This window comes from Rhea americana, unplaced genomic scaffold (assembly GCF_003343005.1).
Source record: "Rhea americana isolate MKP2758 unplaced genomic scaffold, rheAme1 scaffold_35, whole genome shotgun sequence".
NCBI classification, from domain to species: Eukaryota; Metazoa; Chordata; class Aves; order Rheiformes; family Rheidae; genus Rhea; species Rhea americana.
This window is the reverse complement of record NW_028186479.1, coordinates 6,256,645-6,328,733: the sequence shown is the minus strand read 5'-3', so window position 1 is coordinate 6,328,733 and position 72,089 is coordinate 6,256,645. Positions and strand designations below refer to the sequence as shown.

At 41.5% G+C, this 72,089-nt stretch overlaps 2 protein-coding genes across 2 annotated transcripts; one reads left to right on the top strand and one right to left on the bottom strand.

Annotated features, from left to right (window-relative positions):
* The first annotated feature begins 1,501 nt into the window (after window positions 1-1,501).
* CLEC3B (C-type lectin domain family 3 member B) lies at window positions 1,502-6,269 on the top strand. Its single transcript, XM_085311751.1, has 3 exons — window positions 1,502-1,560; window positions 2,719-2,909; window positions 4,231-6,269. Exons 1-3 carry the CDS (start codon window positions 1,502-1,504, stop codon window positions 4,629-4,631), a joined length of 651 nt encoding a protein of 216 aa, XP_085167877.1. The 3' UTR covers window positions 4,632-6,269.
* Window positions 6,270-21,502: 15,233 nt separating this feature from the next.
* CDCP1 (CUB domain containing protein 1) lies at window positions 21,503-54,876 on the bottom strand. Its single transcript, XM_085311750.1, has 9 exons — window positions 54,804-54,876; window positions 38,308-38,511; window positions 36,502-36,858; window positions 34,534-34,902; window positions 28,960-29,187; window positions 27,804-28,184; window positions 26,921-27,286; window positions 25,538-25,619; window positions 21,503-24,172 (listed from the first exon to the last, which is right to left on the bottom strand). The coding sequence occupies exons 1-9, from the start codon at window positions 54,874-54,876 to the stop codon at window positions 23,725-23,727; spliced, it is 2,508 nt and encodes an 835-aa protein (XP_085167876.1). The 3' UTR covers window positions 21,503-23,724.
* Between the last annotated feature and the right edge of the window lie 17,213 nt (window positions 54,877-72,089).

Sequence of the window (72,089 nt, the reverse complement as noted above, 5' to 3'; positions counted from 1 at the left end):
TTTTGCTCTTACGTAGAAGAAATTTGAGTACTGATTAATAGCTGGTTAGAGGAGCTGTGATTGTGCTAAGCTGCAGATCATGATGGCATGTTCAGTGACACAGAAGATAGTTTCAGCCAGTGGCACAAGGGTGCTGAAGATGTGCTGAATAGACCTGCCTGCTCCTATCCCTGCTAAGGGCTGCATCACTTACATGGATGAAAACTGCTATAGGAAATCCTGAATGAAAGGTCAGGGAGTTGCTACTGTGTCCCCATTGATGGGAAAGTGGTTCCTACCTTACCCAAGCTTACCGAAGACCAAGAGCTTTGACGGCCCTGAAAGACTACTGCTTCTTCCAAGGAGCTGGTTACTGGGACAGTTTGCAAAGCAAGCAGGCAAGCTGTCCAACCCTGAAGCCTTTTCTCTGAAGCAGCATCTTTCCCATCCAGCAGAATGCATTGACCTCAGCACAGGATGTGCTGGGGTGCTTCCTGTGGCCCATGTGCTACAGGATGCCAGAGCAGATGATCCAGATGAGCACTTCTGCTGCTGAAAAATCTAGGAAACTGCTTGCATCCCCAGGGAACCACCAGCTAGAAAATCTGTTATGTAATGGCCTGCCTCTGTCCGCAGGTGCTGCTGGCTCCATGTCTCCTCAATGGCAAATGTCACTCTCTGCCAAAATTTGACCATTTTCTTGCATTACATTATTAGCAATATCTTCTGGTTAGCACCTGTAAGGTATAACACAGAGTTATCCGTGCTCATTTTCATAGTTGCAGCTGCGTCTCCCTGTTCAGCCAAAGCACCCATTGCCCTGACCAGTGGCCCCTGAGTCAGGCTTGGTACCTGCCATACCAAGGTACCATTCCAAGGTCCAGGGATGGAAACAGTGCAGTGTGGAGCACCTGGGCCCTGGTGCACTCACCGAGCACAGCAGGAAGAGGAGGACCAATGTCCAGGCTCTTGGCACCTCTTCTAAGCCCACAGCTATGGTACCAAGTGAGAGGAAGTCACCATAGGTGGTGTCTCCCATGAGGCACGTGTCTCCACCAAATCACCTGCAGGAGTAATTTGCTACTCACAGCTGACTGAAGAGGAGGGCTAGGCTCTTGACTTAGATACAGTAAGTAAGAAAAACTTAGTAAATACAAAAACAATGATTCCCACTCCCGAAAGACTCTAAAGGCTGTTTCATACTCTACTTGTAGCTAGGTGATCTCATCTGCACTCAAATACAAGGCACAGCCACAATGACACAGAGGTTCATGACCCTGAGGATTTACTGCAGCAACAGATATTTCTACAGAAAAAAATCCTCCCAGCCCTGAAAAACTTCCAGCAGAAGCAAACCATGTCTGAAGGGGTCAGCATGAGGACATGAACCAAGTACTCATCTCTCTCTCTTGGCTCCCTGTTGAAAATAATGCCTAGTTTGAAGCTGTGCTCTCAACATTTAAAGCCTTCTGTGAGGCTGACCTTGTAGCAAGTCATGGCTCCTTGCGTTGCTGAACCCACCATGGGGGCTGCAATGCGGCAACGCAGCACTGCTGTTGACCAGCGACAATCCCCATTTGGGTATATGCAATCTTTTCCTAAAACACTTGAAACAGGCTCAGCTTATCTTTTGGGCTGCAGCATCACATGGTACAGACAAAAGGGGACTTTTGTACCAGAACGATAAGGTGTGAAAGAGGAGTGGTGAAATTGTTGGGGGAGGGAAGGAAAGACATAGGGCAAGAGACTCTATCACTGCCAAGGACTGCTAGAAAAACCTTAGTAAAGAGAAAACTTTTTTTCTACTGCTTCACATCAGAGAAAAGTGTCCAAGGCTAGGGTTGCAGGAGAGGAAAGTTTGTGAGCCTGCTGGTGAAGGACCTGGATACAGGGGAATGTCTTCTGTTGTGTTCACTGCTTTCCAAAGGAGGGTGTGAGGAAAGCGGTGGCGCTGTGCTTGTCTCCTCTGCATCTCTGATCTAGGGAAATCACAGGCAACCTTATCTTTCTGATCCCATCACTATGCTTCTCAGAAGAGTTTTGGAATAGCTCTTACCAGTGCAATGCTAATTTATGACAGCTGTGGCTGCACCCATTGGGGCAACGCTGCTGTCCCCGTGTACTCTCCCCACCTGACGTGAGCTTGCTCCGCTGGAAACGTCCTGAGTATTAACTTGTACATCGGGAGAGTAGCTTCCTAGAAGAAAGCTCTTTCCAAAGTCTTTGACTTACTGTACATTAAGAACAAGTAGCTATTTTTGAAATAAAGTAGCTCTGTGATCTCTTTGTTCTCCTACTAGCAATGCCAGAAGTGAAAAAACTAACAAAACTTAAACTTTGGTGATAGGCTACAGCCAACTCAGCAGCTTTCAGCAGTTAAAAAACAGTTCCTATTCATCAGCAGCAGCTTAAAATTCTCCATAAAGCACCTATATGTGGCTAGACCCCTGCTCAGGAGGGCAGCATCAGACTGCAAGCTCCTGCTCTTTGAGGACATGAACCTGGCATACTGCTGCCCCAGGTGTACGCCCTGACCGCGGGCTCCTGGGAGGATCCTGCACCTCCCTGGGCCCATGCACTGGCCCCCAGCCCAGGCTCAATGTGGGGTGTGCGCCCCAAAACCCAAACTGGGAATGTGGAGGTGGCGCGACCAGCCTGGAGAGCCAACACCTACCCTGACGGATGCTTTGTGGGCTGGGGAGGGGCTGGATGAATCCTTTTCTGCATGCATTTTCTCAGAGAGAGAGAAGTTTTGATGCCAGGAATAGCTTCAGCTGCCTCCCTTGGGGAGGCGGGAGATGTTTATTCTCATCCTGTGGTTTTTCCAACAGATGGCGTGAGCATCAAAATGATTGAAGACCTGAAGGCCATGATCGACAACATCTCCCAGGAGGTTGCGTTACTGAAGGAAAAACAAGCACTTCAGACAGGTAAAGGACTCACTAAAGAAGGCTTGGGTTTTGCTGTGAGAGAGGAGCCGCTTTTAAAGTGGTTACAACTGCTCTGCACCGTTTTGACAAGACACATCCGACACAGACTCTGGGGGGGGGAGGGGGGGAGCGAGCTGAAAGAGCAAAGCAAAGAGGGATCTCGTGCAAAGCTTCCAGGCAGATGAAGCTCCTCGGCAGTTAAACGTCTGGAGCTGTGCAGCAGATGTCCCCCTTCCTCATGTGCTCGTGTACAAATATTGATATTTCTATGACACTAAGACAGATGTTTATTTTCCTTCATGAATCAGAGGGATGGGTTGTGTGTACTGATTGCTGTGTACTTCAATCAAATGTACTCTTTGCTGCCTGCTTTTGCCCGAAACCCAGTGAGATGGGTGAGGTTGCATGACCTGTTATATATATTGCAGTATTGCCCAGGCAAACTCACTGAAGGTCAATCTCACTGTGCTTTGTATGATAGCTTTGGGAGGATGGTCCCAAGATGGTCATCTCCTAGATGTGCTCCACGGCTGCTCTGTGTAGAGTGCCATAGGCAAGGGATCTGCAGAACATGAATTAGAGATGCAATAGAAATGCAGGTTGAGGAGCATTTTCTTTCTAAAAGAAGAGGAACACAAGCACACTTAAGGCTTTAGATCCAAGCTCATGTTCCTTGAGATTTAACTGGTTTGGATATTAAAAACCTGGTTCTGATTAGTTATTGTTTGGATGGAGTACCCTGAGCTCCTGGGGTTTAAAACTTAAAAAAAAGTTGCTATTCTTAACAAAATCAGATGAAAGTAGAAATTTCCTCTGAAGACCTTGAGCTCTGCAAGCACAACACTTCCAATCCAACCCTATGAGAAAGACATTTTTCATGTGTGCATAGTTAAGATGATTGAATTAAATTTGTACACTTTCTCCAAAATTCTTCAACACCCAGCAGAGACGATAAAAAATCTTACCTCCAAAGGAATTTATCTGAGAAAGTTTAACAGCAGCTGGAAAATAGAGAAGTCAGGGAAAGGGGCATGAGACCCACACCGCGGCTTTGCTCTGGGAACACAAGAGCGCAGGACGGTGACATGGACACCCTGGAGGTCCGTTTTCCCTGACTGTTTACCAGCAGGGAGGGCACATCCCTACAGCCATGCCGTGTGGCTTACCCAGCGGAGCAGAGAGAGGCCCCTGGGGATGCTCATTCCCATGCTTAGGAATTGCAATATGCTGGGAGAAATGAACCTTGTCGTTTAACTGTTGTGTGTGGATTTTTAAAACGGATTCCTTTTCTTTTTGTTTTGTGTGCATGGTAATTTCTTAGTTTGTCTGAAAGGCACCAAAATCCACCTAAAATGCTTTCTTGCATTTACTGAGACCAAGACGTACCACGAGGCCAGCGAAAACTGCATCTCTCAGGGCGGCACCCTCAGCACCCCCCAGAACGGGGAGGAAAACGATGCGCTCTACGACTACATGCGGAAAAGCATCGGCTCAGAGGCGGAGATCTGGCTCGGCCTCAATGACCTGGCGGCCGAGGGCAAGTGGGTTGACATGACGGGCACCAGCATCCGCTACAAGAACTGGGAGACTGAAATCACCACCCAGCCGGACGGCGGCAAGTCGGAAAACTGCGCGGCGCTGTCGGGGGCCGCGATTGGCAAGTGGTTTGACAAGCGGTGCAAAGACCAGCTGCCCTACGTCTGCCAGTTCATGATCGTGTAATACGAGGGCTCCTCCTGCCGACCAGGTTATCCCATTTGGCAACAGGATTATAAAGCTATAGGTATGTGTATGGGTACATACACACACACGCGCGCGCGCACGCACGTTCAAATAGAGTCACTCTTTGCAAAGGAAGCTGTCGTGGCTTGGTTACAGATTAGAGAGAGTTAGACCTGAGCTGCACTGCACGCAGCTACACCCGGCTCTGTTAGCAGCTACCCTGTTCTTACTAAGGCATGATTTATAGATATATTTTTTTACACAGGAAATTTATTAGGATGGCTTGATCTTTTCGGCAAAGAACCAGTGCAATGTTCCAGCCTTGCAAACCAGCCGGTTCAGCTGTCTGGGGTGGCCGCTCTGCAATTTCCTTTCCGTTCTTGCTGAATTTTGTTGGAAGACCAGCAAAGCTAGTCTTCTCCTGTTTTGCTTCCTCATAAACCCTGACAGCGGTCCATGGGAGCCGGGCACGAGGAGCGCAGAACCACGCTGTAGTCACTCACAGCGCCTAGATACACCCTTCTCATCCTCCTGATCCTCCTGCTCAAAGTCCCATCTCAAACAGTAGGGATAGTTACTTCTGCTTTACAGTGAGATATCTAACTGGGCTTACTGGTTCAATACAACTCAATAGGTGGTCAGACTAGTGCCACTACRTGTATGAATGAATTAGCAAATGAGAGTCACACGCTGATTTACCGAGGAGAAGGGGGTCCTTCTCAGAAGCACTTGCCATTTTGTTGGCTCATTTCTTGTCAGTCAGCGGCAACCGTTCCGATTTCGGTGAGAGAGCTGCCCCCAGGGCCAGGTCCTTCAGAAATCCCACCCAAAGCTTTATTTGTGCTCCAGCATCRGGGAGGAAGCTATGATTCTTTTACAGCTTGCTCAGTCAAAAATCGTATTGGAAATAGAAGATGACAGTATTAGGTAAATCACAGACTTTTAAGGTAATTATGGGTTAGACAGTCATACCAAAGACAGCTGTCTATTAAAAGCAAATCCTTAGAAAACTGATTTTAGCGCCTTTAGGAATCATGCTTTTCTTTTGCTTATTGTTTAGTGATAGAAACTTAGAAACTCTGTTGAAATGAGCCARTCCTTGTTGGTCAAGGCCTAGTCCTCAGCTAAAATCATTCTCCAAGTTCTGTTTGGGCTGATAAAGTCACACTCCACTGAAGATCTGGCCTCAGTATGCATTTACTGAGAAAAGGGTTAACGTAAAAAGATTTAATTCAGTAACAATGATGAGAAAAGAAACAAGCTGCAGGCCACTTTGACAGCTTAAAGAGGCTTTGATAATGTTGATTTGCTTCCTGCTGGCCAAAACATATCTGTGGTGCTCTGAATGTCCGCRCTTGTCGGTTATATGTCCCTGGTGGAGGGTGTCAGGATGTAACACRTGCTCTCAGGGAGCCCATGGGAGAAGTATTTCAATGTGCCAACTGGTTTAAAAGCAGCGCGACTACGTGTTCTCCAAAATGCCAAGTGGGAGAGCCAAGCTGGAGGAATCGAAATACACACACACAGTGCATACTTCTGAGGCTGTCATTATTGCCAAACTCTCCGCTGTTCAAATGACTATAAAATAAAAATACATATAGCTTGCTGAAAGAATAAAATTGAGTCAATTTGTTTGGACTACTTTCTTCTCTCATTCCTTATATTTGCTTCAGAGGAGCACCAGGGATCTGCCAGGGGACCAGAGACCACAGGGGCAGAGGGGAAAAGCAAAAAGCAAGAGCCTCCTGCTCAGTGACGTTGTTAACAGGCTTTTCCCTCGTATTATCATCCCGTTCGCATGCCACATGACAGAGAGGCAGGGAACCTTTGTACAGAAAAATAAGTTTTCCTTGCCCCTTGCTGCTGGGAAATTTCACTCCAGAACAGGAGCCTGCCCAGCAGACTGGCCCTCCCTGGCCCTGAGGAGTCTCGCTCCGTGTTTGATAGCAGCAGCCAAGCACCACGGCTCCGGCAGCAGCACCTTGCGCTCCTGGGGCAGAGCAGGGCAACATTTCCCAGGCTGCTTCCCAGTTCCTCCACAAAGAGCACGGTGGCGGCAGCTGCACCCATCCCTCTGTGATGTGGTGACAACTTCCTCCTCCTCAGCATCCTCCAGAGGAGAGGATACCGGTCTTCCCCTTAGAAGAAAATGCTCAACACCAGCCTGGAAGGCTTCAGTTACTGYCAAATTTCATGGGAAATTCAGCCCCTTTTGCACAAGTGGGTAGCCCCACATTGAGCTTCACTCCCCATCTCAATCATGAGGGTTTCCAAGCCCTTTGCCTGTAAGTCAAGGTTGCACCCTACATGCCAGCTTCACTTGACGTCCCAGCATACATGGTCCAGGTCCGCATGGCTGAAGAGCTCTCTGGTTTTTTGGAGATGTATATGAACACAAAGCAGCAAAGCCGAAAGCCTTGCTGGCTTTAATACTGACCGATCATAAACCACGAGGTGTTAGAACTCAAACGTGTGGTCAGAGAAACGAGCAGAGGTCTTGCAAGGGAGCCCAGGAGCAAAAGAGGGGCAACATGACAGACACAGTCCCAGCTGCCACGAGCTTTGGGTGGATGCGAGTGTCACTGCTGGGCCACCACTCCATGTCCATGTGGGCCTCAGCAGCAGCTACAGAGAGCAACGCTGAAGGAAAATCCCTGTGAGAATGCGAAGGAGTCCATCCATCAAAAGCTGGAGAATAACTAGTTGCTCTTTGGAGATTTCTTGCATGTCTTTTGCTTCCTCTTTTTCACCTAGCTGTGCTCATGCCAGACCCTAGTCCTCATCGCTGCTTTACCCTTCTGAAGCTAGGGGGAGCATGGAGAAAGGCAGCTTTGCTCCTGCCACAGCTGTTGGATGTAGGACACTAAAACTGACCTTGCAGTTTCAGGCTTATATTTATGAGTTTAATATTTTTCTACACATTTCCCATTTATTGCACATTATGAAATTAAGAAGGTCAAGGAAAAAAAGCCTGGTTCATAACAGATGGAAGAGCTGACAGTTTGTGTATGCAGTTTCTCCGTGGCAGGGAAATTCTTGAAGATTCCTCATCACTGTTTATGACAGTACTTCTTTTTCTTTTTTCTTTTTTCTTTTTTTKGGGACTTCTGAACTCTGGATAGAAAATATTTCCTCTGCCCTTGCTCCACCTCCTCTTAGCGCAGGATTTTTTTTAGCATAGCCTACCATAGACTGCACTAATGTCTGCAGTAGCAGAGAGGCAGAAGCAGAGGATGGAGGGGAAGCAGACAAGCAGTGCAGAGGTGRTCCTGGCACTACGTACATCATTTCTGCGGCCAGTCCAGACCTTTGTGGTCACAGTGAACTCCAGCATGGGACAAGTTTGAACTGGGAGCCCTGGCCACCTCCAATTGTGCCCCATCTGCTGGGCACTGGAACCAGCATCATCTTTTTGATCTTTCATTAGCTCTCTTTGGCACTCATGGCAAGTCAGAGAGAGACACCTGCCATCCTCGAAGTGCAGCCTCCACCGAAGGTGGTAACATCTGCAGTGCAGACAAATGGAGAGAAACCTCAGCTCTTCTGCAAGAAAAAGAAATGTGGAAGCAACCATACTGGAACCAACATATTGTGATGTCTGAAATCTTAAACGCAYCTCGCGTTATTAAAACAGATGGATACTGCATCAGACCTGTGCCACTGATTATTCTGCTCAGCTGCCTGTGACTCTAACAGAGCTGTGGAAAAGATGAAGCATGAAAGGCATGTATATTTATATGAACAAAAGAAAAAAAGGGACTGGGTGAGACTGTCAGCCAGTGTTAAGCCAACACCACTCTGCCCACATTTGACTTCAGTAGAGATAGGCTAATTTACACAACTTATAGTCCTGACCCTAATTCATTTAGGTCCTTAAGTACAGGTAAAGGATCAATTGGTTAAAGGTGGAATGGTTGATCATTAAATGGTTCACAGCAGTCCCAAATACCTCACTGAGCAAGGGCCGGAATCAATAACCTGTTATTAATGCACATTAACACCCAGGCCAGCAGCAACATTGCTCCTGGCTTCAGCTAGTGAAAGGGCCAGAGATTAGTGCAGTAGCAGCAAGGAAAGATAGGCAAGAGTTTGGGAGCCACAAGCCTACAACAGTGCTTTGGGTCCTGAAACTGAACAATTTTGTGGAATTTGGTTCTTATCAGCCTGGGAAAACCCAGAATGATGAGTTTGGTGACAATGCAAAAGGACCACAGTCTCCAGTGGGAAGACAGACTGACACTGAGAATGAGCACCCAAGCCCAAATGCAAGCTGCCTGCATCAGTCCATCCCTGGGGGTTGGGCACCAGCATCTCTTACCCCATCAGGTGTCATCTCTGCCTTTGGTCCTCTCAAGAAACAGCTACTACAGGCATCAGTCCCCACCTGTCACAARGGGAAAGTGGTTCCCCCCTCTGACTGTAGCATAACACGATCCATAGGATGTACTAGCAATTCTCCAGAGGGAAGGAGCATCTCTCTCCTGTACCACCAACCCTTGTTCTTGCTGTAGGCTTTGCTATTTGGTTCAGCTCGCACTTAAGCGCTGAATGCCCTGTTTAAGGGCCTGGCCTCCCAGTCTCTCTTCTTGCAAATAAGGTTGACAGAAGTTGCAGGTATCCACCTCAGCAGCCAGCACATACACAGAGGAAACACAGACGTGTGAGGATCAGCAAAGGGCAATAAGCCAAACTGTTGGGAGGACACATTTAGGAAAGGTTGGGTGGTCAATGCACTCACGGAGCGCATAAAAATCATCACCTTGAGGRCGTAAGATAAAGCAGAGGAAGAGAGGATATTAGAGCACAGCAGGCAGAACAAGTTAAAAATGCTGTCCCCACCTCGAAGCCRCCAGAAGCTTCTCCAGTATAGAAGCACCTGGAGGGAGTCTGAACGTAACAGATGGAGACTGCTGAAAATACAGCTRAAAAGAAAAGCACAAGCATCTTAGCTGTGATTCACATCCAGCAGCCTTGCCATTCTGGTCTGCTGTTTAAAAGCAGGATGGTGGCTGTGTTAGCTCCCCGTAACCTCGAACACAGATGTTCGTGCCAAAGGTCCAGGCCATCAGTGCTGGCAGCTACTGTAACATACCCAGTGTCTGCAGCCTCAGCCTCTTCTAGTCAGTGCTGTGTTGTGAGCATGCAGTCTCACCTGCAACAAAACAAAAAAGCAATGCAAAGACGACTGCATGGCTAAGAAAGATCTGAGGCCAACTGCTAAAAAGGAACTTGTTTCTCAAAATCTCAAATAAGCTTAGGTACAGCCTCAGCAGCTTTACAGAAACCCCCTTCTGTGAGTGCTGCTAGACACAGGCTGGACTTTGGACAGCAGGAAGTTTGTCCTACTGCTCAGATGTTTTGGCAGCATCTGTAGATGACAGCCCCTGCAGCAGGGCATGGTTTCTCTTAGAGGTAACACTACAGAGGCTGCACGTGTCTGTGTATACCTACGTGGACAGGCAACGTTAGCATGTAGACTTGAACTAAAGAACACAACAAACCAGAGTTAAACGTAGAAAACATTTGCTTTCACTTAATTCCTGTTAGAAAGCCAACCCTGAGCCTATTAACAAGAGAAGGAAAAGTAAACAAATCACTTGGCAACCCTACAGACCGTCATGAAGAACACATTTCAAGGAGCTATGTTTAGAAAACACTGTTCTGGATGCACTACATCTTATAAAGTAAATCTAATAGGTTCCCCCTGCAGTAACAGGAATACTTTTTATTTCTGTGACACCCATCAAAGCTGAATCACAGGGAATCGCAAAAGCAAGGTCTCTGTCATTCAATATTGCACCGTTTCTATGTTTCTCAGCACTGGTGAGACCACATCTGGAGTGCTGTGCCCAACGCTGGACTCCTCAGTACAAGGAAGATACGGACATACCAGAGTGGGTCCAGCAAAGGGCTTGGAAGATGATTAGGGGACTGCAGCATCTCTCAGACAAGGAGAGGCTGAGAGGGTTGGGACTGTTCTGCCTGGAGGGCTCAGGGGGATCTTATCAATGTGTGTGAATATCTGATGTAGGAGGAAGTAAAGATGACGGAGCCAGACTTTTATCAGTGGTACCCAGTGACAGGACAAGGGGCAATGGGCCCAAACTGAAAAACAAGAAATTTCATTTAAACACAAGAAAAAACTTTTCAATGTGAGGGTGGTCAAACCCTGGACCAGGTTGMCCACAGTAGGTATGACGTCTCCATCCTTGGAGACAGTTAAAACTGATTAGACATAGTCCTGGACAACCTGCTCTAAGCGACCTTGCCTGAGCAGGGGGATTGGAGAGGATGACCTCCAGAGGTGCRTTCCAGCCTCAGCAGCTCTGAGTAAATGCAGACACCAAGCAGGAAATCCTACCTACCTATCTAGGTCCTTTCCTACAGTCACAGGAAAGGAATAGGTGATCCAGGGGCACACTCATGACCTCGGACACCTGATAAATGAGCTGTCACATGGAAAGTCTTCCTATGAAGGAAGGCTATCAGGGAAGCTGAGAAAACTCTGTCTTGTGAGACACGGTTTTTAGATTGTGATGGCACTAGAGCTTTAGACAACTTGTTTTAGAGCTTTGCCAAGAGCGATTACAAGATGAGAGCTGAAAGTTGATAAGAGTGATTTAGCCRAAAGCAAACTGAAAAAATTCCACTAGAACACCAAAAAGGAAACAAGATACATTGTACATTAAAGGATCAGCACCAAAACACAATTCGTGAGTAGGTAGATTCGGCTGTGATACAGCACAATCACAGTGACATATTGCTTTACTGTTAAATCAGCATGGTCCACGGACAGATTTAATTTCATCTGGATTCATGGGCAGCCTCGATGCTGTCTCCATCACTAGGACTGCCCAAATGCAAATCCAGCCTCTTGGTGCTCTGAGCCTCTCCAACACAGGGGATCCAGACTTTGGGCTATGAGAGATGCTGCAGGTCCTACCAGCCTACACATCAACGCAGAGTTTCTGAAAACCACGCCAGTAGCTCTTGACTTTTATTCTTTATTCTATAATATGTCAGAACAGAAAGCCAAAACCTCAGGACGGTAGACTTTAAAGCAGTCAGCTTTTAGGAAACACTCCAGAAATAGCCTCACTGCTTATAAACATAGTTAAACAATTGGTTCCATTGAGCAGCATAGACTTGGAGTGAACGATGTGGCTGGGGTACTATGTACCTACGGTCTACGACTGACGTTTTTCTGCATGGCCTGGAAATGGAACATGCCCCCAGAAAATGAAGTAGAGCAACCACCAGCACTTTTCACTCCTAAATTAAAATATAGACACAAAAGAAAGGGATGCAAACAAAGTGAGTAATAGAAGTGTATCACCCTAGAAAAATAATCCAACCTGAAAGCATAGCACTAGGAGGGGAGGGAAAAAAAACATGTATAAAACATGGAAAGTTTCAAAATAAACAAAAATCATTACTGAGATTTTTTTCTTCTCTGGACAAACACATGTTTAAGCCTGCTGGAATTGCAGGTGCAGGTAATGTCCAGAGACGGATTTAAAACCACCTCAGGCCTGTGACTTTTATCCAGTGCTGAATGCACATCAAAAAAAAAAAAAGGAACATACAGCTCACAATACAAAATTGCACTGAGCAGTGCACAGATGCAAAGATGCAGCCTTTCTTCATGTAATAATCAGGGGGTCTTAATGACCCTGGAGATCTATAGAAAATCATGATCTTTAATTTGCTACATCAAAGGCAAGACAGTTTTCTTGCTCCCACTCTATCTCATGAAATGATAGAGGCATCCATGTGGTGCCAGGACCTCTTGGGGTATCTGCCAGTTTGTTTCTTCCTTTACCAGGAACAAACTGGACATTGCTGAAAACCCTGCAGCAAAGGTGTACTGGCGGGTGCCTCAAGCCACAGAAAAACTTCAATGTACTTCCTTCCCTCTGCTTCTGGGGCAGAAAGACACAGGCAGAAGGTAGTTATCTTTGCCCTAGCTCATACAAAGGTCTCAGGCAGAGCTCAAGAATGTGCTTGGGGTCCTGAGATGTCTTCTTGTGATCACCCTTCCTCTCATCCATCCTCTGTGATCAGGGACTTGAAGAACCAGTTTCAGCCTGTGGGGCTAAGGATAACATTTCCAAGTCTCCTTCCTCTTTCTCAGTGCCCTGAATTTGGACATCTTGGGTAGTAAAGTTGGTTGCTTCAGGCAGAAAGACTTAAAGTTGTATAAAAATTCTCTCTCTAAAATAAAAAAAAAAAAAAAAAAAAAAAAAAAAAGAGAGAGAGAGAGAGAGAGAGAGAAAACCCTCAGAATCCAACAGCTTCCCAGCCTGTTTATCAGCTCTCCTTCTACGGGAATTGCATCATGTCAAATCTGATGTGTCATATTTTGCAGCTCTCCCACTACTTCCTCAGCTGCAGCTCCGTGGCACGTCACAAGCTGTGATATCTAGCACAGAGCTAAGGTGTACGAAAGCAGAACTGGGATTTCAGATAACAGGAATACACGAGTCTAGAGTCTCAAGTAACCCTTCCTCCAAGAGCGAAGCCCTCAGTTAAATTCAGGCCTCCACAGGTGGGGAAAAYGGGCCAGGACAACAGCAGCCCGGCAGGTGCCGCGCTGCTTTCCTCGCCCCTGCCCATCTCACGTACGGGCTCCCGGCCGGCCGGGGAATTATTAGTGCATTATATAAGCCCAGCCACGCTGGCAGCACACGGACGCAGAAAAGACTGCTGCCGCTGCAGAAAGCCAGCRGGGAGGTTTTAAAGGCTGCTGAGTCGCGACATCTACTTTCCAGCCCTTCTCCATGGCAACACCCCAGAAACACTAATGCTGTTTTGTGCATTTGTCAGGAAAGCGACCTGCCYGGGGCAAGCAGCGCTCCGAGGCTGCTTTAAACGCCCAGGCTCGGATAGGGGAAGGCTCCTCTGCCCTCGGCGCTAACGCAGGGCGCGTGCAGGGAGCGAGTCCGGGGAGCAGCCGCGATGACGCCGGCGGCCGGCGCCGTCTCGCCCTCCTCCCACCKCTGCCCTCTTAGGGCTGTGTTTGTCATGCAGAAGGCACTGGAGGTTTATGAGCGCTATAGGTGTAGGACTCCAGGTTCAAATCCTGCACAATTAGAGGTGCGTACACACGCAASACATATTAAGGCTGTAAAGCCCAGGACCATAAAAATCAGGAAAATGTGAAAATTAAGCTTGCCTGGAAACCCTGATTCAACATCCTTCTTGCGTTATACCATCGTGTGTTAGCAATACCAGTAATTTCATAGCAGGCTTAGTACTTATTGCTGCTGCCGCGCATGCAGTAAAACAGCAGCAAGTGCTATTATAGCAGCAGCTTTGGGGAAGAAGGTGAAATGCAAGTACCTCAGCACGAGCACACCCTCCCTCCCTGACCATTAGCAGCAAAGCTCCTTCTTCTTCCCCAGTTTCTTCGAGCTGTAACCTAGATTTCACCAGCATCTTGGCTGCAATTCCCACCTCRCTGGCCTCCAACTCAGACCTCAATTTGGGGGTCAGAGCTCAGGGGAGGGAACGCCAGGGACTTGCTTGGGTAATGTGGCCACAGCCCTGCGGGTTGGCTMCCGGGGCCACCACGGCCACCAAGTGCCTGATCCCCATCACATCACTGCAGAAGAGGGCCAAGTCTTACTGCCACGGCTGCGCCACGGCAGTTATTCAGCGCAGAGCTATTAATCACAAAACGGACAAGCAATCCTCTGCTTCGAAGCAATYAACCCCAGTGCTGACTCTAAATAAGCTCTGAGCACAGATGAGCCTAGWCACCATGAGCAATCACTTGTCACTGAAAAGACGACACATTTCAGAACACGTGGAAAAATATTTCCCCTCTCTTAAGGAAAAGGCTGATTCTTTTTCTTCTTTTAGATAAGGTCTACAATCAATGTCTACAAAAGTAAATGCTCTTAACTGTTGTGTAAAGATATCTAAAGATGTTTCACTGGAAGAGGATGGTGCTGCAAGCGATTTAACTGAATGCCATGACTGGGAGTGGAGACACAGTGGTCAGACGGGCGGTAGCTTAAACTATCATCATCAGAAGCAACCATATGGGCAGCCCTTCGCCAAGGCCCTGCGTAAAAAGTCACGTCAGAGGCACCGACCAGTATTTCGCAGAGGCAGTGCAYGCACGTGAGCTGGCTCGGGAGGGCCCGGGGCAGCACGCTCGGTGCTCATCACCCCTGAAAGCACAGCACRCTCTGCCTACCCAGGACTCCGGCAGGAAAAGATGGGTGGTTGCAATCCAGGAATAAAAAACACCCTTATGTACAGCTCCTGCTGCAGCAAGGGGTGCTCAGAAAAGGAGTCTTCCTCTGTGTCTCTGTATCCTTACCAYGAGCCAAAGCAAATTTGTGCATTATTAGTTAACAAAAATAAATATCTAAATATGAGTTAAAAGTTACCAAAAAATATCTGAGCTGTATCCAAGCCATCACCACTGAGTGTCAGGAAAACAGATACACCTACCAGCACTGACAGCTTGCCACATTCAGTAACTGATCTCCCTTTGGTTTTGTGGCCCCTTTTCGAAACCTACATATCCAAACACGTAAACCAGAAACTGCCTCTGGCACAGTGGACACTATTGGGAAGTTCAGCCTTTCTAGGAGCTCTGTTTTCAGAGAARCAATCCCACCCTTATGCACATCCGCTGGGGGCTTTCAGAATTTGAAATCTGTTCATTCTTTCCCCATCRGTCAGGTGTCTCCCACCTGAAGGGCACTCACACCTCACTTCTGCTATTGGAAATAAGCCAAGGARATTAGCTACTGCAAATGCTCTCTGTGTCACGGGAGGAGCCTCAGCGGCTATGGACACATCTCACTCGCCTTACATGTGCTGGTGGTCTTCTCCYCGACTTCCGTGGGAAGGGGGCAGCACCTGCAGGGTGAGGAGAAGTTTAAAGCCCAGCTTAGGCTTAAACCTCAGCAACGTAGAGGAAAATGCCCACCCTCGAATAAAGGGTAAGTTTCACTTTTATGATTAGAAGTTAAAGTTGGTATCCAAGTTTCCAAACAACAATTCAAAAGGATGGGGATGCATCATTTTCATTACTTTTTGTACTTCAAGATAGCAGGAAGGGGAATCGATCTTTTATTTTGTTCATTGGTGACAGAAAGCCACAAGTCGTCACCATTGCACCACTTAATGCAAAGTATGAATTGTGGAGACATTTTTGCCATTGTAAATGTTAGTGAAGCAATTACAGATTTTGTAAAGCTTATCTTGGAAAGAGGTTATATGATTCACAGCACCATTCATGGGCCTGGATCATTGTTCTGCATGTTTCCATCTAATTTGGTGTCTAATTGGGTATTACTCACAGAGGAAGTCATTCAAGTAAAGCCAAGCCAGAGTTCCTAGAATATTTTGAGTCTCTCCTATCTATATTAATGTTTTTCCAAATAATTCTGCAGCTACTCGAAATCAAAGGCAAACAATTACTTCAAGCATCATCACCTCATTCAACTCTAAAGTGGATTTGTGTCAGCAAAACGTTGGAAGTCCACTGTTGAAAATCTCAGCCAAATTCCTTGCTGTAATCCCTCCAGCCAGAAGAAAGGGAGAGAGTCAGCAGAGATATTTATTTCAGTTAAATCAAGGAGATTCAGGTGTGGCTGGGGTAAGAAATATGCTGTAGCCAGAGGTTAAAAGTTACTTCACTTTAGCATTTCTATCTGAGCATRAATTTCACAGAGAACAAAATTCACCGAAAAGTGCTTTCTGTTGACTTCCAGTTTGAGTTCAGCTGACCAGGGAGTGCAGGAGGAGAGCAAGAGAAGATGTGAAACTACAGGATGGAGAAGTAGAACAGAATGGGGGATGATGACAAAAATTTGCCTCTCAGTCAATAACTGAGTGCTTGGAGAAACGTCTCTACGTACAGTCCAATGTCTCCAGGTTCAGTTGTCTTATTTCCAACTATAACCTGAACACAGATTGCTCAATTTTTTAAGTTCCCAGAAGTAATATAAGGAAGCATCATCACAGAAATTCAGCATCTCCTTTCAGCTGAAGCTGCATTTGATCCTTTGACACAGTCTGGTGACCAAGAAAAATCTAAGAACAACGTGTAGGAATTTGATCTCCAGAACTGATTGGCCAAAATCTAAAATGAATATACACATAGTAAATGTCAAACATCTGAGAAAAAGGAGCTAAGAAAGGAAAAAAAATATTAGATTTTGTCTTCTGGGATACGTGCATGAACCTGTGACTTTTGCTAGGCTGGTTTAAGAATTTTATAAACTTTTCTCCATTAACCCAAAGAATAAAAACTCAAAAGGAAAATGAGATAGCTTGCTGCTTTTATTTTTAATTGTTCTAGAAGTCTAAATTAGCTATAAAATGCTAATATGGCAATCACACTACAAGATTTCATTATGTCTTTGCTCTCTTTTTTTTTTTTTTTTAAGTTTGCCACTTACTGAATAAAGAGCTAGCCTTACTTTCATTAACTTAAGGAAATGAATGAAAGTAAAGTGTGAGCCTTTTCAATGTTTTGAATAGATAAAAAAAAATTAAGCTCTGAAAGTAATTATCAAATATCTAAACAGGCCTGATTTTACAAGGAAGCAGAACAGTTTTAATTTACCTTGGAAATTCAAAATCTATAACGATTCAAGCCCTTAGGTTTGCACAAATTTTAATTCTTCTTATACAGGAACATCCCAGCATTTATCTTTCAACTCTTCACTTTTGAGGATATTAGAAGTTGCATCATTTTTCTTAGTAGCAGAGCATCAAAAGTTTCTAAATACCTATGATATAACAACGCACTGGTGGATGCTGCAGAACTCTCAGGCTGAAAGTCTCATGCAATCATGCCCTGAAGCACCCGTGTGCAGTCTAGTATGAACAAAACTATACTTCTCTGCTTAAACTGTACAGCAGCCATTTTCCTCTAGATACAAATGACTATTTAGCTTCCTACTTAACTCTTTGTTACAGAACAACATTTATGAATATTTGTTTTCAGGGCTTCCCCCCCCCCCCCAAAATCCAGCAATTAAATACAAGTATCACTTTAAGAAGAGAAAGATACCACTAATTTGCTTCTCTTTTTCCTTAAAAAGATACTTTTAAATAAAAAGCTTTCGCAGTGATGGATGTGAATTAGATACTAAAACAATCTGGCTCAGGGATCTGTTGTTCGTACTCTTGAGACCATGAGGTGAACCTAACTTAAGGCCAGGGTCTTCCATAAAGAAACCTAGATTTATATTCAAGTACTTAACAGACGGTTTGCAGTGGTTAAATTTTACTTAATGAGGAATCAGTCTGTATAGGTTCCATCTATAGTGTTTCAGTCCTTAAAATAAAGATTGAAGGGAAGAATACTTCTACTGCAGTGGTATATCCTAAGACAACCTTCAGGTGAAAACATGCCCACGGTTCCCCTAAACCGGTTGCTATTTCATTTGAAAATATATCATCCCAAAATGGAAATTTCCTCTCAGCTCTCCCAATATTTACCCAAACAGCTAACAGGTCTCCACTAAAGGACATAAGTGTTTCTTACCTCACCAAGCATCTAAGACAGACCSTGCGATGGTCTTGAATAATATTCTGTAGTTAGTACCCATCTCTCCAAAGGCCTTTGATAAATATTAGGAAGAAGGTTACTCGGAGTCACCGCTACAGCAGTGACGAAAGCCTCAAGTAGAGCTCCGATGTTCCTGTCTATCTGGAGGCCTAAGGSCAGCCCAAATTTCAGGCAATTTACTTTTCAAAGGGAAAAAGTTGCATTTAGCAGCGGAGGCGCTGCCTTAGCCGGCTGATGGAGACACGCCAGGCAGAACGCGTCTCGGCTTGAAAGCTGTTTCCGGATTGAGCAACAAGGTCTCGTGCAGCCTGAGGCATCCGCAGCTTTCAGCTCCTTCGGCGGAGGGGCTGGGACTGCGCACACGTTAGGATAAAAACTGACACTTAACCCTCGCTAGGAAAAGCAGCAGGAAGGTCAAAGCCCTTGCAGGGTCTCTGATATATCCTAAAGTCATTTTTGTACCTTTTACAAGCTTTCCCTCATTTTCTGTGTTTCAAACACATGAACCTCAGAGCAAAAAACCTCCAGAAGATACAAAATGCATCCAGGAGACCCATACATGCCTTTTGCTCCCCACACCACCAGTCACGTGTAGCAGGCCGTGTCCCTCGCGTGCTCCCTTTCACCCTTCCCCCATGGGATATGCAGAAAGGCGCTTTCAGGAAAGACATGGGGCACTCACCTCGCTCCTCCGGCAGGGCCCACTCGCTTCCTCATGGACTTGCATCTACGTGCGTTGGATAGACGTTCTCTTCGGTGAGTAACTTCAGAGTTCAGCTTTGTTCTGAAGCAAAATTAAAAAAAAAAAAAACAATAAAAAGGGCACTGGGGAATGTGCTTTACATTGAATATTTTTTTCGTAACTTAAAACAATACACTCCAAAAGCAAATTCTTCCTGAATAGAAAAATAAAATTGTTCTACCACAAGGACAGCAAGACATTGCCAGAGCTTTCCCCTCATTTTCTTGAGAAAGAAATCTTYCAGAGAAATTATGCCATTTTTGTGGTCTCTTATCTAAGATGATGACGGAATATTGCCCTATTAAAGCCTCTTTGACAGCCTGTACCATGGTACTCCTCTTCTACAGTTGTGACTGCCTGCAGGGGTTGTACCAGAATAATAATAATAGAAAAAARGAAGTATTTAAAGAAACCAAAGAGTTCCTTCTTTCTTTGAGGTTTCTTGTACATGGTTGGGTGGTTGCTCTTTAATACAACAGATGGATGCAACCCCAGCTATGAAACCAATTTTTATTATATTAAGACAGTTGCTAATTGCAACAGTTTGCCATGCCTCATTTACACTGACAGAACAACACGCTAGAAGTTTGCGGTCCCTCTAACAGGACTGTCCCTTCCTCCAAGGTAGATCGCTTGTTCACACCAGAATTGCTGTTTCAAAGGAAAACAGGACTTACTTGCTGGGAAGCTATACTTTATCAGAAATCAAACCATTGCTAAGCTGAATGTAGAAAAACATTAATACTGAAGGACTGAATCCTTATAAGTTTTTGTTTCCAGCCTCAGTTTTTTGGGGGGGACAGTTTTGCTTCCAACTTTCTGCATACTATCCTACAGCCTGCCTTTAGGCCAGCTGATGAAGATGCATACATAGATGAGGTTATTCAGCATTTTGCTTCCCTTCTGTCCTTATCTCCTCCTGACATTCATATACTAAAAAGTATTCTGTCAGACCTACAAGTCTCCAGGATACAGTTTCTTCACAGTAGCATGAGGTGGTTTCTTTGTTCAATCAAGGAGCTGAGGTCTTAATGCTATTCTGGTGTCAACAACAAAAGCCCTTTCTTGTTTCTTAATGGTGCTCTGCAATTTTCACTCCAAAGCATAGTAACTTGGTTCTTTCACAGTCTTAACGCAATTTGTGAGTGTTCTGCTACTAAAGGATTTTCAAGTAGCTCACAGTACCAAGCTTAAGCAGCAAGAAGCATTCAAGCATTCTCTCTCCAGCTTTGCCACTTTTAGGAACAGAAGTCTCTGTTTTTCTTTGTTCTTCAGAAGAAAACTACAGTCTGGCTAGGATGTTATGACTCGTTCTATGGATGCCTACATCTCTGATTAACTGAAAATAGATTTTTTTTTTTTATCTTTTGGCCTGGAGCACAGATAATCTCAGTCAAGATCCAAACAACTGAGTATCTTCATTTACATTTATACTAAGCAGTGGTTTTGCAGGGGGCCCAGAGACTGCCTTTCAAGAGCTGATCTGACTAATTCAGCCTAAGATGCATTCCCAAAGATCACTGAAATCCTCAAAAGTAGTGGAAATTTCAAGCACTACTTTCTGTGTTCATGAAACTTGCTCCAAATTATAAAAAGAAATAAGAAGCAAGCAGCTATACATACAGATTCCCTGCACTTTAATTTAGAAACAAAGAAGGGCTTCATATATTTTCACAAAGCTATCTTCAGGCCTGAAAGACTAGTAATAAAGTACACTTTTGTGCTAATATCCCYGAAAAGAAATTAATTTAGAATTCACTTTTATATGTCATTTGGACTTGAATAAATTACAAACATTATGATCTTAACCAAGAAGCTGCCAGGACCATTCATCATCATTTAGGAAGCTACAGTTGTTTTACAACACTTCTCCCCAACAATCTAAACATAATCCTTTAAAAACAGCAATTAATAGCAATAAACGCAGCAAACCATGCCATGCACAGTCCGCAGTAGGGTCTCACTGTGAACTAGGTCCTCCGCAAACTCATCCCTGTTGTCTAGGATGCGTCCATTGCTGTGGGCAGTCAGGCGTCAAAATACTCAAGGCTGACACTAGACACCATAGGGAGGCAAAGCTATCATTAAAATCTGTACAAGTTTTCCCAGCACGAGGTTTGCAGAGTTGGACACGTATATATTAGCTGATGGAATTATCCTTCTCTTTCTCCAAAGGGAGACTTGTTCTGGAAATCCTACAGAAAGCTTCCCTGCTTCCTAGGATTTCTGAGTATCACTAGTGTATTCTGAAGCACCAGATCTTTACCAGACTCCTTTGATCGCTCCAGTGTATGTTGTTTTCATGTAAAAACCTAAATCCACAAGTTGGACAGATTGCAGAGACCATAGATTGGGAAATGCTCAAAGGATCATCCCAAGATGATCAGAACATATTGAGGTTCTCAATATTTAACTCCACTCATATTATGCACATATTTATACGCGCACATTTGAGAAAGATGCACAGTAATCACTTCAGCTTGTAGTATAGTCACAGTTTATTTTTTTTAAAAAAAATCAATTCAAAACTTTCTCTTAATGAAAAACAAAACTGGAATTTTGTTTGAACACTTATTTTAAACATATCCAAGTAAGTATAGTGAAAGTCAATCTCAAGAAACAACTGTAAACTAAGGTTCATAACAACATCATATCTTTCCTTCAAAAATTGAGCAGTTGTGAGCAAAAGCCTGAACTTATATTACATTCTCTTCAGTTAGTTAGAAGAAACATGAACTAAAAGATTTGGCAGAAAAGCAACAGCAGAAATAGAGCTAGAGGATGAGACAGAGAATTTCTCTAATGAATTTCTCATTCCTTTTCAAGAAAAAAGAGAAACATTGACCAGATGAATACACAACTGGACTACCCTGATAATTGAATTGCCGTAGTACATTTTATCTGAGAAAAATAGTCAATGATATTGCCGAAATCAAGTTTTCAAACAGCATTAAAATACTCCACTACACTCTGAAATAYGTGATCCCAGTGACTAGCCAGAGATCTAGGAACACACATTTGTATGTTAAAGTGCTAAATGTAAGCACAAAAATACACAAAAGAGTTAAAAGGCACTTTTAGCTGGCACAGGTCATGTTATATGCTACAGGAAACTGAGTCAGATATAACATAATGCATGGAACCAGTATAACAACTAGTGAGATAATGGTGTATACTATTACACATACAGAATCAAGTGCATAAATAGTTAATCTGCAATATCAACTTTGTTAACAGAGGGAGAAATACATATTCCTTTTGATGTAAACAGCAATGTTTCTAGTAACGACATTTTAGATATTATTGTATCTACTTAACATTATTGCATGCAAGATACACAACACTGTCTATAAATTATAAGGCACTCTGTATTGTAAGGCAAGAAACAGTGAGGGTAAGACATGCAGAGAGAACTTCCCAGGTTGTCTAGTGCTGTACACAAATCTGAACATCTTCACTAACTACACACCTAGACAGGCCAGATGTTTGTATATAAAAGGCAATTTAATTCTCGTACCCTTAGTACTCTGATGCATGAAGATCTGACCCTCAAGTTTTAAAAGGCACAGAAACTGAGGGGCATTTTAACTACAGTACTTAAATGAACCATGTTATTTTCTCGTTTTTAAGATGTATTTTTTTAAAGGCAGTTAGATGATGGAGAAGTTGCACCAGAAATCAAGAGTTGATCTCTACCTTCATTTCAACACAGTTGTTAAAGTCATTCTGTTGATTAAAAAAAAATAAATAAAAAAATAAAGCTTTCCTTATGGAGTCAACTTAGACACCTTGCACTCTAGAGAATGCCGAAAACAGAACGTGTTTTCTGAAAACAGAATGTGTTTTCTTTGTCTCTTTTTTTATCCTTTATTGAATAAGCCAGCATCTCTTATGGGTCAAGTGTAAAGCATTACTAAGCAGCTGGATCACCACATTATTATTTCCTCATTGCATCCTTGCATCTTATCTGGGACCAAAAGGGACAAGATACTAGTAAAATGTGAACACTATAGGCATCTGAATAGAAGTGAAAATTGTTTTAGGCTTTCAAAACTGTTTATGTAAAAAAMCAAAACAAATAGTATTTGGTATAGGCCACACGGTACTATGGACTATTTTAACACCAGTCGGAAATTAGAGAAAAACACCCATAACTTTACTTCTGAACTAGAAGAGCACAAGCTCAAGTATTCACAATGATTTACATAAACAGAACTCTTTCAGGCAGCATATATGATCTTCCACTACATTTGCATACCCATAGGATGCTAAATGTGGTGAATTTTCAAGAAGCGAATGGTGAAAATGGCATTCAATGTCACCTCCTGTTTTCAGGCACTAGGAAAAGGAGCTAACATCTCCGCAATCTGGAGCTGCCTTGAACCAGGGATGTGGCTTATGCCTTCAAAAAGTCATTAGCCTACACACATGATAAATCTCTTGTGAAAGAGGAGAAAATACTAGACAAAACCCTCCTTCCACTTCTATTTATTGCCACAGTTTTAACCTGGTACTGTTAGAAATCCATTTTCCTGACATCTTGATAATTAAAAGAGAAAACAAAAAAAAGGAGTGTACCTTGCCATCTCTTTCACAACTGAGAGTGCATACATTCCTGGAGAGCGTCTACTGTTTTTGACTTTGCTAGATACTCACTTTAAAATTGGAACCTACCAGCAGCTGAAGTTAAAACAACAAAAACAATATCAAAAACACACATAAAAAATAATACTCCTCTTCTATCTTTTTTCCCCCTAGACTGCTGTCCATACAAGTCACCTGTATTCCACAGRAAACTCAGTATAAAATTACTCCTGTAAACCATCCTGTTCCTTATTTTCCAGGAAGGATGTGCTCATGTCTCCATTATTCTTTTCATTTGCATCTCCACTGTTCTTTGATTCCCCAGATTTTTGATGAGCAAATGTATAAGCATCATGGTCTGTTTCTGTCAGAGGYGGAGGTTCCTCTGTGCTAGGGGAGAGTTTAATGTCTTTTCTGAAAGACAAGGGAGGTGGAGAAGGTGGCAGGCTACCAACAGGGCCATCGAACGGCCGGTACACATCAACTTCTGGAGTGACTGAGCCATTAGATTCCTTTAGCAAGTGTCCATAGACCATAGCATCATCAATCACTGCGTAGACGTGAGACTCATTGTTTTTCCTCCCTTTTTTAAATAGGCCTTGTTTACCAGGCATCTGGGTATTCACATTAGCATTGTATACKCCAACCATAGGATTCTGGCTTTTCTTCTTCCTGTTATAAAGTTGAAATAATAGGTCAGAAAGAATGGTCAGAACAGGTCAGCCCCATGGCTGGGGCACTTAGACAAGGTAATGACAACTTCTATTTACTCATTTCAGTTTCTCAGTATTAGACAGTCTACCTGAACTGAAGGCTACACTTGCAATCTCAGGAAAATCTCTTGAGTCTAGATACACTTTCCAAAAATAGCACTTTCTCAAACAAAACAGAAAATAACTTTTCAGCATTTAGTTTCTTATTTCTGTTCTACTGACTTTGGACTTTGCAAGATTAACTCCAGCAATCTCCCAAGTTCATGGGTCCCAGCTGTGCTGGGCACCAAATCTCTTAACATCCACAAATGTTAATTGGGCCTAACTGCCATCAGACCCTCACAAAAAGTGGCTGACTTGCTCAAGACAAGTAAAGTAAGCTAGATCCACTTATGAAAGTCAAGTTAACTTTTTCTGTTTCTAATGTAACAATCACAAAGCAGAAAGACTGAAGGGTGAGTTGAAGACTAAGCTTGTATTTCCAAAGTCTTTCTTGGGTGGCAGAGATGCATGCTTACAAAGCTCTAGTTACCATATTGGACAACTTTGTCCCAGCTTTATAGCTCCAGCTTGCCAGCACTGAGCATACACGCATCAGACYCCAAGCTATTGATGGCTTCAAATTCTCCTTGTATGAGTAACGCTGTGTATGTCTACTTTGCACAACCTAGTTCTCTCCCAAAGGGTTCATCTGTCTGTGAAAAGTGCTTGTATTTGGTGTGCAAATCCCAGGRAAAAAAAGCTACACGTTGTATTGAAAAATAATAGCTCTTGTTGTATCGGATTTTTCTCTGTGCCATTAGCATGTAATAAAGAGGTTCTCATTTTGGTCCATCCTCAGAAAGTAAAATTCCTCTGACCATGAGGAATAAAACATACTACACTTTTTAGAAAAAAAGTCTTTATTTAATGACTTGGAATCAATCTAGGGACTCTGTCTCAAGGCAGGGATGCATAAACGTGGTTAGTTTTGAGACACCAGTAAAGTGAGTTTAAAGCTTGTTTGAACAGTCTTGTAAGAGTCATAGGCAGAGCAACCACACTGCGATTTCGTTTCATACCGATCACTGATTAAATCCAACCAATACCTTACTTTAGGTACAACCAGAAGCTAACACGAATGCAAAAGCTTATTAGTAAAGTCAAGCAATTTGGAGTAGAGTAGCGTTCTTGGAGTCACTTTACTTTAACCTCCAGTACATCGCCTACCTTTTGYTTCAGACCCGTGTTCTAAGGATATCAACATTTGAAATAAGGAGGGCCCAATGGCTCTCCAGAAATGTCTTACTGAACTGCTGTAACAGATGCTGAATTATGAACTTACTTCTTCCTAACACAGCACACGGTGAGTCCAATAGCCACAAGAAGTCCAGCCCCAGACACCACGGCAATTATCACCGCTAGATCTACAAGCAGACAATAAGGTACAGGAACACTGAGTGAGATGCAGAAAACATTGAGATTTCTTCTAAAAGCCATTTGGATTTGAATCTTTTCAAGATTTCAAAGAGCACCAGTTGTGTGCAAAGCTGGAGTTCCCAAATTGTGCTCACCTAGGGGTACACAAGACACTTTTAAGCAGTTCATGGCTGAGCAAAGACATGCTGCTTACTGTTTGAGGAGGAACTCCTGCTGCTAAAGGAAGGATACAGCCCCCAAAAATAAATAAATACAAATAAAAAGTTAATAGCCCTTGGTRTAAGAATTCATTATTTACACTTACCTCAGATGTCTTGCATGCCTCTAACTAGACAGGCCAGAAATAGGAGAAAGTGTGGGAAAAGACAGACAAGGATTCAGTAAGGAAAGTAGTTACACTTCATCAACCTTTCACTAGTACAATTACTTTCTATGAAATACAAAAAAAAATCCCAAGTCAACACAACTAAAAGTCATAAAATTCATCAGGAAAGTCCACATGTGASCAAGGAGAAAAATGCCACATGTTTAAAAGACACACCCAGATTATAAACAAACAAAACAACCAAGAAAATCCCTGCAATTTGATACTGTTTCTGCTCTACTCTGTGTAGTCARTACTTCTACAGACAAGAGCAAATTCCCAAAGATGAAAATGGAACTGCTTATATACCTAATTAACAAATCTGAAGCAAATTACACAGTCTAAGCAAAGCCTACCCTAAAAATGACTTTTTAAACACCTTGCATTTCAGGGAGATAAAAACRATACAAAGAATACAGATTTTGCTATTAGTAGTGCTCCCCACTAAACGGTCAGACCTGCCCAAGGGATTATTTCACACTCATGCAAACACTGAAAGTAACGGAACTCCTAACATTAAAGTAAAGACTACTTGGAGGAGTAAGTTTGCACAATCAAATCCCAAGTCATTCACCAGGTCTGTGATCTCGAGAGGGAAAAACATCACTTGATCCTTCTGGCTGTGATCTCCAACTTGAAAAGCATAAATAAATAAATAATCTCACAAACCAAAATCTTACCCTTCTCCAAATTCAAAAGACACAGAAAAAAGAAATCTTTCTTCACRGACTCTAAAAGTACTCATCTGTAACTCAAGGAGGTTTTTGAGAAACAGGTATTTCAGAAGGCAAGGATCTCATAAAACACACACATGAACATATAAAACCCCAAGGCACGCAGCAGACCAGCATACATTATTGTTCTCACAAATAGAAAGAAAGGGATCAAGTGGAAAACAAACCACCACAACCTCACAGAACTCACCTATCTTTTTTTCAGCAAAAGTCACCCAGAACAGTAAAGTCAAATGTGTCTTATCCACAGGTTTACAGTTAGAGATGTTTACCCAGAAGCTGTGGTACATATCTAGGGGCGCAGGCAGAAGCTCATCCTCCCGGCGCACAGTTTCTTCTGCCCCGAGTTTCTGTTCCTGTATGTTGACATAAGCACGTCCTGTCTCACAAGCAACGCCCATGCGGTCCTTTGTGAACCCCAGGCGAGCAACTTGCTTACTAGGCACAGTGATGTACCATGATATAGAGACATAAGGAGGTAGACCGTAAGGCCAGTTGGGAGTCTGTAAGTAAAGTTTAGCTTTTGGGTCTGGACTCACAGTGAACGTACACTCATCTGCAATAAAGGAAAGGAATACAGGAATGAAAACTTCCTTAGTTTCTCTCTCTCTCTCTATATATATATATATACATATATATATATGTATGTATGTATGTATATTAAAAAAAAAAAAAAAAAGGCTTTCTCTTTCAGCATGCAAAATTTTCTGGTCTTTCTCCGTAACAAAAATGCATCACTTACACCTGCAACCAGCAAATTTTTACAGTCAATGGCATCTCAGAACCAGCAGTACAAGTCACCTACAACCTCTTTCGCATCTGTAATTTTTACGGTTAGCACAGATTTATCTGCAGAATTTCCCACAACCACCTACCTACCTTCTGAAGTACAAAGTTTTGTTCTTTTTCAAGAAATAAACAATGCCACTGATTCAAATAAAGATTTGTCCAAGTAATCACATCAGGAGTAGAAGCTAAAGAAGTGAACTCTTATTTCTATTTATTCATATACATATTAATAAATGTATTGAAAGATACAACAGTGGGGAAAGGGGTACAAAACATTACCTTACCTTTAATATGTTGCACAAAAGACATTTTCAGATCCTGATGATTAGACTCATTGAAGAATCCTTTACCAAATGTTTTTAAGGATATAGTAACATTGTTCCTCATCTGAATCTTTTCAATAGATCCACCAGGACAGAATACACCAACATTTAAATCCCTCTCTGGGGTGGCACTAACAATGCTGTAACTGTAGCTTGTGTTGCACCTCTGCTCTTGGACATGTTGCTGAAGTTTCAAGGTTGGAGACATAATTTCTACGTTGACCATTTCAGGAGCCAAGAGCTTCCAAATAAACTTATGCAGTCGAATTGGCAACTGGGTAATAGCCTTGGGTACTGAAAGGGCGTAGATCTTCCTCTGACATCGCCAAAAATCAATACAGCCTACAATCACAAAAACAAGTCACACAGTTTTATTTTTCTTGCACCGGAAATAACTAGGAAAAACAGGTTTTCTTGTGTACCATAGTGTACACAGAGTCCTGTCACTTGTGCACGTGTCAAACCCAGACAAACATTCATCTGAGAAGGAACACATTCATCTGAAGGCACTGCCATAGACTTAAAAAAAAAAAAAAAACTCTTGTAGTGACAACTACTAAAATACATATTAACCATAGTTTAAAAGCTTTCCTTAAAATGCTGCAGGACACTAAATAAAACTACAAAAACAAATGTACACAAAACCACTGATTCAATATATTACTTCTGCTATATCAGTTGCTTATTGGAACATTGCTGCAGACTAGTTAAAAAACATGGTTAAGGTCCAGATACATAATTTATAAGTCTTTCTGTACAAGTATTTGAAAGCATTTGGAAAAAAACTATGCCAAACGGATATGCAAATAGCATAAGACACTTTTTTAATAACAGTCCTGATCCCATGTTTAAATGGGCAGATTTATGGTTCTCCTGTTCTGTTTCCGTATTTTGTAGTTTTTAGCAAGAAAATTCTTAGAGGCACGCTATCATTTCCTTTCTAAGGACAAGTACACTGTTTTTCTTCTAAAGGTACAATAATGCAGTGAACAACATAGTCCATTTTCCAACCATGCTCTATTTAAAGTGGAAATGAGAGACAAGGTTTGGCTGATCATCAGGGAAAAGCATACAAAAGCATTCTCTAGGAAGCAGCGTAAAAGCACTCTTGCCATACTTAGTTTTTTTTCAGCTGTGATCCTCAGACGGGCCAAGTCTTTGCACAGAAAGGAAATCTTGTAGATGGCACCAGACACTAAAGTCAAAGCATGATCACAGGTGCGAGGATCCTTACAGATCAAGCATAATGGTTCAGACATGAACGGGCTCCAACTGGGCCACCCTTCAGAATGTATCGTTACAGTCATATTCCAGTCTCTGCTAAGATCAACCAAATAGGTGACATCTGCAACAAAAAAAGTAAGCATCTCAGACAGAGCAACTACTAGTAAGAATATGGGCTGAAGTGGAACTTCCTCTCTCTTCTCATTACATTAAATTAGCAGTTGTTATAGCTATTTTTAAACTAGCTAAAAAACATTATTTACTTCTTATTTCCATCAGTGTAATCCAACCCAAGAGATATCCTGGTCTTGCAATACAAAGTTTCAAGACTTYTTGCATACAGACACCATTTCACTACCTCTTTTCAGCTATAATGGGGTAACAGGTACACTAGTCCCTTTTGYACAGGTTAGGCTATAATATGCAAGGAACTCATTATAGGGTTCAGCTAACCATGTTAGATTTTTTCCCTAGAAGGCATCTTGTATTTCTTTTCAAGTCAGTTCTATTGATCTTATAACAGCTGATCAGAGGAAGTTTCTCACTTCTCAAATTTTCTCTTTATTGCAAGATTTCTATCTCAGATAACCTTCTGTGCTTTTTTCTTTTTTTTTAATAGCCAAACTGAACAGAGTTGCCYGAAGTCAGTAATTAAGCACATCCAGTTGTCTGAAGTCAGTTAAAGGTTAAGCTAATTTAAACGCAAACAGCAGTATGGTTCAAAAAGGGAAAAAATTGCCAAGTGTTCTACACTGGCAAAAGCACTGAAGGTCACTATGACTACAGCTTATAAAGACATTTCCCAAAAAAACTTTTTTTGTTTTGTATTTAAAAACAGATGCCAAGAATGAACAAGCACCACTCCTAAGAACAGTCAGTGAAACCTTACAAGCACCGGCATTTGTTTCCACAGGAGCTTTTGCGTTATGGGGGAAAAAAAGGTTTTCCTGGAAACTAAGATGAAGACTCCCATTACACAGAATTGTACAAGGAAAAGGAGAAATCTGTTTTAAGAAAAGAAAGAAGTTTTTAAAAGACTAGACTTTACCCACTAGACAGTCTGTCACCAGGCAGGTGGGGAGCCTGAGGATCAGGCCTAGCTTGTCTGCTTGGTTTCCTTCAACAGAAGGACAGAACAAACACACTGCCTGTCCATTGAATTGTCCAAAAGCATTCTTCCAGAAATATTTTCAGACCAGCTGTAAAAAAAAAAAACCCACAAAAGTGGGAGCTAGTAGAGTTAACCTTAAGAAATAAATAATGTCTTCCCCCTCCTTACTATTGATTTTTCTTGTAGTGCATCCCCTTTCCAAGTACGTCACTGCATGCAGGTTGGTTGCTGCAGGAAGCCTTGCAATTACAGTCCGAGCTCACTAAATCTAAGGTGCCCAACAAGTTCAGAGTGTCCAGGCTAACACAATGTCCTGCCTGGGAGCAGCTCCCAAAGAGAGAGATTCAGCTCAGGAAGATCTTTATGAAGGAGGCATGTCTCCAGCTCCTTGTGTTTCTCYAACACCTGGAAAGAGTGTAGGGCATTTATAGGAAGTGTTTTCCATAGGCTCTAAAATTAATGAATAGCAAGATGTCTGATGCCTTTATACAACRGCAAATACTTTAGGGATGTATTTGGCTCTACTGCCACAGGTGATGAACAGGTAAAGAAAAGGTTTTCCCGCACATCAGAAAGTACCTTGATACCTCACCTCAATCTCTGGAATGGTGATGGCACAGATAATCCTGGAAACCATTTCCAGAAGTATGAAGGACAAGGTGATTGGGCACAGTCAGCATGGATATATGAAAGGGAAAACAGGCTTAACTGACCTGACAGCCTTCTAGGATGAGAAGGCTGCTTTAGTGGATGAGGGGAGAGCCATGGATGTTGTTTACCTTGGCTTCAGTAAGGCTCTGACACTGTTCTGTAACATCCTCTTAGACTGATGAAGTACAGCCTAGGTAGGTGGACAGTGAGGTAGACTTGAAACTGGCTGAACTGTTGGACTCAAAGGGTTGCAATCAGGAGCGCACAGTTCAGCTTCTTTCAGTGAAAAGTGGTATATCCCATGGGTCAATACTGGGGCCAAAACAGTTTAACATCTTCATTAACAACACTGATGATGGGACAGAGCAAGTCTGCAGAAGCGGGAGCAGAGGCTGAAACACCAAAAGGTTGTGTTCTACTCAGAGGGGCCTGGACAGACTAGAGACAGGGGCAGGGAGGAACCTCACGAGGTTCAGTAAAGGGAAGTGCAGAGTCTTGCCTCTGGGCAGGAACAACCCCATGTCCTAGTACAGGCTGGGGGCTGACCTGCCGGAAAGCAACTTTGCACAAAATAACCTGGAGGTCCTGATGGACACCCAGTTGACCACGAGTCAGCAACGTGCCCTCACAGCAAAGGCMGCCAACAGTGTCCTGGGCTGCATTAGGCAGAGTGTTGGCAGCAGGTTGAAGGAGGTGATCCTGCTCCTCTGCTCAGTGATGTTGAGGACACATCTGCAGCACTGGGTCTAGCGCTGGGCTTCCCAGCACAACAGAGACATGGAGCTACTGGAGCAAGTCCAGCAAAAGGCCAGATGAAAAAATCCAAGGTTACGACAGTAGCCTAGTTCACAACATTTATCCATCACGTGGAAAGAAAAATAAGTAACAGATCCACACAGCATTTTATGCAATTAAGGAGGCACATATCTCTCTGATGCAGAAAAGAGATGACATTAAAGAAAAAAAAAAAGCCACACACATTTCACGCTCTTTAGTTTCTTTATTCAGCCATAGAGCTCAGTTGCATAAACAAAAAACGAACAGAATAACTTTCTCAAGCATGGGAAACTAGAGACATGAAAAAGCAAGAGGTCAGACAGACATCTCCAAGTCAGTGTAACAGTTACGCATAGAATCCAGATTTTCCACTGCAGAAAATTCATTCTAAAGAGATTTTTCCTGCAGCTAAACATGGATAGTGTTAGATCAAGAAGTGATTTTGATTGTAAAGAGCTATATTTTCTCCTTATCTAATGACAAGCACCACAGACAGCTGTGGAATACCCAAGTGTTTGGGAATCTCTAAGAATATGAAGATATCAATTCATATGTAATAAAAATAATTATGTTTAACTTCCACACTAGAGAAAGTATACTTTTTTTTTTCAATAAAAGTTTCAATACCAGCCTGAGGTCTGAGGTATATTTGAATCTTTGATAGAAATTTTAACTAAAATCACTAATGACATCCTCTAAAATCCCTAGGGAAATCACTRGTTTATTACTTTCCTTTAAAATAAATAAATAGCAGATTGTATTTTATTTAATGAAATGAAGACTATCATCTTTTCTACTGACCATTATATATTAAAATTCCTCTTTGCTTTCCAAAGTAGAAGGGAGATAGAGAAAACACTGTATTTGGTTAATCAGCTTTATGTCTGACTTCCAAAATGCAACATACAATAAGTATAAGCAAATGTGATTTGGTTAACAAAGTTTTGTTCTGAGGATTCAGGAGGGTTTGCTGTTCACAAATGGAGCCAGAATAGATTGCAAAGAATTGTGAATGAGACTGCTGAGATGCTGCAGGCCCCTTCTGCATACATGATTTTAAGGCACAGGTGATACAAACTTCATTCCCTCTAAATTACTCAAAAAGCCTCTACTTAGCTCCTGCAGCAGTGGCAGCCTGCAGCATGGACTTCTGTCCACCTCTCCCTTCAGTGAGAGGAGTGCCTTGGTTACTCTTCTCCACCAGAAACTCAGACCAGAGCTAAAAAGCCAGAAGATAAATCACTTTGTGACCCTTTACCTAGCTAGTCTTCCTAGGCCTTTTATTTCTGTTTTCAGATAGGTCCTGTAACAAGTACAAGTCATTGCATAGGTCATTTTTTTTCAGGGATGTACTTTACCCAGGGCTGTCAACCAACACTGACTTGCACTTTTGAAACTGTCACAGCTTAGGAGACAAGCATGTCACCTCTCGCATCAGAAAGACGTTCTATACGTATACAAGATCTATGTACCTTAGTCTAACTCTTCTCTTGCTTACAGGCAACGCATTGTCCACTATGTTCACCCTCTGATACTGCATGTGGCCAAAAGATTTGGGGAGTTAAAACAAAGCCTCCATGCTTCAGCAAGCCCGTATCACCTTTTCAAACTCCCAAGTTTCACAAGCCAATCTCACATTTTTATCTAACAATTATTAGGATCTTTAAGTCTCTTCAATGGTGCTTTGCAAATGGGTTCTCCGCTAAGTCAGTCATGGCAGAAGACCACAGCATTCACCAGTAATATAAAGCTCAGTCTCAAATGGCATTCTCCATACTGAGTCTAACAYGTAACTACCTATAAAACCCATTAAAGATACAGCCCATTTCATCTTCATTTTCTTTTAGCAAGAGTTTAAACATTTTAATCAGTGCTAAATATTAAATGCTGAAGAATGTGTTAAGTGGCTGGAAAATAAAATCTGATTTTCTTAGTGTAGTAAGAAGTGGTAAGAAATCACAACAACATTTGAACAGGTAAGAGATGCTGTTATTGAAGTATCACATTGACATAAAAGTCACATTAAAAGTTGTTCAGGTTTCCCTATGGAACAAAATAAAATTAAGAAAGAGTATGTTATTGATGTCATTAGTAGTAAAAAAGAAACAATTCTAAATCTCCCATTTCACCAGTTCATACTCTGGATCTCGACCAGAGGTGACAGCAGGTTTCACTTTGCTAAATGTAACTGTTAATGTCCAGAACAAAAACTTTGGCTTATAAAGCATAGCAGGCTGTTCACATTTTAAGAATGGTCTTTAAAACGTGAATCTTACAGCTGAAAATAAAATCATCTGAATAAGCCTGAACTTGTTTTCTGTATTGGAAAACATGCAGTAATGTGTAAGCCTAAGTACTTCCAATCAAGCAGTCAAGGTTCTTAAATGATAATGGGATCAAATCTCCACATAAGGAATGTATTCTCAAGGAAAAGCTACCCAAGGAAAAGCTACCCATTGCTTGGGCTTTTATTTTTATATAGCATGCAAGATTCAACTCTGCAGATGTTAAAGAGTTTCCTTTTAACTATGCCATGTGTATACTGGAACAGAAAAAGAACCTTCATTTACAAGATACATTATAAAACCTACAATGGAGATTTTACTCTGCCTTGCAATTTTGGCATCATCATTCATCTCACTGCCATGACAGCCACTAGCACTCGGCACAATAATACAGGCCTCTCAGCGTTGCCTGGCAACCTGCTTCCTTAAGCTTGAGGAAGGTACAAAGTTTATTATTATGTGTGTGTGTGTGTGTGTGTGTATATAACACAAAAAAAATATATAAATGTACAAACACACTTCTCTTCCTTGTGGTGCCCAGCCTAGATGTTTATAAACAAAAGTAGTAGAGCTAGTTCATGTCTGTGAGACAGCAAGTAAAACAGCAGGCATGGAAAGTTGTAACAGGCAAACAGCTACTTACTCTCATCAATCTGAGGGTGCTGAACGATGACTTGGAAAAGCAAACGGAGGACGCCAGGGTTCTGAGCATCCTGATCGCAGCCCTGCAGGGACAGGTTGAAACTGCCAGCAATATTGGCAGGTTGTCTGTCGCTCAACTTAAACACCTCTGGGTTACTAATTGAGCCAGGTATGTAGTACTCCACCCTCTCCTCTTTCCTTTCACAGTTGGAGAGACTGTAGTTGTGGAAAAAAACACTTGCTCTCATGTTGGACGGAACAATAAATTGCCATGTCATGAGCTCATCCTCTGGAAAGCCCTGTGGATAGTTGGGGGACATGAGAGTGACTGAAGACTCCTCCTTCAAAGTAGATTCAATAATGCATAACCCTATGACAGGGGGAAAAAAAACATACAAAACAAGTAACAATTAAAGAAAGCTTACTGGTAGACACATGCAACACTGCAGCAGTAGAGTATTTTTATTTGACAGTGAGATCATCTACCTCAGTTACAGGCTAAGTTATTAAAAAAACACTCAGACCAACACACACACTTGAGTTGATGCTATTGTCCTCAATTACAGAAAAGGTAAGGAATATGTTAATGTTGTATTTTCAGCTTAGTGGGTTTACCTTCCAAGTGTGTAGACAGATGGCCCTGTATTTTTGGAAATAACAAATCCTACTTCTGGTCCTGAATTTACAGGAACAAACATACAACTTGACAACTGCTTCTGTTAGTACTGCTTCACTGGATCTCATGGAACAGAAAGGATGTGATCTTTTAAATCAGTGTGGAGTTCTCAGAGATCTAAGAGCACTCCAGCAAAAAACCTCAAATATAGATGATAAAATATTAATGCAAACCACAGAGACCATGTAACATGCTTTCTACTTGAATGAATCTTAAGCACTTGACAGAAAGTGAGGTTTTATGTACAAAGATAACAATCCCATTTTAAGACTTCAAGAACGATAAGTATGAGGGGYGCCCTGCCTCTTAATTTCCTGACTGTTTCAGCAGTGCTACACAAGGGAAGGAGTTTCAAATCTCATTTTTACCAGTGTGGAAACATTTTGGAAATACAGATCTGGATCAGTTTCTATCTATAATTGATGGCAAACACTGCCAAATTCAGGAAAAGAGCAAGTAGATCTCCAAGAGAGGCTTGTCTTGAGATCACAAAGTAACCCACTGACTCTTATACATATCTCAGGAATTTTAAGAAGTTCATTACAGTTCATTATTTTATTTTACTGTGCAGGCTGAAGCATGTAGCTGTATGTGAGCAACAGCCTCATGTGCCTTCCAGGCATCACTTCTCCTCCCTCCACCTTGCCTTCCTGAAGAGAAGCATAGATTTGAAGACTCGAGTAAGTTAATAAAGCTTTATTTGAAAATAAAACAAGCTACATTTTGCAGCAGCAAACAACTCTCTTACCTCATTTCAATTATGCTGCCAAGTCTTACCTAGTCGAAAATATTTAAAAATCACAAACCAGATATGTTTATGTTTTAAAAAGTTTAAAGAGATTGAAAATGAATAAATGCACACCAAAAGCAGCAAAAATTTTCATAATTATCAAGTTAACCAATTGAGCGATGATATTTTGACCTTAGAAGAGCAATAGATACCAAACTTAAACATCCACAATAACAAAAAATCATTTTAGAAAACAGCAAGTAGAAGAGAGTTAGGGATAGCAGTACAGAAACTAGACACTGAAAGCAAGTCAGTGAAGCAGAGAAGTGACCATTCTCCAGGCTTCTGTGTACACATTAATACAATGGTGCCAGTATGTGGAGACAGATAAAATGGGAGCATACACATGATAAAATCAAAAAAGTTGCAGGCATGCATGTCTTCAGAAATATCTAGCTACTGCAAGTTAGCTGAAAACAAAGGTTTAAAGAATTCTGCTGCAATATGCATGAAGTAATTATACTGGGAAGAAAAATAGGGAGGAAAAAGTACTCTGTACTTACTTTTTATGGAAGACCTATTTGCTATGTTAAAGCCCGAGGTGGTGAGAGATGAGTTCCACGGGAGATGCAAAGCCATGATTACTCCTCCTTGCAGTTTGACTCGAGACACCGAGCCACCTCTGCAGAAGGTGCCAATGTTGACTGTGGCTGTATCAATACAGCTGTTGATATTGTAACTAATAAAATCTGGACATGTGCCTCCCGGTTCAATCTGTCTTAACCATGGAGTAGCAAATTTCAGTTCAAGTCCAGCCTTTGTACTGGCTTTCACATCCCAAATGAAAGTCCTGTTAAGATGAGGTAGTCCTGGTGGGTAAAGGTGGACGTCTCCAAAGGGACATGGACCTGATACACAGTCTAAACACAGAGAGAGAACAGCCGTGATACACTATGGAAGGTCATCAAGCAAATGAGGAATTTACTACTTTCTCCTTCATTGCTATTTTTACAATTATTAGGTTGCACTTAATTTCTCTTGTTCTACATGCACAAAAAAGACATTGCTGTAATGTGGTCAAATGTTGTCTTTAAACAGGACTCCTATCCCAAAGGACAGACAGCATGAACCAGCTCTAGGGATGAGTCAGGCTGACTAATAGAAGGGGGCCATTGTCTGTAGTATCCCTGCCTTGTTTGCTGAAGAAGTTAGAGAAGGTATTTAGTGAATAGGATAGAGAACAGAAAGAACAGATGGTTCTGATTTTACCCCATCTCAGTCAGACAATTCTGATTTGATGCCAATCAACTCATTTATCTTGGAACTTTCCACTGCTTGTTATGAACTTTATCTTCACTTTCTTGATGCCCTGACAGACAACCTGGATCCAGAATTTGCTGAAGTGATGAGTAATCACAGCTGCTATTAAGTATTCTGGAGAGAGCCTACGGACATCTCCTTAGAAAAATTCAGATTATTGGTATTTTAAGATGGACAGCCAAAATAAGCATGCTTTAATCTATTCCTAGTCTCCCATTTATAAAGTCAAAAAAAAAAACCTCACAACTGTATCCTACAAATAGATCATGAAGTATTGTGAGTATTACTATTTGTATAAACCATATAATTAAAATTCCCAAACATGAAGAGAACTATCTTCAGATCAGAGTTTAAAAACAACCTCAAACAATGAGCATACAGCCAAAGGCTGAATGCCAAATGATTGTGATTTTGTGATACGATGCTGCTGATTAGTAAGTGTTCATGTCATTAAAAAGAGTATGTTGCCACACTTGCATACACTGGGGATAACATTCAACCCAAATGAAGGTTTAGTTCTAACACTTCCAAAATTTTCAGATTCTTGACTTTAATGATTATTCATGATCATGAATAATGTTAATTATTTATCACCATTAATAAAAGGCAACATGTGTATATCTTCAATATCTTGGTTGCCCTCACAGACTGAATCAAGTTGCTCAATGTATAACATGAGTGATATGTCATTAAAATATTCAGAGGCTTTTGACAGGAAATAAGTTCCTTTGATAGCTTCACAACTTGGGGGAGAAGGGAAGGTAGCAAGCAATTGATGTAACAAGCTATCATTTAACTCTTTCTGAAACCACTGAGTTAACTTTCATTCTGCAGGCCATAAAATTGTAGAATTCGTTTAACTTCTGTAACTTCAGTACTTCAAATTATTTATCAAAATTCAAAGATTTCATCTTACGCAAAATTATAGGAGATACCTTACTACAGCAAGGGAACTGCCCTCCCCCCCCCACCAAAAAAAACAGTACGTGGTTTTACTAGAGGAAAACTGTAATAGGATTAAAAAAAAAAATTGAGAACATGCACCTTACCAATATTTTTCTGAATTTCCATGATGAAGTATTCCTCTGGAGTTTTACAAGTGAAGCTAAAAGTTACACTCTCCCCAGGCTTTATCTTGAGGTCAAATCTGGGTAAAGATTTTACACGAATCTGACAGCCCCATGAAACACCAGGTCTCAGTTTAATCATAACTGTGATGTTGTCCACAGTACGAAGAGAGATGGTAAAGGAAGCTAAGGAGAGGTAAAAAAAAAAATATATATATATATATATTAGTGTTTTGTTACTAGCACGTACGTTCATCAGCTGCCTGTTCACACATCCCCAGAGATACCATGCTGTTAGAAGCAGTGTTTGTATCCAGGTTCTCAAGTCTCAAGTGCTAAACCTACATGCAATTCTCGCAGACATTTCAGTTCAGCACAGAGCATAGGTGAGGATCAAAATCCGCTTGCTACACTTGTCAGGAGAGGTGCTAAATGGAACTTGACTAGGATCAGTTCTGCTTCAGTTTACCAGTGCTATTTATTTCACATTAAAACCAACCAACCAAAAAACCTCACCCATTTCTTTCAAATTTCTGTTGTCTGGACATTAGCTTTCAGGCTATCTCCATCACACAACCTGCCTCATGTCTGAAAGCACCTATGAAGCTCTGACTCAGGAAATGCATTCAGCAGCTAAAGCTGAACAACTGCACACTACCGTAACAGGCCACCGTCAGGTCCAGCCRGGCTCTCTGGGCTAACAGGTCAACCTCAACCATTATCAGACCAGACAAGGTGCCCTAGTGATAGCAGAAAAGATCAAGAGCACAAATCAACAGATGTTTTAAGAGCTGAAACTATTCTGGGTTATTAATGCATCATTAGCTACGACACAGTTTAATTTGCTCTAAGAGGAAGCTTTCCAGTCCTCAARGAAAGCAAGAGACAAACTAGCAAGGAATATCCCTCTTCACAAAAAAGCTTTGGGAAAGAGTGGGCTGGTGGATAAAGATACACATGGTCACAGCTTCCTACCCCCAAATCTCTCACAATTCATTCCCTGAAGGCACACATACAAGCAACACCTCCACAGCAGCATAGGTGGTGTCTGGGGCCTGGGAGGGACTTTTTGCCCCTGGGTCCCTCTTCTGCATCCCTGACATGATTTACCCYAGCCTTTAGGCCATCAGTGGAGGCACTGAAAGCCTGAGCAACCTTCACACATTTCAAGCCATCCTCTAATACTACTGAAGCAGGAGCAACTCTCATACTAAGTACTGGAGCCACAGAATAACCTTGTCATACTGAATGGGTAGTGGTTTATCAAAAAAATAGGCCACACTAGACGGTTTTCTTAAAACCTACAAGGTATAAAATGCAAAATAATACCAGCTGGAAATTCAAGAACAGCAGAAAAGTTATTTGCATCAATCTGATGCTGAGTAAAGATCAAGCCCAGCCTTGAGTAAAGTTTGCATTGAAGGCAGCTGTATCTTCAGATGAAAATCTGAGGACAGGTCAGCCAGCAAGTTTTCTGCCATTTGTTTTCACTGCTCTCTCCCTCCATTCCTCCCAACACTCTTGTTCCTCTGTATGGATGACACAGTCACAGTGTCTATAACACTCAAGATTTTAGCGTTTATGGAAAAAAATATATAGGAAGATATAGGAATAAGGGTCTCCCAAGTTCTGTTGAAAGAGGCCCAATCCGAGAGGGCTGCATGACACAGCTCTGCCCATATGCCAGGTTGGGGATCCTCTTGCTCATCAACCCCAACAGAGACCCACCATAGAGGATCCAGCCAGGTGGCATCCCTGGGAGAGCTGCTGCAGCCATCCTCCCTGCTACACAGCAYGCTAGCAAGGCAGCTGCCAAACGCCTAGCTGCAGGGTGCCTCGGGCTCTGCTGGACTGCGGCACGAGCCTGTAAGCGCCGAAGCATTTGGCCCACACCTGCCCAGCTGGGACAGGCACTGCTGCTGCTGGAGTCAGAGCCAGGAGCAGGCTGCCCAAGACCCAGAGGCTTTAGGAGGGATCACTTGGTACAGGTTCAGCAGCGAGGCTGAGAGTACGCCTCAGGAACCTTTGATCAGCAGAGCCCTCTCGTGGCAGATGAGAGCCCCACTTCTCATCTCAGCAAAACCCACCCACCTCAAAATTTCAGCCCTCATAAATGCAGAAATAAGCTTAAATTATTAGTTATTCAAGTTCCCGTTCTCCCGCCCCCCAATTCAAATTTAAAGTCTCCTGATTTTTACAGCAATATCATAGTTGCATAGGGCCCAGCTTTCATTGCACTGTTTTGCAAAAACTTTGAAGATCTATCGATCAGCACAGGTCATCCTTTGCTGCCAGCAAAAAGACTCCACCTCCAGGATTTCAAAGATGAGTTATCACAACCTCACTGCTGGGGAAAGCAGGGCAGGAAAGAGTGGTCTAAGAGATACCTGGTTACTTTCACTTAACCTTTGTTGGTGTCAAGTTTTTCCCAGGCTTCTAGGCTCTTCTATACAATCTTGAAGTCTAGAGACTTAATAAGCCCCCAAAACTGCCTTATTTATTTGCCTCCAGGATCAAAGGCTTTAAAGGAAATTCAGCAAACACTGTGACAAATTTCTACACGTACTTGTAATGAATAGTTTACCCACCTTCCATACCATCCATAAATACGGTCAGTTAGTAACTTCCTTATACCTTTTAAGTAACAGGACAGTCCTCTGACCTGACAGCTTACATGGGACTCTTTCCTTTTCAGGCAGCTAGCACTGATAAAAAATAACCATCAGCAACACTTGTATTTCTGCTTTAAAAACACTTTCACACAGTTTTTAATCTGAGTTACGTTTTTCCCAGGAAATAAGGACACAATACAGGCTCAAAATTACCACAGGGAAGGAAATGGAACAGTTCAGGCAGAAGACAGCTTTGATATGTTGTTAGTTTAACTACAAGCAGGCTTGTACTTCTGAATCTAAACCACAGCCCTGTGGCACAATGGCTGAAACAACAGGTTTAGTCCACTAGCACAGGAGGACTAAGGACCCTTTCCGGGTGATGAGGGATGCAGGTCATCCTGTTCAGCAGCTTCATGGCAGCCACCAGATATACCATTGCCAATCACAATTGGGCATGTCTAGAGAGGAAGATGGCGTTCTCCAGAGAAGGAAAACTACCTTGCTTTCCAAAACCAGGACCTAGGAGAAAGTCTGCTGTGCGTCAGTCAAATGTTTCCAACAAGAGGATTTTGAAGGAGCATCTTGCAACATCATTCCTTCGCAACACAAGGCCAACATCCCACCTACCACTTCACACTTCAGCTGCGACAGTCACATACCCGCCTGACATTGTGGGAAGCTGACAGGAAGAGTCAGTGCTACAAGAGACTACTGACAACACCACAATTGAAGTCCTCACTCAATCCCTTTTTTCCTGCCCCTGAATTTAGAGGAATACAGGACTATACTAGAAAGACACAAAGCTGGATACGAAGCACTGAATTATTTCCTCACTTGGGCACAACTCAAGCCTCACTATAGTTAATGGAGAATAAGCCTACTAGATTTACTGGGACACAGGTTATGCTTGCAAATCTCTTTGCAATGGCTTTCATCCTGCGATGTGTGGATACCAGAGAAGGGGAAGATCCATGAATTACTTCTGCAATGTCAATTAAAGCAAACTTATAGGAGTACACACAAGAAAACACAAGGACATTTCTCTCTCTAATGCAATGATGTTCCAAACACAAATCAAACTGTCAAAGGGGTAACTTCTAGGGATGGGAAAAGAAAACAGCAAAGCAAAGCTAGCAGTAAGAGCTGCTCCTCTCGGTTCTTCAAGACAACGCAGTTTTCAGAACAGAAACTGAAACAACTAATTCTAGCCTAGTCTGGGTTGTTCTCCACACCACTGTGGGCTTTTATTTTAATACTCTCAGTACTCAAAAATGTCATAGTTTTCCTGACGTCTGACATCCAGATATGACTTGTTAATAGTTTAACACCAATAATTAGTAGCTACCAAAGATGCTTCTTTATTGCATATTGTAATTGTCATACCCATCTACTGTTTGTAAGTATTACTGAGAAGTCTGTTGGAAGTCATCCTTGGAAGACCTGACTTCAGTTCCCTGTTTTTGTGGGYGGTATTGACGGTTTTGTTGTGGTTGCTGTTTTCAGACTTTGTGATCATGTATCATTTAACATTTATGCAAATAAGATTACACTGGGCAATGACACAAGACAAGACTCCTGAAGTGGTATACGCACACAGAAGAAACTAGCCTAGCTCTCAACTTAGGGATGTTTAAAGGGAAAGGCAAAGATAAGGGCAAAATAAAATAGCGCTGGTTCAAGCTTGCAAGAGGCCAGCCTCATGCTTCAAGATTCAAGACTGGCTTGAATAGGGTCAACTCAGCACCAGTTTCCAGTCTGGATATGGATGGGGCCACAACCTTGCATCTGCAAAACAGGGACTGCCCAATGATCAGTATCCAAACTCATATTGGGAGATAAGGATGCAGATCACATATCCAGCTAGACTCAAAGCCATCTGCTAGAGACATACACAAGAACAGGTATTAAGCTGCGTTACTGCATAAACATCTTGCTTAAATAAAATTCTGCAGACAACCATTTTGGACATAGAAATAAGAGCACAGTGCAATAGTTCCAACAGCAGTCAGTCACTAGAGATGTGCTAAATTACACTGATCTATCAAATCTCAATTTCTGTACGAAAATAAAGAATCATACAAAAAGGTACATCCAAGGATCTCAAAGTCATTAAATAACTAAATGACTAAAAAGAAAAAAAAGTACAGCCACACATACATATGCAACACTATAGAGAGACTACTTAAAATTACCTTTAATGCAGTGCTTTTATAAGAACCAGTCAGTCTCTTCATGACTCATACTGATCTGTCTTTGTCTGTGCTTCCCACTGCATGCCTTTCTATTAGGACTACCAGTAACTATACAGATTTCTTGTAAAGGAGGAATTTGGGTGCATCATTAATGCTGCACAGTGATGACAAACAGGATATTCACATGAGCAAAAAGCAGCATTACTGAAGCTGGATTTATTCTCTGTCTACAGAACCATGAAATCGCTGGGCTAGATGTCAGAGGTGACCTCTCCAGTCATGAGCTGGCCTGGATGGAAGTGGTTCACAGGCTAATGTAGACATCTCATCCTGATTTTTTTCCCTCTAGATGATTGCAGTTCTGCAACCTTCCTTAACTATTTATTCAACTGTCCTAATCTTAAGCTACATTTTTCCTGCTGCAATTGAAGTTCATTACTGCTCATGCTGGTTTAAGACAGCACCTTCACAACAACTGTCTTGCAACAACATCCCTTTATCATCCAGCAATGCTTCTCCCCGTACAAACACACCTTGGCTATCTTCATTTCAACAGGATAACTTTCCAAAGCTTTCATCACTTTTATTGCACTGAGAACTCTCCAACTTGATTTAGAAACTGCATAGCATAAAACAAGTGATTACTCTGCAGAGTTTAGGCTAAGTTCTACTGTTGTGGCAACTAAAGCTAATCTCCTAGTATTTAAATATATGCATACAGGATTTTTTTTTCCATGTATGAGAAGGAGAGGCAATATAAAAGAGTGGAAAGGTAGGGGAGCCGATGGCACCCAGAGAGAGAGAATGTACATTTGGACAAGGAAAGGATTTGGGCAGGACACTAATTTTTATGGTTGCGTTTAGAGCCTTGCTAAACAAATCAGGAGTGAGAACAGAGCCCCAGCCACTGTCCACCTGCATTGGCTAAAGGACTGCATTTTATAGCAGCCATTTCCAGCATAGGGATCTATGGTAATTGTTTCATGGGACTTCATCAAATGGATTAAAAAGAAACAAACAAAACAAAACCCAAACAACTCCCAGACCAGAAGGCAGAACGAGTCAAAAATGACAACAAAAAGATGCCAGATGCTAATTTCCCCCCAAATAACGCATGAAAGTATTAAGTTTTCTTGTTCTGGTTAATCAGTGTTTGTTCCACTTCAGGCATTTTTTTAATAAAACACAGTTGGACTGAGCTGACTCAGATACCATTCACAGAAACCCGAGGGAGCTGGAGGAGACAGGCTACAGCAGAAGACGAGTAGCTGCAATGCTCACTCCGGATATGAAGTATCTAGATTCATATCCCTGTTCTGCCTGAGGGGGATTTGAATCCTCATGTCTCACCTCTCTGGAGAACACCCTAATCCCAGCACCTTACACATCAACACAGGGACAGCACAGAGGCAATTTCTGCATGACATACAGCATTAGGGCTGGAAGCTGGGAAATGAAGTGCTTTAACCATCACCTAAACAACGCAGCAGGGGYCTAGCTCCCACAAAGCCTTAATGTGCATATTCCCTAGTGTGGGAAAGAAAGATGCATCTCGGTAAACTGTCCTGGAAAGCTTACTGCCTCCTGCAGGCTCTCACAGGCTCCAGGGATGTTCTCAGGCAGGTATGCTCTTTATGTGTAGGGAAAGAGCCTCAACATTTACTGCAAATGTCCCTGCAAGACAGAGGGAGGCAGGACATACAGCTCAGTAATCCAGCAACATCGTGATAAACTACATGATTTCTGTCTCAAGTCACACAAATTCCTGTCCCTGAACAGGACAACACCAACAAGAAAAGTTCAGAGTAATCTACCTTAAATGCCTTCAGCCTGGCGAGGAAACCTCAAGGCTGTCTCCTACATGATGGAGATCACAGGTCCCAGCTCCCTTATCCAAGATGAGTGTCCTAATGCCCCAGCTAAGAGAAGCACTAACAGTTATACCCAATCATTCATTCATTCCCCCAACATCTTCAACAGAATTCACTGTACATTGACTTAGTTTTGCCAACATCAGGTTATTGCATATTAAGGAGTGTAGGTCTCCCTACTTTGCTGACTTGAACCATTTGATGCCTGCCTTTTTTGAGTGATTTTAATCTTTGCTGATTTTAATTCTTCAGTTTATCTATAATATACTATTGCCTAAGAATTAGCCACTCCCCCAAATTTCATCTGTGACATCCATCAATGTAATTACTTTTATGTTCTTCAAGCTATTAACAAAGTTAGTCAGGAACCCATACACTGTTTACTTTCTTTTCACATACTAATCAGTGCTGTAAGCAGTAAATGGAGATCACTAGCACAATTACTGGAAAGCTACAATAACCCTTCCATGAATTACAGCACATCCTCCTTCCTGTAAGCTGCTGAAATCCTGTTAGACTTTCTATAGCAAGGAGATTTTTGGTTTATTTTTAAAATGCAAACCAACTATTCTTTTTTCATTGCTCAATGACTTTTTTCTTTTTTTGCTTGGACCTGTCTTCCGTTACCATACTGCTCAAGATATGAGGTTCACATTTTGTGAACCAATTGTTTTCAGGGAATCATTCAGGAAATTAAAGTTTAAAATCTGCAAAGGCTGCTGACAGACAGATGCTGCCAATGACTATTATGCCATGGTGACCATCCCCATCTCAGGAGATAGGGGTTTAGAGGGAACATCTGTTCCTCAGCCACCACAGTACAGTCCTGTAATCATCACCAATAGCCAGAATGATGGCAAATGAATGAGGTGTCACATATCCTAGTCTCATCTGTTCAAGATGGAAAAGGGTGACTAGCAAGAGTGATGTTACAAGCCGTCCCCGCACAGTTCACTGAAGAATGGCCTTCAGTGCCCAAGGCCAACAAATCTACTCACTCAAAAGTTAAGTAAYATTCATAAGCCTTTACAAGAACAGAGTCCATTCAGTTCAGAAATAACTTTATTTAAATTTGAGGAACTACTTAAGTTTTTCTTCTTTAACTAACCTTCTGAAAAGGTTCTAGGTAAGATACCCATGTAATTTACATGTAAAAGACGGATTTCAAAAAGTCACTTTTTCCACCAGAAGTGGGGAAAAATACACTTTGGGACTTGGTGAACTTAGCTACAATTATAGAAGGGAGAATATGGACTCTGGCATTCATCTTACATATATGAAGTTTTGCTGCTGCTGTAGAAGTAGGAAGAGGTAGCTCATCAATTTCTATTTGTAAGCTGGCTGCCAACTTGCATACAACATAAGAAACACAGGTTTGTGCCACCTGATGAGAAAACGTCAGATTGGTATGAGGAACACAAATCCTACRCAAGTCACTGCAGGAGCCTCCTTTGATCACGGAGGTGTTTGATTACACTCTTTATTCCTACCTCGGTATAAGGCAACAAGAGGACAGCATCTTGGAGCCCGTCTGTGCAGTTCACCAGTCTTGGCTCTGGTTAACAAATGTGGAARAATGCATTTCAAAACCAGTGGTCCCTCCCATGCCAAACATCTTGCCAACAGCTTTTTGTCTCTCACTTCTTAGGAACTCCAGATCATCCATTTTCACTGACTGCAGTTTGCCTGTCTTCGTACACTAATATCTCAATTCCACCCAAAGATGTAGAACAGCCAGTGAAGACCTGTAAGTGCTGGTGTCTCTCAAAATAAGACCTCTCTCTGASAGCAAGCGATTGTGCTTACTTTGTTTGCCAAAAAATCACAAGGCACAGCTTCAAGCAGGCTGTCTCATGGAACTCCTGAGCTGCCATGGGGAGGCAACTATAGAARTGTCCAGTGGGACGGACACAAGCAAGACTTTTTCCCCCTCTCTGATGAGAAAGGTTAGAGAAAAAAAAAATCTGTTGTCCTACAGTTGTGGCTGCCTGGGCATTCAGAAGCAGACAAGATCTTGCTAATATAAATGAAATGCACATGTATAGATCATGGGATGTCTCTTCAACTGGCACTTCCATACGGTTTTCCAGGTGGTTTCCACTAGTACTGTCTACACTGGCCAGGTTTAGTTGCAATCAGGTAAGTCTTGCCTCTGTCACCAACTAATAAAGACACAAGACTGCTCTGATTTTCTAAGTCAGCAATCAATAGTAAACTAATTGCAGCACAATCTATATCTTAGCTTCCTAGTGGCAGTAAGCAGATGTTGAACAAAATGAATCTGTACTGCCATACCTCTGTCACATTAGAGGAGAGAAGCCTGCAACTAGAAGGACAAGACCAGGCTCTGTTGGCTGAATCCTGCTGAGAGACGATCAAATGCCACCAGCTGACTTAAGGGAATTAGGAATGGTTTGGCTCCAAATTGTGCTAGCAAATCAACCAATGTCACAGTTCGTATGTTCTCTGTTCCAGAACTAAGGTTTGATAATGATAGCAGAACAGCCTTGTTGAAACAGCTAACGCTCCAGGAACTGCTGAAATTGCTTTGTTAAAACAACATCTTTAATTTTACCTCCAGCGAGACAAAGGTTGACAAATTCAGACTTGTGGTAGTCACACTTCCTGACTTGACAAGCCACATACTAAAGTCTGTGCCCCATACACCTAAAATACAATATATCCAAAGAGCCAAGAATTGGCAAGTTCTGGGCATAGGTCACAGGTGCAGAATCGCAATGGGTCCTAACAGCAAGGGGCTTAGACAGKAACTAATCTGCTAAGAACACCAGGCAACATCAGGCTTTTTGGCTGATGTGGCCTTTGCATTAATATAGTCCTACAGCTGGTCCATGCAATGTGTTTGACCTGGGTGAAATTCTTCACCGTGCAAAGTTCACATCTGGCTAAACAGCCAGATATTTGCCAGCAGCAGCTTAGGTTGTTGACTTCGGGTCTGCTCTATCAGCAATAGTCTCCCAATAACTCTTCTGAGTCACTTGTACCCCTCTGTCATGAGCCCCCAGCAATAGTCTCCCAATAACTCTTCTGAGTCACTTGTACCCCTCTGTCATGAGCCCCCAGACAAACAACAGCACCCACAGTTGGCTGATACTAAGTTTCCCTTTGTCCTTCATCAGTTAGGAAGGACAATGATAACAAATAAGAACATGATAACAGAAACTTAATAAAAGTGAGGGGAGAGGATAGAGAGTTACCGAAGAAAAGCCCAGTTAGATCAAAATTGGCATTCTGTCTTCATTTTCCTGTATCCTCGAGCCAGGCACATACTTTGCAGAAGCCGAACCTTTCTAAGAGTTCCTCAGTGGGGACAGCAGCCTGAAAGTCTCCAAAGGCAGAGTGCAAGCGCTGCCTGGTACACAGTGGGAAGGCCTTGCAGCAGAGGTAGCAAGAAAAGCAACGATGAATTTAGCTCATTTTAACAAACTGTGAAAGCAGTAACCAATAGCTAGATTCCCAAATAACAGCCTCAGCAATAACTCAGTATTACAAACTACATCGCACCAGTCAGAACATGAATGAACACAACTCTACATGTGTTTACTTTTCTCAGATTGCTTCTGTCTATATCACTTTCCAGAAACTGAAGAAAGCCATGTTTTGCTATAAGCAGTTTCAAGAAGCAAATTATGTTTTCCCCACTTGCTCTCACCTTTCAGCATTATTTATAGATAGAGCTATAATTCAAGTCACTAACAAGCCCATATACAATAGAGCCAGTTTATCTGCCAACACGTAGGGGAAACATAGCATCGAGAATACATAGATATCTTCCTAACATGACAAAATGCAGCACAGAGCTTGACAGTGATCTCCAGGAATACACACACATTGCTTGTCAGGCAATGGCAGCAGCTTGTTCCCATAGATATAAACAAAGAGCCATAAAATTTATTTAGAATCATTTCAAGGCAGGCCACCTTAAATAGTAAAGAGCACAAGAATAAGAAAATGTGGCCCAAGAGTGAAGAATAAAACTGTAAATAATAATAATAGTATCAATAAGGAGAAACTGTGATGAAAGAAGGATAAGAATTATTCATCTATGACCTACACCAATTTGCAAATACACCATCCTGGTTTACTGGCCCAGTAAACAGGCCACTGTTTACTGTTGTCAACTATCTCTTTGGTGTGCTCCTGCGGGAAGTTAACTTCATAACTGTAGCAGTCAACGTACATAAAAGCCACAAGTGTCTGACTTTTCTTGTAAAGAATGGCTCCTCATGCTTTTTCTAATATGAACTATTTCTATCACAAACTAAACGCAAATCTGTTCAGGAATTTCCTAAGACTCTGGTCTTAGTAAATGTGAATTCCCAAGTTTTTATTACAAAAAAGTGAGTGTATGTATGTATGTAAAAAATTAAAAACCAAGTAAGCAGGGTGATAAAGGCCATTTCAATAAACTAAGCCCTGTCTTTTGCCTGAATATTGCTGCTATATATTTCAAGAAGCCAGAATGTAGTTTTTCTCCTCTTAACTTGCTTTTCCTCTTCCAGTACTACAGATAAGAGGAATTCATTTAAGTCATTAACAAGTCAGAACACAACTACTACAGCAGATACCTGCTACCAGGCAAGGGAAAAACTTTTCCCTTATTTCATAAAGCAAGTCCTGACTTCCGTCTAGAAATTCCTGTTAGACTACAAGGATTTGTGCAAGACAATGAACACAAGACAGAATGAAAATGAGGAGGGCATTCTTCTAGCTGAAGAACTTATTTCCTTCATGTCCACAGTTGATGGCAGTACTATAGACATTAGCTTTGGCAGTCTCTGTGTTCCCACCCCATATCTGCCCTGCCGCCCGTTCGTGCTCATCCATGGTGCCCTTCACCACATGACAGCAAATGCTTCTGTGCCCAGGCAGAGCACTACACATCACTGACAGAGCAAGCAGCAAAATAAGCCCTTCTGGCTTGCTCCACCTTACTGGAATTATTTTTCAGTTAGGTTAGATTCCCCAATGCAGCCCACAATGCAGCCATGCAAACACAGGAGCTAGTGAAAAAGCAAGGAAAGAAAGAAGCCACCACTGGGAGCAACTACTCCAGGCACTGTGGCTCCAACAACATCCTCGGTCCCAAAAGACCTGCTGCCAATCAACCACATCACAAGTCAGCCTCAAGTACTGGCCTGCTGCACCACGTTCTTTCCTGGGCCATTTCTTAACCAAACAATTAGTATTTCCGAAAAACTTCAGTGCTTCCAGTTTTGTATACAAGTAACCCATGACCAGGAATATAGTTGTTAAAGAACATGCATTCATACACAACTCCAGAGACCATTACCTATCGCTGGTGAGGGTACACCAATGATGATTGGTTGCAGTTGCGCTGCTACTGACAGTAAGTTCAATTAAGTGTATTAATACTCAAGTATTTTCATTCTTCCACTACCTCATGTCCCCATCCGGGCTTTTGTGCTACCTCTGCATTCTTTCAAATCTTATTTTTAAAAAAACATATACAAACAAACAAAAAAAAAAAAACAGCCAACAAGACTCACTAGTTAAAAACAAACATTCCCTTTCCTCAAAAAATCTAGAATATATATATATATATATATATATATATATATATTTCCCAGTGAAAAAATTAAGCTAGAACTAAGACACAAAAAACAGGTAACTTATTATACACATTTCGATTTCTAGACAGAAAACATTAAGCATTCTAGACTGATAGAGGCAAGCAAAAAAAAGTACAACTGAATACTCATGCACATCAATTGTGGTCTTAAAAGGAGAGGTCTTGATCAAGTAAACAAAATAGTGATTCAACATGGAAATAATCCAGCTTCCACTGACTTTTAAAGGAACAAAAACAAGCCTATTATTTATGTTCCGTCAGTGCTACATTAGAACACCAGAAAGAAGCTGATAATAGCTTGCTTTTTGAAAAGAAGCAGCTTTGCATATTAAGATTTACATGCAACTCAGTCAACTGAAAAGAAAACTTAACTGAAAGGTAGAGCATGAAACAAAGTGGCACTATCTGATAATTCACTAACAATTACATTTAAAAAAATCTAAAAATACATACACAGATTTTCATCACAAAAATTTCATGTTTAGAACAACCTTATGTGTGACAGATTTTATAAAAGCCTAATTAACTTCATTATTAATGCTTTAAAGAGACATAAAGAGATACTAAAAGGTCAGATACGTAATACTTCATCCACACTCCCACACCTATGCACAGCTATACTGCTAAGTACTTTACGTAATTTTCCGCCTATAAGTTAACCAATGTTCTAGTTAATGATTTATGCTATGCATATAACATTGCATCAAAAAAAGACAAACTAATTTGACTAGTCGTGTTTGACATACACATRGAAAGGCTCCTACAGGAAAAGACAACACTGTAGTACTCTACGTGTCAGCAGGGGAACAAAGGGAGGAGGGGAGGAAAGAAATGATTTCTCTAAGGATGACGGGAAACAGTTCTAAAGAAAGGTACACTAAGATCTTCAGCTGTCCCACTAGTCCCAGAAAAGAGAAACACTCCTCCATAACCACCTTGTGTGTGGTTCTGCACACATAGTCTGAATCTATACCTAACCTAACTGAAGGAAGGTCATTGTGATTTGCAGTCAAAACATGGCAATGACAGAGCCAGTACCAAAGATCAACAACCAGTACAAAGGGACTCCTTAAAAATTGTAAATACACAGTGTGTGTGKGGGGGGAGTCTTCCTTAACTTGTAGGATCTTAGGTTTTTCAAAACTTTGCTAAGGGAAATCTGGTTATCGTTCTGGTTGTGCATAATGAGAGTAACTCCCATCATAATYAAGTCTATATCAGATACACAAGATTTTGCTACCACATCTGGGAAGGCACTACTCCCCTCTCTTTCCTTTTTCCATCCCACTTGCACCATACCATCACTGACTCTCAGTGAGAAACCTTTGGTCAATCCGTCTCACTAACTCAGCAGAGGGTGAGCCACTTTTTCTTTTGCGGGAAAAAGACACTGCGTGAGTGAATACTAGAGGATCACAGAGCAGCCTGGCATGGGCAAGCTCTAGGGCTTGTGCAGAAAAGGGGGAAGCAGGCAGGAAGCATATGGTTATAAAGGAGGGGGGGGAAGGAGGCAGGAAGAGGGACCTCTGTTGGTGGCAGTCAACCCTTAGGTCTACTAAGGGTGTTTCATACAATTTCACTTTTTGTAGCTTTGTTCTACAGAGCAAATTCATGGTTTGCCCAAGGGTAAGGTCACTGGTTATGAAGAAAGAGAACTGTCTGTCTCTCTCATTTGTTCCCTATTTCCTTTAAATTAAGCTAAGAAAAACCCAGTTCAYACAAGAGTTTTGTCTTTGAAGAGGTTTTGCAAAAATAAAAACAGACTAGATGTTCCTCATCTGACTCACACTCTTACTTCAACTCTCCTGCACACTCCCATTCAATTTTATTTTGCCACGTTAGTGCCCTTGGCTTTCCAGGGACAGATTCTTCACCCAGAGCTCCCAGTACAACTACACAGCCAATACTCTGCCCACTGTTAGGTCCAGTTAAAAAACTAATGCTGTGGGCTCAATTCACTCCAGCCTTGGAACAGTCTCTTGTGTTTTTGCATAAAGAGGGTGTAAACTTTTTTCTTTTTTCAATGCCAATAGTATGGGTGAATGCATAATTCCAGTTGGGATGTTTGAAATGGAATAGAGAAGAAGCTGGAGTAAATGATGGCAACGAGCAAAAATCAAAGACATTGGCTCAGAAAGAGCTGTACTGCACCTCAAGAGGAAGACCTGTGAAGTTTCATGGGTGCCAGGAAGATTCTTTAAAAAAAAGATGACGTAGTTTGACTACAAAGTGAGAAAGAATGTGCAAATACACACTTCAAGGGTGGTTCACATGAAGAATATGATTAATAGGCTGTATATCCTAGCAAAGATCCAGACTCATATAGGAAAAAAGATGCAATTGAGACTTTTTGATTAGCTACCTCAGTGATAAAATATCTTTGGAAATTCTAGCTCTTCTTCTTGCAAAAAACAAATCTCCAGGTTTTTCAAGTTTGTTTTGTTTAAAAACCAAAGACAATTAACCACATCACATTCTTTATGCTTTGAAGGAGCTCAAGAGAAGTAAATAATGGTCATTAATTTGATTCCTACAGGCTATGCAAAAATAAAAATATTTAAAAGTTCCTGAGTAAATAGCTTGAAACTTAAACCTCAAGTGCTGTTGGATTTCACAGTTGACATTTAGACTGCATGTTTAGAATAATGATGGCTTTGAGCCACACATAAACATAACCAGTTCAGTCCAAGGTAACAAATGTTAAAAAGCCATAAATTTCACTTCAAACTCTTTAGCTTATTCATAATCACCACAAGTAACTTAGCAGTTATTTTGTATACAAAGTCATGCTTCAAGATTCTTTGTCAGGACCAATAGCTAAGAAATGGCCCGTTGAGTTTTGAAGATATACATGAACTTCCCATGCTTCCATTTTTGGCAATGAAGACTTTTGAAATTGAAGAAAATCCCACATGCTGTCCTTGCATATGTAATCTGAACTCCTTCATGTTTGCGGCCAGGACCTAATAAATTTCTTTGTGAGTTGTGTACACAGGATTGCCTCAAACACCGAGGAAGCACAAGAGAAACAGCTTTTCTAGGGAGCAGCACTCTCTCATTGGACTACCTGGGCATACAAGCCTTTCTGATTCCCTGCACATACAATTTATCAATTGGTCTAATAAAAACCATTTTCTCTGCCTACATGCTGAGGCCATCAGCACCACAGTGACACTGCCACCAGAAGCCCAACTCTGAGCACAACCCTGTGAGCTCTTGCCCCTACAAATAAATAATTCTGCCTTCTCTCCTTGTATCCGGGGAGGACAACATTGTAAAGTTACTTGCACAATCAATACTCTAGTAAGGCAAGATGGAAAGATCGAATAAATAACCTTGGTAGTATTTGCGTAACACACACAAAAAAAAGAAAAGAAAAAAGAAAGAAATTTCCAAAACAAAAGTGTCCAAGAAACCCAGAACAGAAAGAGATGTTTGAGGAATACCTCCTGTTTCTCTCAAAAGGAAAAATCATTTACACTAAAGAAAACTTTTGTTCTGGGAAGCAGGCGAGGATTACTAGSACCTACAAAGCTTTCTGCTTTTACTGCCTTCTAGATGCGTAACATAAAAGACACCTAACGCATGTTCCTTTCTATGGGCTATAAATAAAAAAATGAAAGAAATAGTTAGAATTACTGTCTGTAGTGTTTATACAGTATTTCAATAGCTTATTTTTAAAGTTAGCACAGAACAAAACACGGAGGAAATGCAGATTTAACCATCCTCCACGGAGAAGAGAGGGAAGAGCACCAGAAGCGCGCTGTGGGAAGCAAGGCGGCTCCACCCGAGAGGCTCCCCGCGGCGCCACACGGCCGCGCCGCGGCGGGGACACCTTCCCCACAGGTGAAAGGACGCTGCGGGCCTTTAGCTCTTTTCTACCGTAAGATTTAACGGGACAAACGCCCCCCACACACACGAAAAGAGAAGAAAAGAAAGAAAGAAAGAAAGAAAGGAGAAAGATTTAACCGACAGGTAGTCTGCGTGAGTGCCTTCCCGCTGAGACCCCAGCAGAGCACCCCTCCCCCTTCGCGGGGGCCCCGCCTCGAGACGACCGTTAGGGGCTCGCGACCGTTAGGGGCTCGCGCGGCGCCCCCCCACCGCGAGGGACCCGCTCGCCGGCGCAGCGCCCCCTCCTCTGTCTTCCCTTCCCTTCCCTTCCCCTCCCAGCCCAGCTCAGCCCTACCTTCCCGCCAGAGGAGCTGCGCMGAAGCTGAGAGAAGCGCGGCGGCGACCAGCAGCGCCCGGCCCGCCGCCATCTCGCCGCATGGGCCCAGCGCCGAGGAGGGCGCGGGCTCCTCTCAGCACCGCCGCTGCTTCCTGCTCCACCTCGCACCTGGCCGGGAGGAGGAGAGGGGCGGGCCGGCGCTGCCCGGCGCAGGTGAGGCTCCTCCTCCTCCTCCTYGCGGCTGAGGGAGCGTTTAGGCTCYAGAGGCGTTAGCGGGTGAGCCCGAAATTCCCTGGAAGTGAAGGCATCCCCAGCCCCCTCTCCCCTCCCCCCRCGTATCCTTTTCGGGTAATCTGGTGTCTTTCGAGACTCGCACATGAAGAGTCAAATGGACGTGAAAAACTTTAAGGAAAAAAAGCTCTCGTGAGGATTTCTCGGCACCTCAAAGCATCGCRGAAGTCCGACGTGTGTCGACTTTGCGCGGACCGGGGTATTTCTCCGACGTTTTCCTCACAAAATCACTGCTGCTTGTGAAGTCCAGGTTGGTAGGGGAGTGGGTGTATTCAGCAAGGTACCCCCTTGAGTCGGTGTTAATAAGTCAAGAGGAGAGACAGTGCACCTATGGATAATTTCTAACACTATAACTAATACTTTTCTATACCCRAGTGTAATATTATTAATATCTACCTTTTGTTCAGTGCCCGATCTCTTACTAATGTTGGGTAAATACACCTTGCTTACTAAAGCATCCCTTAGTTTCAGCTGAAACTGTCCTTTCTTAYCTGACATTTCTGCAGTAACATATAGGTGCTATTTCAAGCCACCACATTTCACACRGAGGCTGAGTCCTTCCGATGAGCAGCTGTTTGTATTCTGCTTGTTAAATGTTTGAGGATTTAAAAATTAAATTTTCTATGCAGAAACTAGTACATCCTGAGATAGTCAGGAATAGCTGTTTGCTTAGTGAGTAAAAAATACCTTACTACTTTTAACTCTAATGGCTGAACAGTTCATATTCTAAATAATTTCATGCAATTGCAGCAAGCAGCTACTTTCATTTGTATTGGCCCACAATGGCACGTCATTATTATGAAAACATACATATCCATTCATGTTCAAAGAAGGAGAAAAATGAAAACAGTGTTAAAAATTCAAGAACTTTTACAGGTTTAAGACATAGCTTTAGAAAATTCTGAATGCCCTTTATTCTTACCGGTTTCAGCTGGCAGTAACAACACTTAGCTCTTTCTGGAAATTTTCACGCCTCTTTTATAAAGGCATATGTTTTTATGTTTAGGCATATGTTGTAGAGTTTAGATATTGCCTACATCTAATCCCATCATTTTTTTTGATGCTTTTTCTGACATGGTCTGATACTTCATTGGGAGAGAAAAGTTATTCATYTGTACAGTGAGGCAATTTACTCAGTTCATCTTAATGAATGATATACAACTAAAAGAAAAAGCTTAGAGCAAAAAAAAAATTTAGTCACTAGAGATGGACATTGTTAATAAGAAAGTAATTGACTGGTTGGTTATATGACTGCGTTGAAATGACTGGATAGGAGTGTTCGCAACCATATGAGAAGGAACAAAGTAATGTCTTAGATCAGTTCTAATGCTACTTCACTGATATAAGAAAAGAAGAAAGCACTATGCTTTTAATTTTCTATGAAGCAGAACAAGTATTACTGGTTGCAGAAAAAAAGAAGACTTTTGGCTAAGTGACAAATTTTAGCTTATGTTTGTTGTACTTTTTCATATTTGAAATCTTCAGAAAGGCCAGTACTTTCCTACTGAAGTTAATTCCTCTTCAATTTGTCAGCTTTATGTTATTGCACAGTTTCTTTTTTTCTTTTTTCTTTTTTTTCCCCAAATCAAAACCCAAACCGTGGTAGACTTCTTAAAATGGATGTTGTGTTTTTACATTCAGTATAATTCTTAACACTCTTCTATCATTTGTAATTTTAACATAGGAACATAGAACTGGAAGTCACCTTCAATCTGGCTGTTCTTACATTCTCTCAGTCATCTTCTTTGGTCTCCTGCATTTACAAGTAAGCTTGACATATCATTCCCTTTGTATGCTCTATAAACATTAGGTAATCAGTCTTATGACRTCTCTGTGAAACAGGTAAATTCCTTCTGATTTAGAAATGGTAGACTGAGGTATAAACAGCTCTTATGATTTTCCCAGGGTGACAAGAGAGTGARTTCTACTCTGTAGGGTTGAGGGGGCTGAATAGTGATAGCTAGACTGGCTTGTTAGGAGAGTGCCTTCCAAACAGATTTGCACATCTACTGTCTCATGAGCAGTATAGATAGCTGGATTAAGATGCATAGAATATTTAACATGGGAAAACATGCAGAAATAACCGCTCCAAATAAAATTWAAAAAATGACTCTCTGTAGACATAACTCTGAAAGAAAAAAACATATTTTGCATTGACTTTGCTAAAACATGTTCAGATAATGCGCTTCCTTATAGTGGTCACAACCCTGTTTGCTGTAGATGAAAAAAGAGTTAATCTCTATCAGTACCTATGGCTATAAATACCAGTACTCTACAGTGCAGTTCTGGGAGACCAGCAGCTTTAAAGTTAACAAACTCTTCTAAGTATCTACCACAAAAAGTCCTGACCTCAGAATACAGCACAAATGATGGAAGTATATCATTCTCTGTAATGATGCTCCAGCATCCAGAAAGTGGTAAAGAGTGCTCAGAAGGCAAATTCTASTAATTAGGCACCCTCTTAAAATAAAATTTTTCTCTGTCTGACAGCAAAGAGTAAGGACCAAAGGTAAAGAATTGTCACTCTAGTTACATGAGTTGATCTGATAAGCCCAGCAACAACTTACTCAGCATTGATATCACTTAAATCACTTCAACTTTGCTTTTATAGTGAAATAAGAAAGAAAATGGAGAGGGGAAGTAAAAGACCCTCTTCCTTTCGTAGATCATTTTACCAAATTTTCCTTTGAAATAGCTATTGACTTCTGCTTAAGAGTATTTTCTTGAGAAGAAAAACTTTCTTTTGATGCTGTGAATTTGTCCACATGTCCATTTTGGCTGATGGCAACTGATGAATGATTCCCTAATTCAGTCTTCTAATTGAAGACATTTTTTTTTCTTAATTGGCACTGTCTTTATTCTTTGTGCTTAAGAGTTCTGTTTTTCCCTCTTTTTTTGGTTATGCTCATATATTGACGCTGATGGGAAGGATCCTGATTTAGTCATAATGTGGAGTAAAACCATTTTTCCATTGGCTTAATGCACAGTGCCCTAGTATAGTTGGGAAGARTGTGGAAAACCAGAGAGCTTAATCATCATGTTAATCATCGTTAACATTTTTTGTCATTTTTGTACTATTCTTCTTCCACAAAACTTAAAGTGCTTTGTTGAAGCAGTTTCCAATGGGCCATGTATTGTTGTTCAGTAGTGACCTTTACTAACCTGATGACCACTGTAATGTTAATACACTTCCAAGAAAGAACTAGGATTAATCCTCTTGTAAATGTAAATTTAGCAAGGGAAGACAAGGAAGAGGTAAATATTGGGATAAAATGAAAAAAAATTGTGAGTGGGTTAGTCAAAAACATTTCTCTCTGCATATAGGAATCAAAACCTTTGCCTGSAAATACTCTGTTAATTATACAGAACAAGTTACAAGAAAACACTGAAAAGCTAGAAATGAAAGTACTTGACTTATAAAGCAGAATATTTTTGAGGGTCCCATCTCCCACTTCAGCTTCCTTATCTCCACACTCAGTGTGTGTAACATGACTAAATGAACAAATCAAAGAATGAGCCAGCTCTGTTCCTACCAATAAAGTTGCTAATGAGACAGTCCATTCTCTATTCTTTTCTTCTATAATGAAATTGTTAAAGTAATAACCATATACAGCACATAGGCACAGACCCACACAGTCACSCTATGGAAAATTCTGCTGAGAAAATATTCCAATATCCTCACACTGAGAAAGATGCAATTTAAATATACGGATGAGAGGAAGTTCACTTGAGTGATTTTGCTCTGACTCTAAACAATAAAACAAAACTAGCATATTCTGAAATGATGGGATGTATGCTTAATGCAACTGTCTGTGAGGCCAGTGGTGGAAAGCCAATGTAGCCTCAAAGAGAAGAATCAAGATGCAGTTCATTGTGCTTGAAACACAACTGCTGTATAAGATGACATTTGTATAAAACAAACCAGCTTTCAGCCAGCTGTGTAGCCCTGATACAACTGTCCGAAGAGCCTTGGACTAGTAGCCTACACTTCTGAAAAGGTGGATACTCACTGAGTATTTTAGCAGAATTTCTGAATATTCTATTTACTCTATTATTGAAAAAGATTGGATTGAGCAGCTGTTTTATAACAACATTACTAGTACTAAATTATGCATAAAGACCATACTTAATATGGACAACTCTCTCATGCCAACAGTGAGAGACAACTTTGCTCTGAGATGGTGGAGTTCAGGATCCTYCTGGAAAGAAGTAAGGCAAAAAGTAGGATTGCAACCCTGGACTTCAGSAGAGCGGACTTTGGCCTTTTCAGAGACCTACTTGGAGGAATTTCATGAGTTAAGGCCCTARAAGGAAGAGGGGTCYAGGAGAGCTGGYTAGTATTCAAACATCACCCTCCAAGCTCAAGAGCGGTGCATCCCTATGAGTAAGAAGCGCAGCAAAGGGGGCAGGAGACCTGAATGGGTGAGTAAGGAGCTCTTGGCCAAATTCAGACAGAAGAAGAAAATACACAGAATGTGGAAGAGGGGACAGGCTACTTGGGAGAGTTATAGGAATGCAGTCAGAGTATGTAGAGATGCAGTGAGGAAGGCTAAGGCCCAGCTGGAATTGAGTCTGACAAGGGATGTCAAGGACAACAGGAAGGGCTTCTTCAAATATATCAGCAGCAAGAGGAGGATTTGGGAAAATGTGGGCCCACTACTGAATGGGGTGGGGGCCCTGGTGACAAGGAATACAGAGAAGGCAGAGTTACTGAATGCCTTCTTTGCTTCAGTCTTCACTGCTAAGGGGCAGCCCTCATGAATCCTGCAGCCTGGACGTGAGGAAGAAAGTCTGGAGAAAGGAAGACTTTCCTTTGGTTGAGGAGGATAGGATTAGAGATCTTCTGGGCAAACTTGACACCCACAAATCTATGGGCCCGGATGGGATGCACCCACGGGTACTGAGGGAGCTGGCAGATGTTGTTGCCAGGTCRCTCTCCATCATCTTTGAAAGGTCCTGGAGAACTGGAGAGGTGCCTGAGGACTGGAAGAAAGCCAATGTCACTCCAGTCTTCAAGAAGGGCAAGAAGGAGGACCCAGGCAACTATAGGCCGGTCAGCCTCACCTCCATCCCTGGAAAGGTGATGGAACAGCTCATCCTGGATGTCATCTCTAAACATGTGGAGGAAAAGAAGGTGATCAGGAGTAGCCAGCATGGATTCATCAAGGGGAAAATCCTGCTTAACCAATCTGACAGCTTTCTCTGATGGAATGCCTGGCTGGGTAGATGAGGGAAGCGCAGTGGACGTTGCATACCTTGACTTCAGCAAGGCTTTGGACACTGTCTCTCATAACATCCTCCTAGATAAGCTCAGCAAGTGTGGATTAGACGAGTGGATTGTGAGGTGGATTGAGAGCTGACTGAAAGGCAGAGCTCAGAGGGTTGTCATCAGTGGTGCGGAGTCTAGTTGGAGGTGTGTGGCTAGTGGCGTCCCACAGGGCTCAGTACTGGGTCCCATCCTGTTCAACTTCTTCATCAATGACCTGGATGAAGGGACAGAGTGCCTCCTCAGCAAATTTGCTGATGATCCCAAGCTGGAAGGAGTGGCTGACACACCTGAGGGCTGTGCTGCCCTTCAGAGAGACCTGGCCAGGCTGGAGAGCTGGGCAGAGAGGAACCTCATGAGGTTCAACAAGGGTAAGTGCAGAGTCCTGCACCTAGGGCAAAATAACCCTAGGCACCAGTACAGCCCGGGGGTTGACCTTCTGGAGAGCAGCTCTGCACAGAAGGAGCTGGGACTGCTGGTGGATGACAGATTGACCATGAGCCAGCCACGTGTCCTTGTGGCCAAGAAGGCCAATGGTCTCCTGGGGTGCATTAGGAAGAGTGTTGCCAGCAGGTGGAGGGAGGTGATCCTGCCCCTCTCCTCAGCCCTCGTGAGGCCTCATCTCGAGTACTGCGTCCGGTACTGGGCTCCCCAGGACAAGAGAGACATGGAGCTACTGGAGAGAGTCCAGCGTAGGGCTGCAAAGATGATCAGAGGGCTGGAGCATCTGCCCTCTGAGGAACGGCTGTGAGAGCTGAGCCTGCTTAGCCTGGGGAAGAGAAGACTGAGGGGGGATCTTATCAATGTGTACAAGTACCTAAAGGCAGGGTGTCAAGGGGATGAGGGTAAACTCTTTTCAGTTGTCCCATGTAACAGGACAAGAGGMAATGGGCAAAAAGTGAACCTCAGGAAGTTCCACCTGAATATGAGGAGGAATGTCTTCACTGTGAGAGTGACGGAGCCCTGGACCAGGTTGCCCAGAGAGGTTGTGGAGTCTCCTTCTCTGGAGATATTCAAGGCCCGCCTGGATGCAACCCTGTCTAACATGCTCTAGGTGACCCTGCTGAGTGGGGARGTTGGACTAGATGATCTCCAGAGGTCCTTCCAACCTTACTGATTCTATGATTCTATGAAGAGCTTACAAATATACAAGCAAAGGGTGGTAGAAGTACCTAAAGCAAAAGAGACTTGCTACAGTATGGGGAATAGACTCCAGGGCTTTGGTGTCTTAGCCAAAGGTACAGGACTAGGGTTTGTGCAGTTGTGCTTTACTGTGGTCTGATATTCAAGAGTAACTGCTCTGTGCCAACTCTCAGGTTCTGCTGTTCAGCAAGACACTGTCCTTTGTAGTTGAGAATAGTGATGATGCACAACATCTGCCTTCTCATGCTGGAAGTTCCGTTTAGGATCTTAGGAGAATGGTAAAAAGTACARTATCTCTTGCAGGAGCACAGGAAATATGATGTTTTTGGAACTCCAACACATTTCAGGCATATTTTTTTAACTGTCTGAAGCCTGTTACTGGAGTRTACTGAATGTGCTACCTCCTGACTGAGGTACACACAGATATATGTAATATTGCAATTATTTTTAAAGCTATTTTTACTTTGTTTTATAAAAGTGATGTATTTCTCTTGTGCAGTAGTTGCATCATCCTAGTGTATYTTAACCTGCTCTCTCTTAATATTAAGGAAAGACAATTGAACTTTCAATGTTCCCTTATCTCTRTTCGAGAGAACAAAAATCACTATTACATCTGCTTCAATTTTACCAGGAAGATCAAGTTATATTAATACAGAATATCTGTCATGGCASTCATGGGACACCCGTCTGCAGTGTAGGGTGGCTGAGAGGAGAAGAAAAAGTTGAAATTTCATGACTGCCTCAAAAAGTATGAAAGGAGGTRGGATTTTCGTTGCCTGCTTGGCATATAGCCCCACACATTCTTTTGCATATTTGTGAGAATGCTAACCATGTGAGCACATTTGCTCATTTACTTTGATAACTTCTTTAGTGCTGGTTGTATTCTACCGGACATAATTCATTCACATGGTTAGAAGCTGTGAGTGAAGTGAATTGTATTTGATGGGACTCCAACCCATTGAAGCCTAACCTCACTATAAGACAAAACTAATTCCACCCAGTATGTCTGCCCTGAGCCCCTGACCACTTCTGATGAGTCACTTCCTGAGGGAAGCAACTGACTTAGAAGGAGCAAGGGAAGAGAGCATACATAAATGCCAAAGTTCATTAAGGTCAGGGCTCTTCTTATAAATTTAAGTATGTGTTTAGATAATTTCATAATCAYCATTATCGATGTCATCCTGACCCTGGCCCTAGTTCAGAATAGCCTCTGGACACTTGATTAAGTCTATACCTCTAGAAMAGATTATAATTTCCCAGAATAAAGTATAATCGTTTGCACATACTTAAAGCCCACTACTCTCAAGTTGCACGTTTGTTTAAAGTTATCCTTGAAACAAGAGTTTCCTAAATTTAATTGTATCTGTGCTGCAGCTGTAAAATACCTGTTTGTTTTATTTGGGAGTTACTTTATTATAACGATTAGTAATTATCTATATGATGCTAAGTGATGATATATATGATGCTAAATAAGGAATGCAGCTCTGCATGATCTGTCATAGTATATACATTCCTGATCATAAAAATGGAGCAAAGAATTAGGCCCAGTTGTAATAATGATGCATGGAGTATTTTGGAATCAACAAATTAATCTTTCATAGAGTGAAGTCATGCAGTATATAATTTTGGTCAAAAACTTAATTATTTCTAAGTTGTTCTTGGTGGTTAGATGAAATGTAGCAAGCACAGAAACTGCCTACGGCTCCTGAATACAGATATGATTAGTTTTGAAATATAAGTGAAATTCAGGAATGCTTGAATGCAAGGCTTTGATTCCAGACTTGTTACCTGAAAATACATGCACAAAGGAGCTGAATGCTTTAAAAAATTTTCTCTAGCCAAACCATTTAAAATGTTTTTGTGATGTCTCTGATCTGACTTGGCAGGTATATTACACAATGACTACAGAAACATTTGTTACAGCTTGTTCATGATCTTATGACACCAAAGAAACAACCCCAAGTGAACTCAAGTCRCCCTTCAGTCAGTCAGTTAGTATGGGGCTTTTTTCTCATTGTAGCACAGTAAGGAAATGTTGAATTTTACCCTTGTTATTAGACAGTCATGCTTATTGTAAAGATCGCAAGTTTTATGTAAAGGGTCTTATCCTGCTTTTTGTCTTTTGCCTGAGATTTCATAAGACAGGTTAGTTGGAGCTCCAGAGTGGACAAGAGATCTGAACAGCTGGTCTCCATTACACTTTGCATTGAGCAAAGAAAGAAGTGAATTACAAACTGCTTGGTAATTCTGACCTCAGTCAAACTACTCATTCAAATGAGGGTTACTCATTTGTGTTAAGAATATGAGCAGGATTTATCCACAAGCATGCTTCAGTAAATAGATAGCTTGCAATTTTCTTGTGAAACTGGGTGTGAATAATGTGTTGTTGTTACAGTACCATAGGAGATAGATTGCTGCCTCCAATATTTTTCATTTGTCTTTGGCTTATTATCTTCTTCTTGCTTACATTTTAAAGAGAGCCTAACCAGGAAAATAGATAGAATCAGTACTTCATGAGGGAGCGCTGCCCCTTCCCTTTTGTGCTATGCAAAATGCAGACAGGAAAAAAAAAACATATTAGCAAGCAAGAGCGGGTCTTTGGCTGTTATATGTCAGTCACTGCTTCTGACTGGTGGTCAAACCCAGTGATGTTTCAGCATAAACTRTATTGCCTTGCAACACAAGAGGACTGTAGCTTGAAAGGAGTAGCTTCCATCCTGTTAATGAAGGGAACATTCATCATAAATCACAGAGACAGGCAAAGCAGATGGCAGAAAAAATCTTGAGGCTTGGACATTTCTGAGTTTCTGGGAAGAAACCCAATTTTTTGTCAGAGATAAGTCATACTCCATCATCTTTATCTTTCTCTAAGTGAAAACAAAACAAACCAGCTTAGCAGAAAGAACATTCCTAGATGTTTAAGAATTGTTTTTTTACTGCGTACATTGGTATCTGATTGTCAGTTTATACAGACATCTCTGGTACAGATATTCAAGCACYGATAACAAAAGATATAAATAGTATGCTTGGTAAACAACCTGAAGAATAGAATAAGCTATTACCAAGTAGCATGTATGCTGATATGTATACTTAGCTTCCACAGAGACCACATGAGTCGTGTAAGGGACTCCATGAAGGGACCAGCACTTCCTCATGGCTCTCACAGTTAGAAGTATGTAAAAGATCCTTTATCTGTTGGAGCTGTTAGGGGTGTGCTTGTATTTACTCTGATAAAAAGGTAGTAAATTTGGAATGAGCTCAAGACTTTAAGATTTCCTCYTTAGATGTGTATATTATCTAACATTCACTGCCTTCAAAAATATCCASAGCTTTGTTAGAAAAGTAAATCATGTACATACTGCATAATGTTCTGTCTTTAAAAGCAGGTCATGTTAGGTACTGAACTGATCCAACTTGCAAAGACACTGATTGTGTCTGACACTGACACTGATAGTGTTTCCACTACAGATTCATAGCTCCCAAGAAGCGGAGTTGCATTCCAGGATTCATTCATACTCAGTAGTGTTCTGGCAAAACATTTGACATCTGTGATCAACATGTGACAAAAGGTCTAAGTCAGTGATGAAAGACAGTTGTGGAATTTTATGGGATTTTGTGGCGTTAGCTAGGTGCAGTTACAGCAGGTTATCTAGGAAACTGAAGCTAAAGTTCTTATTCAAGATGTAAAACTGCTAAGATTTTCCTGGAAATGCTTAACAAGTAAGAAGTAAACATATGCTGAAGCTATTTTAAGCCATAGAGAATGTAGCAAAAACTGATATTCTCCCTAAGAGGATAATGTGCAGTGTTACAGGCTTTTTGTTTTAACTGAAAAATTTGCAGTTAGATCCAGTGCTTACCAAAGTCCAGGCGAGTTGGACATGATGCTCAATTTTGTGGCATTTATGCTTTGATTATTCAAGTAGCTCCATGGCAATGGCTCCCAATGCTGTTGCAGTGATTCCTGGGAACTCCAGGATGATAAGTCAGGGAGCTCTTATCTAGGTTTGAATTCATCTTTCCAGAAATCTGAGGTATTTAAATCCAGCATCCTAACTCAGTTTTTAAGGAACAAGCTATGATATTAAAAAACCTGTTTAGGAATGGGAGCAAAATGCCAGTATTTACACTTGGCAGAAATTAGACACCTACCCTTTATTTTTGTTCTGCCCTTCCCTGTGTACCTCACTAGCCTTGCTTCACAAAGCTTTCCAGCAGGGTTAGTTAGCCAGGCAGAGAACTACACTTACTGGGCTGTATTTGTCCTTACATTATGTTTTTTAGATCCTGCTGATCCAGAGCTGCATTGTGTCATACAGATGTGCTTTTAGCTTCTATGTACCTCAGTTACCTAATACTTAACAAAGAAGAATAACAATACCKTTTTTATCAGTGCTGGAAAGATTAAACCAATTCAGAACTGGGAGGTACTCATGCTATGGTAATGGAGATTGTATAAGTGCAAGAAATTTTACTATCAGTTGAAGTTATGGACTCCAGTATGTCTCCATTTTCGAAAGAAGCTGTAGAAGAGGCCTCTTTGTCCTTTGGTGAGAGGAGTCAAATTCCAGAAGAGATGAACTTCCCCCTCAGAAGATAGATGGATGCTGAAAGGACATGGATCAGCACAAAACAGGCAGGGAAACTTTCTGTAGAACGTTTTAATACTGAGAGTGTAAACTCCTGGGGCAGGGTCCAGCTCTACTGTGTGTCTGTAGATCATCTCTTTGGGTACTGAGTAATACATATCATTGTATTTCTGCTACAGAAACAATAAATTAATGAATCCCCAAGCATCAAAGAGCAAAACTCAAGTAAAAGGCATGGTAGTAGTAATTATTAGAAAATCAGTGTTTCTCAAAAAATATTTGGCATAGATTACCTATGGTGATTATAAAAATACAGTGAGATATGCAAATCAGAATGCATATAATTGGCATAGATGCTGGCTTTTCCAAGGGCAAGTAAAGTTTCCAGTACAGAGAACTTCTCTGCTTTCTTAGAGGTCTTGGAATCCTAGGACTTTAAAGMTAGACTTCAGAGAACATCTACTTTATACTAAGGCTTATCAAAGCCGTAGAAGGAATAGAGTCTAGGTAAAACACTACTTTACAAATATCCAATTTATTGGACAAYGCGAAAATGCTAGTGAAGGCAGGAAATAAGAGATCCTTCTGTATGAAAAGGTTCAACATCTTTTTCTTTCCTGATTCCTGTCTGTGCATTCAAGCTCAGCAGAGGGCACCGAGCCCTCTCGAATGAGCCTTTACAGCCTGCTACCTTCTTCCTAATAAAGCTGTACACAGAACAGGAGGCGAGAGAATATATTTTCTGGGGCAGTGCATCTGCACAAAGAATTATTTGTAAAAATCAGTTGGCTCTTGTTCCACGTATAGCAATACATAACAGATCTTCCACCTAACAGAAATATTTTGAGAAATGTAGATGCAGCATGTCTCCATTTAGTTCTGTAATAAGACATAGTATAAGTGTTTAGTGTATGGTTTAAATTATATTCTTTTACCTGCTTGATTTCATTTTGGCTTTTTCCTTTGTGCTATCAAATATTTCTGCTGTTTYGTACAGTAGAGTCAGCTGAACATAAATGTCACCACTGCAGAGAGATCATACACAAGTCTATTCCCTGCTAGAATCTCAAGCGTCTGTGAGCTTTTTACATCAGTGAATTTCACATTCATTGAAGTGAGTAGGGGCAGATCCTGGCAGGGTATTTATACCCTACCCCCTTTAGGTGCTTATACCTTCTTGACTTCAGGTTCTGCACATTTGATTCTGCAACACATTCATAAGAGAGGTTACAGGCAATGTTCTGCAGAGCCAACATGGCTAACAGATTCCAGATTCTGTAAGCAACAGGGCACAAGGAGCTGCTGCATTTTTGACTCCCCGGAGAGAACAATGGAGTAGCCAGGTATGTACAGAACAGTTCAGAGAGACCTTCCATGCAAGTTTGGGGATATAAACACAGAAGTGAAACACCTTTGCTGCCTTGTTTTTGCAGTTCCCTCCCTCCCAGCAGTATGCAGCAAATGTAAGAAAKCTCCCTAGGTTTAGCACTGGGAAGAGCAAATTCAGCTGAAAATCRTAGTGAATGTTCCTAAAGATTAGCCATTCAGTACATAAATGCTAACTGTCTCCGGAAGTATTCTCCAATATCTTTGTGCTGTCAGATGGCTTTTTTGTGAGCTATGGAAGATGTCACAGCTTGCAGCATCCTTTTATGTCAGATGTACTTCATGACCATACAGTGATTCTTTATATAACATCTCCAGGAATCAGGCCAGCAGGTTTTCTGGAGGGGAACAGAGACTGTATGGGTGATTCAGACTTACTGCTCTGCTGAATGCCACCTTTACTGTGTGGAGTTTGAGTGCCCCTCAAGTTATTTTGACAGACAGAAAATAAAGTGATGGCTACTTCATTTTGGAAGAAGAATATGCTAGGTGGAAATCCAGTTTCTCATTTCTCACTATGCAGCAGAGAAAATTATTAGTGCCTGACTAATAATATCACAGGGATGTATGTTGCTTTGCAGAAGTAAACATTCTTACAGAGGTTGTATAAACTAATGCTGGGTTTGCGAAGGGGTATACTTCTTGCACGAGGGAATAGTACTTTATTAAAAGTCCTGCTGAGTATCTGAAGACCATACAGGATATTGATAGCTAGTCCTGAGAACAGTACAGCATGGGGATAATCCAAGGAAACAGGTCTGTACCGTACGAGATAGATACCACAATGTCATATGCAACATTCAGTGGGATATATGGTATTCACGCATTGGGAATGGCACCTCTGCCTAAGGCTGTCTGATGTTTCATGCTCTAAAATTGTTCTTGGTTGTTTGCAATTTTATCATACTCTGTGCTGAAATTTTTTACATCAACTATCTACCTTGAGCTACTTTTTAAAAAAATTCTAGCCAAATTTATTCAACTGTGTTTAACACCTGTGAGGGAAAACTCATTTTATTACACATGTTAAACTCATTAAGAAATATGTGGTGACCTTTTTTTCTGAAGAGCTCTACTTTTCACATGCTTTGGACCACAGACTTAAAATTGGTGGTGGGGGGGAGGAGGGTCTGTCTGATTTTCCAAAATTTCCAGCAGTCCAACAATTTCCTGTTGCTGAAGCTGTGTAGTGAAATTGATGTCTTTACTGCTTTCACTGGTGATACCAGAAGGCTGTTACAAGGCTTCCAGTTACTTAGTACAGCTGCTTTATGCTCCCTGGAGGGTTTCTGTAAGGAAGTTGAGATCCATAGTTTCCACAGCCCTTTGGTTGAAGGCAGGTTAGTGCAGTTTCTTCAGACTGCTGCCTTGAACTCAGCAGCAGGACATCATGTCTGAGGACCTAGTTTCACAGCTCACAAATCTGACTGAAAATTGACCTTTGGAAAGGAAAAGGGAAAAAGGAAAAGGGAAAAAGGAAAGGAAAGGAAAGGAAAGGAAAGGAAAGGAAAGGAAAGGAAAGGAAAGGAAAGGAAAGGAAAGGAAAAAGGAAAGGAAAAAGGAAAGGAAAAAGGAAAGGAAAAAGGAAAGGAAAAAGGAAAGGAAAAAGGAAAGGAAAAAGGAAAGGAAAAAAGGGAAAAGGGGAAAGGAAAGGAAGGGAAAGGAAGGGAAGGGAAGGGAAAGGGAAGGAAAGGAAAAAGAAGCTGAACCAACACAGCTTTTGGCTAACAAGCCCTCAAAATGACACAGGAAAGGGAAAAGTGAGGAGATGAGGTAGTAGTCTTAAGACAAGATATGACATTTCTAGCAGTTTTTCAGGTAAAAGAATCAATATTTTTTGACAAATTTTTGTTTTATCTGAAAATTTCAACCAGCTAGATCCCAAAACAAGTACTGCAGAAAATCCCATGAAGAGATCAGCAGCTCCGTCTTCAAAGTAATGTACTGTAAGGAAGGCATGAAGCTGCACACTGAATAACATGGAGAAAGCAGGAGAATGAGCAGCTGTTACTTGAATGAGCACCTTCCATCATGTCCACCGAGTTCAGCTTCTCCAGAAAAGAGGTCTCAGAAGCTTAGGGATCACAACTACGTATTGGCAACTACTGTAAACTGTGAGTTACGCACTGAGAAGTAAAGTAGAAGAATCTTAAATCATTTTTATTATATCTTTTACTGTTCTTTTATCCCCTAAGCACACAATATTTCTACTTTCGTATTGCAGAGGACCAAAATGGCTAATGACTCTTACACAAGTTTTRCTTGAAGCTATGCATGAATGTACTTTCTGTCAATAATAAAGTGATTGCCATTTATCATCTAACCTTTCCATGAATCAAAGCTTGCCTTATTTTATATAATTCTTCTTCTAAACAACATTTAATCCATCAAAATTTCAAAAATGTATCTATTATAAAGGCTCACTAATGCTTCTTAGGAGCATAAAAGGGATACAGAAAGAAGGAAAAATGATGAAAAATTACAATGCACTTATAAAAGCTTCCAGTCCTTTCATTTTCTTCCCCATTTTATTTACTTTGCCATGATAAGGAGAATAAACAAGTGATTTTTTTGTCATTTTTCCCTCCGTGAGACAGAAAATCATCAATKCTTACTACAGTTGAGCAAATAATTCAAAATKAATAATTTATAAAATTAATGAATTATTTTCTCCTGTTTATATAATAACTGCTAGATCACAAATTTCTTTTAAATTTATTCCTTAGTTAAGTTTATGTGATACATCTTAAGGATTCTACTATTCTGTAAATTGAATGCTAAATTTAATTAATTATTCATATYCATTAATATGCAGATTGTTTTCTAATGGCTGGTGAAATAAATGAAATGATGTAATTTTCATTCTCTGGCTGAATAAGTCTTCAGTCACTTCCAGCACGGACATTCAGAAATGTGAATGTAATGCTTTTTTTGAGTAGTCAAGCATACAAACTTAGAAAATTCTCTTCTGAGTTTAGTTGAGCTTGAAAAGCATGATTTCCCACACGTTTGTAAGCAAATGAACACAGAAGATGTGAACGCACATCTAAAGTGAATTTATTCAAAATTCAAGTAGATATTGGGTTGAGGTTTGTTTATTTGTACATATTTCACCAGTTCTTCAAGTGGAACTGATACTTGCAGGTCTCTGCATCAGGTTCTTATATAAAAGACACTATTCCCTTCAAATTCCTGCATCCTTCTTTCTCTTACTCATTCCCAGCAGATAAATAACATGCTTTTGTATTGCCAGTAGGCATTTAAGAGCTTTTTTAGCCAGTTCACGCTAGCAAAAAGTATGTAATGAGAGGTAAAAATGACTTTCTTTGTACTGTGTGGCCAGAACACATGCTTTAACATGAGCTTTTCTTTTGACTTCAGTGGCAGATAGATCTTGTCCTTAGTCCTTTTAACAGCTGGTTGCTTTGCTCTGAAAACCAGAATTTCTCTAGCAGCAGTGTGCATCCTTTGTCAGGGGAGAAGTGTACCTGTATTCCCAAGGTCTCAGCTGTCTTTACGAGTTGGTATCATTCTGGTACTAAGTCTCCTCAGCTGAATGCCTCTCATTGTGGCACAAAGCTCCTGATAATGTCCTAGCGGCCACAGCACCTCAAAACCTAAGGGTTAGGATTTTCTAAAAGCTGAACTTTACAGAAGTATAATTATTAACTGTTCTTTAGCCAGATCACAATAATGATTCTTCAGTTAATCAGTTAGGTGCCTAATGATACTAAAGAACTAAATCGCAAAAGGTACTGGCACTTTAGAACTAATTTGATGTGAAATTATTCCTTCCCTGCAAAAAATCCCTTTGCTTTTAATTTAGAGACACTATGTCCTTCGAGAAGAAAATTTAAGAATGTGACTTTAACAGATAGCTTTTCTTTCCTTTTTTTTTTTCAAAGTAAATATTTTGTTAGGAGCTGGTAAGCTTTTTATTGGCAGGTGAAAAGTATTATCTTTATAATTCATATAAAGTAAATGAGAGACACTACCTGTTATTTATCAGTCAGAGACTGTACTTCATTGTCCTGTGTGACAGGATTGCTTGCAAGTTTTTGGGAAGGGGAATCTGCATTTCAAATAACCTCTCATGCTGCTGAGAACTTTTACTTCCACTTCTTTTAATACTGACACCTTCTCAAGTATTTCACTATCAGTGAAATATGTTTCTACCCTTACACTGTAATAATAGCTGATTATTCTACTTAGTCTAGTATCTGTGACAACAGTTGTTCTCTCTTTTAGTAAATATAGTATGTGTGAATCTAAAGATAAAAAAGTTCCATCCAGTATCCAAAATCCTAAGACTAATCTATGTCAGCAGCAAGACTACTTTTAAGATAATACATTATGGTAGCATCTAAAGACTGAAATAAAGACCAGTACCCTGTTATGTTAAGCTTGTGTGTATATCGTAGTCAAACGACTGAAAAGGAGTCCAGGGCTTTAGGCTCTGGAGCCTGGAAAAGCTGCCCACTATAGAGGGAAGACCTTGTCTCTAGTAAGGAGCAGGCAGACATGGCTGATGGGGAGCTGATGAAGACAACCTTGTTTCTCTAGGTTGAAGAATTCCCAGCTCCACCTGGTCTCTGAAGTCCCCAGCTGTGCTCCCGTGGGCCCTGCTGT

Excerpts from the sequence above, each read along its gene's own strand:
- CLEC3B (XM_085311751.1), top strand. The coding sequence starts at position 1,502 with ATGGGGGCTGCAATGCGGCAACGCAGCACTGCTGTTGACCAGCGACAA. Across the intron at positions 1,561-2,718 it reads CAGCGACAATCCCCATTTGG|AGAGAGAGAAGTTTTGATGC; the intron begins GTATATGCAATC and ends GCATTTTCTCAG. Across the intron at positions 2,910-4,230 it reads AAAACAAGCACTTCAGACAG|TTTGTCTGAAAGGCACCAAA; the intron begins GTAAAGGACTCA and ends GTAATTTCTTAG.